This window comes from Amblyomma americanum, chromosome 2, assembly GCF_052857255.1.
Source record: "Amblyomma americanum isolate KBUSLIRL-KWMA chromosome 2, ASM5285725v1, whole genome shotgun sequence".
Lineage (NCBI taxonomy): Eukaryota > Metazoa > Arthropoda > Arachnida > Ixodida > Ixodidae > Amblyomma > Amblyomma americanum.
In genome coordinates, this window is record NC_135498.1 from 230,522,083 (window position 1) to 230,592,182 (window position 70,100).

General features: G+C 55.2%; 1 pseudogene; it reads right to left on the reverse strand.

Annotated features, from left to right (window-relative positions):
- Window positions 1-3,949: 3,949 nt before the first annotated feature.
- Window positions 3,950-18,039, reverse strand: LOC144120397 (uncharacterized; annotated as a pseudogene).
- Window positions 18,040-70,100: the final 52,061 nt, after the last annotated feature.

The window sequence follows — 70,100 nt, forward strand, 5'->3', positions numbered from 1 at the left end:
TTTCGCAAGGGATTTAGTACAGTGACTCAGTTAACAGAATTTGCGCATGACCTTTTTCTCAGCATAGATGCCGGTAACCAAATCGATGCCATATTCATCGATTTCTCAAAAGCTTTTGATACGGTTCTTCACTCTAAACTGTTATGCAAACTAAAAGTCATTCTCAATAACTCTCAACTCGTTTACTGGATTGCCGATTTCCTCTCGCACCGCTCCCAGTCTGTTCGCTTCAATTCTGTCGATTCTTCGAAAGCTGACGTAACCTCAGGTGTTCCCCAAGGATCTGTCCTTGGCCCTTTGTTGTTTTTACTTTATATTAATGATTTGCCTGACAGTATAACCTCAAAGATCCGTCTATACGCCGATGATTGTGTATTGTACCACACTATTAACTCTGTCAGTGATCACTTCCTTCTGAATGAGTCTTTTGGTATATTCTGTGATTGGTGCAATACGTGGCAGATGAAAATCAACTTCAGCAAAACAGTTGTCATGTCTTTCACCAACCGCCTATGCCCTTTTAATTACAATTATTCATGCCCTTCCAATTACGATTATTTATCCCTGCAAAGGGTACATGAATATAAATATCTTGGCATTGTTTTTTCACACAATCTGTCATGGTCAAAACACGTCGATCATATCACAGCTAAAGCTCTTAAAAAGGTAGGTTACTTGAGGCGCACAGTACGGGATGCTCCTAAAGAGACGAAACTGGTCATGTATAAAACTCTAATTCGCCCTATTCTTGAATACGCTTCCAATGTTTGGAATCCATATAAGCAATGTGAAATTGATCAAATAGAATCTGTACAACGAAAAGCTGTAAGATTTATTTTTCGCCGCTACGACTTTCATTTTTCACCCTCATCTGCGATATCTTCCTTAAACTTAAGTCCGCTCGCATCCCGCCGGAAAACTGAGTCCTTAAAACTTCTTCACTCAATAATGCATTCTGCTAATTGCCTCTCAGAGAGTAAGCATATCACGTTTTCAAAACCATCTCTAACCAGGAGCCATCACGATCTTAATATCCAACCCTTTTTTGCCCGTACTAACGCTTTCAAATACAGTTTTTTTCCGCGTACCGTGGAGAGTTGGAACTCTTTAAATGGAAATATACGTGCCTTTTCTGTGTCTGATTTTGCGTCCAAAATTGAGACGTAGCATTATATGATGTTGTATGCAGCGTTTGTTTCACATTTTGCCATGTACCCCTTTATGCGCGCAACTGTACCGCATGATATATGTAACCACTCCTGCTATAGCCCCTGGAATGGGGCTGCAGTATTTTCAAATAAATAAATAAAATAATGAGTCAGTGAGGGCGAAATAATGTCTATAACATACTTAACAGGAGAAATTTGATGCCCGTCCGCATCACGCGATGGGAAGTTGTTGTTGTTGTTAGCCTATCAAAAGATGGCACATAGGAAGTTGTGTAGTTCCCTGAAGATTGATTGAACTTCTTCGTTGTCAACTGTAGTAAGAAAAACACTGCGGGTTGTTAGTCTCGAGAAATTCGAACGCTTCCGGGTTATATTGTGACCGCGAGTTATCAAGGAAGGAATCATTAAACGCATTAGCCAAGTCGAACTTACTCATCTCAACACCACTAGCTGTTAAAATATCAGGAGCTTTGGTAATACTTGAAGGGTTAATGATGTTTGAAAGCTTTTTCCACAATATATCCGTACGAACACTGCTACTCTCAAAGATATCACTGTACTAACTGTCCCTAGCGGTTATAATATCGCGGTTAAATTGGTTGCAATAAGCTTTGTACTGTGTCCAGTAATCAGGCTCTCTCGTTTTGGTAAATTTCCAGTAAAGTTTGTTTTTTACCTCGATGCGATGCAACAAAGACGATGAAATCCATGGCTTCCTAATTCTTCGTTTTATTACCTTCGTAAGGGGGAAATTATTTTGATACAGAGCGATAAACTTGCGTAAAAAAGTGTGGTATGCGTTATTAGGGCACATTATTAAACAAATGTCATGCCATGTCTCATTTTCTACTGCTCTGCGGAAGGTGTTCAGTCTATGCTCAGCGATTATTTGGCGGTAATAAGGCTGATCAGACAGCCGCAAAGTACGATGTTTTTCTTCGCACATAAACTCCCATGTGGTCACTAATGTCGCAGCGCAGTAATAAATAGATCGAGCAACGTTGCCGTGTTGGAAGTAATGCGAGCGGGTTCTTTTATTATGTTTGAGCAGCCATTTGAGGAAAGAATTTCAAAATTGTTCTGAATAGTATTATTGCACAACATATCAATGTTAAAATCACCGACCCATACAATGTTATACTTATACTTCTTATCATCAATAAAATGTAAGAGGGAGTCCAGACATTCGAGGAAAGCATTCTCATCACCACTGGGAGGGTGGTAAAAAACTGAGAAAACAGTACAGTTGCTCAGAACTGTCAGAACTTGGAAACAATCAGTTATGAAGCTTAGCTGTGGGGGCAGTTCACACTTCATGGATTGATTCACCAGCAGGGACACACCACCGCCTTTCCATCCATTTTGGCGATTTAGGAAAGAAATTTCGCATGAGGGAAACGTGAACACATGGTCATTTACATACCACGTCTCGGATATCATGAGTACATAAAACTAGAGACCAAAACTTGCCAGTACCATGGAAAATTCATCAAATTTGTTGCATTGAGACGGCATTAATATGAAAGCATTTCAGGGGAGCGTCGAAAAGATGGTCAATTCCAAGGTAGGTTTTTTAAATCTGTGGGAAGAACTGGGACAGGCATTTGGGTGTTTGTCGAAGTTTTCTACAGTTGCCACCCATTTTACCTAATGAGGAGTCAACGGTTGCTGAGGAGTCTACGGTTGCAGATGTCATGAGATGGAAATCACGCATTGACGTTATGCGTAGAACCGTTGACGTTTCGCTTTGCCTTGCAAGAATTTTGCCATTGCTCGTTCAAAAAATTTCCAGCCAGCTGCCTTCTTACTAGAAATAGCAGCACCAAGCAGGACCTTATTTGTTCGAGTTCATTAAAAAAATTGACTGGCTTGGGCCATCAAATCCAAGAGACTCAGTTGTTAGGCGTGTCTTCCGTGCCTTTGCCAAGATGCAATTTCGCTTAGACCGGCGAGTGAAGCGGATGATTACGTTTTTGTCACTGGAATTCGTACTTACAACTTTGTGGCATATGTCAATATCGGCACCTGTAAGTTCCTCAACCAGTGTCTCAGCTATGGCTTTAACTGCAGCCACTCCATTACAGCTTTCAGGTAGTCCTTTGATTTCTAGATTGTTCGACCTCTGGTACTGTTCTAGGACATCAACTCGAGCCTGCAAGACCAGATTTTTCTCTTCAAGTTCTCTGTCTTTTCGAATGAGTTGTTTAATGTCGTCCTTTAGTTCTTTAAGGGGGTATGGTAGGGTAAATGGTGCATATTAGTTTTAAAGTAATATTTTATAAACGGTTACAGATATTCGCGTCACATTCCGCGTGCTCACAAAAGATTCCCCTGGATACACCATGAGACACTTTGTGTCTAGATGGCACACCTTTTCTGTGGCCCACTTCCAAATTTTCAGGTGTGTTTAAAAATTCAGTGTACCTTTTCTCTGCAACCATACAGAGACATGTGTTGATATTAGGCGATTTTATTCTAAATACCCACAGGTTAGATCTGAACTAAAAGGTATCAGATCTTCTACGGAGTTTGTGCAAAAAAAAATATCACTGCGTACATGGAGCCACAGAGGGTGTACCTTAATTTTTTTTTCATTTTTGTCATTCTTACCATCAGTAATTTTTTAGTTGAGATTATTTATGACTTGTTTTAGCATATGCGTGCAAAGTTTCATTGGAATCGGATGCGCACTTTATGAGAAAAGGTATATTGAATTTGATGAATAAAAAACGCAATTTGAGAAAAATGAAGTTTTATATTCTCATACTGCCTATGGATGCTCAAAATGCCCCAGGAGAATACATGTCACTCCTGACATTCTTGCATGCCTCCAATACTCCTCTTAATGTTTCTTTTCATCCGTCGCCTTTCCTTGCTCTCGGCAGAACCATAGAATTCTGCTCTGTTAATACGCTCTTTGTCCATCCTGTCGAGGGCAACATTGCAAAACACACCTGGAACAATTCCAAGGGCCTCCAGAACAGCTTTACGCGCAGAATTACCGTCATTGTAGTAGGCTACAGCATCGTTAGTTGCTGTCTTCAATGTTTCAGAACTGACAAATGTCGTCTTAGGGCAGCGGCACCAGATGAGTTGGTTGAGCGACTCATTGGTGTTCTGTGTTCGCCCATGAAGACATTTGCTCAGAAGACCTGGACCTGACCAAGCCTTGAACACCGTCTTGATGACGTCCATCACGGCCTCAGGAATGCAGTTTTGTGGGAGTAGGTCTCAATGTTTCCCTCAACTAGGCTGCGGTTGTACCCACACCATGAAGATGGCCCCTTCGGGCAGAGTCCGTGGCTGGGCTTGGTATCTGTGGATAACGTATGAAAGTATATCGCCCATACAGCTCGTCTCATAATATCCAAACTGCCTGTATCTCCCCGAATAGCTTTGCCATAGTAAACCTGAAGGCAGTCGATGTCCTTTTCTGTGAGGCGTCCTTTCCCGGAAAGTGGCAGACCATCGGCAAGCTTTTTCCCCTTCTCATTCTCCTTGATGTTCCTGAGCCTGGTGCCCATTCGCTTCTGGACATGTCCTACACATTCATGTTTTTCTATACACACTAAACACAAATCAACCCAGATGGGTGTTTTTGGCTTGCCCTCTAGCGTCTTCCCAAATCGAGGTTCGATATACACCGTTAGACGGGGTAGATTTCAGCACCAAAAAATACGGAGGACTTAGGTTCGCGAAGGGAGCAGATTGGGTGTAAATTTTTACACCAAAAAATACGAAGCACTTGCGGTTGACAATGGGAGTATATTTGGTGTAGGTATTTACACTAGAAAATACGATGCCCTTCCGGTTTGCAATGGGAGGTTTCAACCGCGGCGATACGCTGAGCGGTGGCTGAGGTGTCGTGTTTATGCAGGCGCCGATTTTGCAACGCCGGCATCTAGGAGGAGGTGATGACAGCGGTACGTTTTTCTATATTGCATTTTTGCTCTTTCTTACAGGGCTACTAGAACTGCTAACTATATAGGCGGAACGGTGCTAGTTAGTTAATCACAATAATCAGGTTCGAATGCGTTTTGTAATCATGAACAAAGCCAAATCGAACTTCAATTTTCAGATATAACAACCAGCCCCGTTCCGTCCATGCCGTTACGAAGTAGTACTGTAAGGAACAGGGCAAGAACGCTGGAGACAAAGTGCATCGGACCGCTGTTTTCACCTCCTCCTGGATGCCTGCGCTGCACGATCGTGGCGCCTTGCATACACTCGACGTTCCAGTCACGTCGCAGCGTACTGCCGTACATCGCGGAAACAAAACGAGACCAGCGGGGGCGGCAGGGAAACGTCTTTAATCTGACTCCGTTGAGTATACGGCACTTCTGTAAAAAATACACAAACCATGACTCCGGCGCTAGCCGAAAGTATCTTGACGGGGTGGTTCGCAATGGGCAAGAAAAGCAGAGTTGGGCAGATGACAGGCAATGAAACTGAAAGTAAGACCGTGGTAATGGATCTACGTGCCAAATTCATGCAACACATTTTTCTTCTCGTAAAAGTATACCATCTCTTCACTGTGGTCCAAAAACCGAATCCCTGAAGTTAAAGAACCTGAATGGTGCACAAGCCACTTGCGGGCAGCTCCACATTCGACAAATGTTTGCCATCTCTCTGCCTTTAGAAGTTTTTAAAAAGAATGCATTTGTATATTGTATCCTTAAAATTCGTTCATTACTGTTACTTATTTGTGCAGTCCATAATGGACCTTTTTAAAGAAAATTTTGAATTCCGTGCTCCTCTCGCGCACTGAAAATATTTTTCGAGCACTATTTTCATCCAGTCTGTAAGTCCTCAAAGTCGATAAAAGCAGGATTCGCAGTAAGGATTACACAAAAACATTGCATATAGCTTGTGCTCCGTGGTTTTAATTTCGAACAAAAATATAGTTCTTGGATTTTACCTTCATAGTGCAAGGTAGCTGTGCAAGTTTGTTAGACATTTTTTTTTCGTGACTGCAGTTTTAAGCATTTTACAGAAGATTGTTACTAGCACGTCCTCAAAACACTGTTCGCAATTTAACTTGCTCTTTCCTGCTATCCCCTCACCTCTTTTGTTTCACTTCTTCAAACTGCCTGCTATCCTATATTTTTGCTACCCCAGCTCAGGTGCCGCCGTTTAGTGATGGCAGATGCCGGGGTGAGCAAACATCTTTTACCTTCCTTTTTGTTATTTTAAATAAATAATCACTATATATATATATATATTTAACTTGCGCATGCGACTTACATTCATTCCATTGCATGTTCGAAAATACTGAATTACGCAGACCACCGCTGCAAATAGCACTGGGTTATCACAATTGTCAGTTACTAACCTACTAACATATCTGAAATATTAACACCAGCAGCATTAAAAGGCTGCTTACCATGTCAAGCTTATTCAATTGAAAAGAAATTGAAGAGCCTGCGTAAAGTAAAGAAAAGGTAACAAAGACCTGTAGATTACAGTTTTATTTTTTTAAATGGAGGACAATAAACAAAACAACATTTGAAACCACAATTCATAGAGAGGTATTAGAGATAGGGACTAACTTGAAATCAGCACCTAAATGTAATCAAAACGATACAATAGCAAATCTTGAAATTCAACAAAGCAGAGTTGACTTGAAAACTTCTTCGCTACACTTCAGGATAACTGGTGCTGTCAGATAAGATTAGCTAAAAAAATATTATGCACCAGACAATTCCCAGTGGCTAATTCCAAGTGGCTAACTTCAAGATGCAGATTACAAACTACAGTAAAAGAAATACTAAACAGACATCCTAAAGCAGCCCACTAAATCTACAGTAAAATATCACAGGTATCCAACTTCTAATGTTTGTGTTTGTTCTTGAGAAACACAAAAGATGAACATAACCTAAGAAAACGTATACAATACATTCAATTTAACAGAATCACATAAAAAGAACACAAAACAAAACTTTACACTCCATATATGGAGGCCTATGCTCTAGAGAAAGTTTATGTGCCCCGAAAGATATGTTAGCCACACATTTGAAGGAGCCTTATGTATCAGCAGCGCGAACACAAAAAGGAAGAAGGAGAAGATAGTACAGAGCGCTGATGTGTTCGCGCTGCTGATACATACGGATCGCAACCAACTAGCCCGTCAGATGGTGTTATGAAGGAGCCTGTCGGAAATAAAATGCAGCACTCATAACTTATATGGAAAAAATTAGACTACAGAAACACATGCACACATGCTTTTCAATCTAGCTAACAAGTACTGACTAATGCTGAAACACAAGGAATTAGTCAACCTGGTATTAGGTGACTGTGCGCACTACAAGCAAAGCAAAAACACATGGCCTAAGGTCAAAGCGCTCAGGACACAGGCATTCTCTTTGATCGCGAGAAAGGCATTCATCACCTTCACTTTAGGACGAAGTGAAGAAAAATTTCAGAAAAGTTCCCATGGCAACTGATCAGACTAAGGACTAGTAACTTTGTGATTAAATAAGTACTTGAATTTCTGAAGACCTGTGTCTAAGCGCATATTTGCTTGAAAACTTAATTGTTCACCAAATCCATTATCACCATTATTTTTTCTCATTAAAGGATATGTATAAATGCTAGCAAATGTGTCTTGTGGCAGAACGGGAAGTCGATTAAAAACAAAAAAATTACAAAATGCTGACAGTGCTCCCAGGAAGCTGTCCGAGCTAGATGCAAAAAGATAAAAACCATGACTAGCCCATGCAGGGACAAGAAACCAGTGGGGTGATGATTCTTAGGGTCAACGAAATGTTGCTATTCCTGCTTGTCATGTCTTTCCATGCTGTCACATAATGCGAGTACAGCATTTGTCGAAGTTTAGAACCCAAGGAATTCGCTTCTGAGCCTTGTTGTGCATTGCTAGCATTCCAGGTCTCTTGAAGGTACAGAAAATCTTGCCCTGACCACCGTGAATGTTGGACATCCATGGGTGCTCAGAGGCCTTATTACACGGCTTAGAAGCCAAGCCCTTTGGCCCTGTACTTTTTGACAAAGGCTATACATCAGTTTTCTCACAGATTCATGCTGATATTGTTTTCCTTTTTCTTCGCTCTGGCCAACTGTATCATGTTAACATTGATGAGTTATAGCAGCACAGTTTGTGTTCCACTACCAGTATTCCAAACAGTACTAAAAAACTAGACATGTAAAACATGTACAGGCAGATAGAAGAGGCAGCTGTGAAGGAAAGACGAAGTGGTTTTTAAAAACTGATGAGGTCAAAACCATCGAAGCGTGGTTTATTTTAAGCCAAATATCTAAAAGCACTCTCAAGAAAGGTCAGCAGACAGAGTGAATAATAATAATTGGTTTTGGGGGGAAAGGAAATGGCGCAGTATCTGTCTCATATATCGTTGAACACCTGAACCGCGCCGTAAGGGAAGGGTAAAGGAGGGAGTGAAAGAAGAAAGGAAGAGAGAGGTGCCGTTGTGGAGGGCTCCGGAATAATTTCGACCACCTGGGGATCTTTAACGTGCACTGACATCGCACAGCACACGGGCGCCTTAACGTTTTTCCTCCATAAAAACGCAGCCGCCGCGGTCGGGTTCGAATTCGGGAACTCCGGATCAGTAGTCGAGCGCCCTAACCACTGAGCCACCGCGGCGGGGAGACAGAGTGCCTTCTTTAGATTTTCCAAACGGAACACCCAGAAGGCTGCAAACAGCAGAATCCCCACAGAAGCGATGATGTTTTCACTCCAGGGTGATGGCCAATGAACAGGAAAACTGCGGCTTGATAGGTGAGGAGGCATGCTGTAAGCGCTTGGTCCTGCAGAATTAAAAACGAAATATCACTGACGTTTCTAACACTTGTAGAAGTGCAAAAAAATACTGTCGCATTTCAGTGTAATGCACATTATGACTACACTATCCTAGGGATGAATTCATGAGGGGGTGGTCTCCCCTCCTCAAAGTGAGAAATTTTGCATAGAAAAACCAAGCTCAACCCAATTTTTTCAAGAATAAAGTCAAAGAAATGCGAGGTTCAAACATGTCACTGACCGATTTTTAAAGATAATGGTAACCAGGCTAATGTACTTGGAGCTATCAACACTGTCTAGCTTCAACTTCATTGCCCACCACTATGTGCAGGAGACCTTGGTGACAGGTTTTGTATCAAAACTTTTTTCATTCATGATTCATTAGTATGGATGAATCACTTTGCGAGAATTTTGCTCGGAAACCAAAGTGTCCATATTACAGAGGTGCAACTGTACATATGATTTGTCCATTAGAGCCATGATCACATTTAGTGGGCCACCACAACTATGCAAAAGTTAAACAAAATGCTTCAATTGCCTCCCTGCCAAAGATTTGAAAACCATATTCTAGCTATAAGACAAGTGAGCTGCTCAATCTCATTTAATTGCAACCAGTGCAGCAACAGCCTAACTGTAATCAAACTAGAGGGTAAAGAAACAATGGTGAGCCACTGCTCATAAGGGAGCGTGATACAAAGTGCGTATTCGAAAGGTACAGCTGCACACGAAATCTACCACTCTTGCTTTATCCGTGACATTTGATACATATCGCGACTACAGGAATTTTTGCTGAGCATCGAAGAAGCAAATGTTCTCTAGGGAATCACATTTTGAGCACCTATAACAGCCCGGGATGCAACAATCAGTACTCCCCATGAATCATATTTGCGTGTGTATAATGAAAACCTAAAATACAAAACTGGTATAGTATTGTGCAAAGTGTATTTTGCCATTATACACAGCTTGTGAAGTAGCACTCCACAATGATTGGATGCCATCGAAGACTACAACACGAAACACTCTTTTCCAACTTAAAATAAAAAACAGCTGCACCGTATCCAGACCTCATTACCATTTGTCAATAAAATGAAAAAAAAAACAGTCGCAAAAGCAAATAACGGTATTCGCCTCTCCATAATTTCGTGCAAGTCTAAAAAAACCACAACCGTCTCAACATTGGATTACTGGTTATTTGAAAAGAGTGGTAGTGAACACGCGTGAAAGTGAGGCAGTAGCAATGCAAATCCCAAAATAGCAGCGTGTCAGTACGCTGTATCTGGTTTAGTCATGAAATTACTCTATTTACAGAACTGAGCATAGTTGCAGCAGTTACATTGGGTCCTTATTCCTACTATTGTCTTTTTTTTAATTGCACAAGCAACACTGCCTGAATTTTAACGAAAATCCCTAGGGGGTCAGCAGCTCCTTACTGTCACTGTTTGCATCCCGCCTCTTTGCAAGATAACGAAACACCAAGGCTTTGTGCCAGCCCCATTCTAAAATAATCACAAAACCCAAGCCTTGCTAAGGCTCGTGACATCAATGACTAAACTTGAGAACATTCTGTGCCTAAAAGGTAGTCATCAGATGCTCGGATAAATGAGCTGCTATTTTCGTACAAAAATTTCAGTTCCTGCCTATGTCCACCAATAATTTGCACAAATATACCTACAAGTGTTGCAGGGGGCATCTTTCTTTGCGACTTAACTCTAAACTGTTTGGCACTGCTTGTAGATTAAACTGATGCAACCTTGGAGTTCTTCATAAAGAACCTGTATAGAACAATGTCCAGTCAGGTTTGATACCAAACAAAACATTATGAATAAAATGTATGTCGTTCGAATTAATGACTCCAGTAATGATAGGTGAGGGAGGCAATGAAGTATGTGATGCTTTGAAATTAAAGCAGCTGTTATATTTTCAGAAATAGTGACAGCACGTTTATACTGCACCCATCGAAGTTATGCCGCAATGAACCGCAGAACATAAGGCAAGAACTGACTGCTGTTGCTTTCTCGCTTTCACTCGTGTTCCAGTGACAAAGAGATTGCGCCATTGACTGAAAGCAACAAATAATCAGATTGGAATTCTAAATGTGGCGGCCGAATCTATGACGGCAGAATACAAGTATACACTTCAGAAGCTTTGAGCATATTCATAAATTTGCTGCGACGCGCACGATAAGCAAAATTATGTTTTTTGTGGGGAACCATGGCATTTTAGAAAAAGCGACCTGATTTTTTTTATGTTAACAGGGATGCCGCATACCTCGTTCTGCGAACATGCATGAAATTAAGAGTGGCCAAAAATGCTGCACATATCCAAACTTAAATGACACAAATGCTTCGGATGGCACTAAAATAACAAAGCCGAAAACATACAGCCACTTGCAAGGTGTACTTCAGTGCAGACGCAAGCAGACTTGTACTACACAGCGCTCGTGCGGTGCTTTGCGGAATGAAGGCGAACTTATAACGCAGGCAGTGGGATTGACTGACAATGCAGGTGCCCAAGCGCTGGCGCATAGTCATATAAAACAACCCATACACTGGCAGCGCGCCGTTCAGAAAACTGCGCTAATGTTTTGCTCCATTCCGCAGCACAGTGCTTCAGCGCTCTACACAAGCCTGCTCACGTTGTCTTTATCGTACAACGATATTTAAGACGCAAAATCACTTACCATGACGGCGAGACGGATGTGAGACGGCAGGGATTCAAGAATATCCTTCCGGGCAGCAGTGTCGAGGTAGAAATCTCTCTCCCGCTGGCCAAAGGCGCGGGAAAGCCAGCGCTTGTCTCAATTCGCTCACAACGACGCCATACCGCCATTCACAAACCAGAGCGCGAGGGGCAAGCTCAGCCGTCGTTTACGATATCCACTTCAGTGAACTCGGTTAAGCATCCATCTTTCTTTTCTCCGTCGCGCATCGAAAACCAGCAGCGGCAAACACACAGTTGCCGCTCACGATATCCGTTCCAAGAGAGGCTCCAGAGAACCCGCTGCGGTCAATTCTGCGACGCAATCCGACACGGCCCCGCTGGCGCTGCTAGGCAACACCCTCTCAATGCTAAGGCCTCTCCACCGGCCGCGTGACGTCACGCCAAGGGACCGTGCAGGCCCCGCGCTCCGCGATTTCAGCGCGCCGCGCCCGTCTGCACTATTCGGGTACTGCCGTACGTAGCTGCCTTATAAGTGATTCCTTCATTTTCATTTTTGTCGTTGCTGCAGAAAAGAAATTCGCTAGTTTGTGCGCGCCTTAGGCTATCATTTTATCTGCTTTATATATTTTTTTTATTGCAGAACACCTTATTGTCAAGAAAGTTCGAGCTGCTAATACAGTTTTTTATAATAAACAATTTAGCATACGGCCGCCAATTTCGCATTATTGGTCATTATAATAAAAAATTGATTAGTTAATTTCAATTAATCATCTAATTATTAGGTTCTATCACGTACATGATGTCTGCCGTGCGGTAAAATCCATCCGCACAGACCGCACATGCGTATATCTAGTTGTTAAAGTAGAAGTTCGTGAACATTGAAAAAAAAAACACCGTCTACTGCGCATTGTGTTAGTTTTATTCTGTATTGTGTTTTGCTTAAAGCTTTCACACACAGCAATAATGACACTCACAATAATGTTGCGCTGTTGAGTATTTGTACAGCTAATCTGACCCTTACAATAAAAAACGACGAGACACCAGCAATGAAGTGTGCGCAAAGCATTTTTATTGCTTGGGAATAAAACTTACTTCTTCTTAAGCGTTGCTGCTTTCCGGGCTGCGGCCTTCTGCTGCGCATTGTCTTGTATGGCATCATTTCTTAGTTTGCAAAAGTTGTTTAGAACAACGTTGGTTGCAACGCGTACTACCAAGCGCAGGAGAGTTTGTGCAGTGTGGCCATTTTCACATGTCTCAATGTCGTGTTCGTCCAGGAGGGAAATCGTCTGTGAAATCACGACACCACGTTGATTTCTACAGGAGAGAAAATCTTCCGCGGTTGCTCCAAAAGACAACTTCTCTGCAACTAGTTTAGTCATCAGTACCATGTGAACTGTGCATGGCTGGGGAAACTTCAGCCCTCCTCTCGACAGGTTAGCTATCATGGCAGTATTTTCCGCTTCGATCTCTCGATTTTCAATCACCAATGTGCTGAAGCAAGCAGAACATGAAAGCTTCTTTAAAGCAGCATGAGCAGCGTATCCTGCAATGTAGACAATAGCATCCATGTCAGAGTGGGCGTGTGTAATATCGTCGTCGCTGACAGCCACAGAAAAGTTGCATGGGACAAGATCCTCACTTACGTCTTCAAACTCTGTTTCCTCGCGTGGAAATGTCAAAAGTTTTTGAAGACGAAGCTTCTTCTCACATTCGTAGAGCTGACGCACGGAAATGTGGTACTGTGATCCTGCCAGCTGGCGGTAACGGCCGAACCGGTCTTCTAGCGCATCCGTCTGAAATTTGCCCAGCAGTACGTACTTGAAGTGAAGTTCTTCTAAGCAGTAGCGCGAGAGTTCTACCAGAGAATAGCATGTCAGTCGCAAAGCACTGTGAGTCTCTTTCGTCAGCGAGCCACTGGTGATGTTTATTCTTGCCCAAGCGTCCAACCAGTCCACAACGCCGCTCAGGAAAGCTAACTGTGTGTCATCAACAGACCTTACAGGGTCTTGCATGCTGTCCCTTAGCCTCTGGCCTTTGCAAGGGGTCTTAACATTGACTATTTGCCACCATGTGAGGATAACGTCAATGAAAAGAGCAGTCGACTCAGCTTGAGGAATCTTGAACGCGGAACCATGTGTCCTGAGGGCATTTGAAACAAACTGATTAATGACGTCGAGAGCGAGCTTTACATTTTGCCGCTCCATTGAGGTTGGATTCACGGCTTTTGCGTTCAGTCTGTAAGCAGCCTTCACAAGCGACGTCTTCTCTGAAGAATAAAGCTGCCGCACAGCTGCGAAAGAAGCAGCTTTCATACGAGGAGGCCCTTCGGGCATTGCTCCACTCAAGTCCATTTCAGGGAAATAGAGGCATGTTCCAGGGTTTTTCTGGTTAATCCAATTGTTCCTAATGCACTTCAAGAGATGCACAGGATCGACCACGTAGAAAAGAGGGCGAGCGTTATCGGCTGGATGGGGATAGACAATGCTCACCTGAGGACTTGTAGCAAATAACGACATCATCTTGCGGTTCAGAGCATTGTTGTCCGTTATCACAGCGATAATTTTGAGCCCCATTTTCTCAACATTAATGATTATGTTCTTAGCATGCTCGTGCAAAATTTCTGCGCTCAGTTTGCTCACAGGTAATATGTGAATGACGTCCTTGTTTGCAGAAAGGAGTGATTGTACCATGAACACATGGGCTGTTGTTGCTGGTTCCGTTGAATGAACCGACGATCCTACTATTGTGCCCCCTTTGTAGTCGAAGTATGGTTTTATGTGGATCTCATCGATCATCAGGGTCACTGTCTTCTCGTGGTCTTTCATTGATTTGACTCGTTCTCGGATGTAGGAAAGACAGTGCGGTTGATTTTGCTCCACAAGAGGGTCAGCTTTGTAATTTGAGCAAACACGGCGCAGTGTGGAAGGATGGGGCAGAATGATTCTTGATGCAGCTCTTGTGAAGTGATATGCGTGAGGAGAAATTGAATTCAAAATACTGGCGAATACCAGCAGCTCTGCGCTATACACATGCTGTTTCGCGAGGAGAAGCTCTATCTGCTCAACCAGAAATTTCAGCAAAGAAGACTGTTCTTTCGTCGTATCACTGTCCTCAATGAGGTCTGCAAGCAGTGAACCGACAAACTGCAATACTTTAGTATGTTTCGACTCTTTCGTCACCTCAGGTATATTATGCAAGCCTATCTCGAGTTCTTCTAGCAGCAAGGACAGGCTGGAGGTGTCGCATACTTGAGCTGGCAGAATCCTGCCTGAAGGAAGCGACAGAAGCTTCACTCCATTCAAGAAAACAGAAAGTGACAGATCAGGGAGAACTACCAAGGCGCATTTCACATTAGGTGAAGGATCATTCTCGATGAGAAGGAACCTAACGCACTGCTCATCGACAGAAACGGTCCAGAATTTCGTGTTGCAGATTCCAGGCAACTTAGATTTGAACTCCTCGTAAGATGAAACTTTGTTTCTTTTCTGTTCAAGCTCATTAGACTGAAGTGACTTCCTCATAGCCTCCTGCAAAGCAGCGTTTTCCCTTCTTGCTTTTTTCGTCTCTGGCGATTCACTCCGTCCAGGCGTTGAGGACAAGTATTTTGGGCAGTTTGGAAAAACAGAAGGCGCAGCATCAATCTTCAACTGTAGCCTGTCACGCTTCACCTCTATTATTTTCCCTGTCAGTTCATCTTGGTGTGACAACGTCGTAATGAAGTCGCCTGCGTGGAAGTGCAGTTCACACACCTGCACGAGAAAATGAAGCAAGGCCATTCGCCATGACTCTCCATTGCCTAAAACACTAAGTAAAAAGAGTCTGAATAGTGAACAGCTTTTACATATTTACACAGCTTTTACACAAGCCTTATGCACATCCACAGAACTAAATGCTTCCTGGACAATTCATACATAAGTGTAAGAAGTGATATCATTGCCTACAAAGACAGCATGCCTTTCCGGGAGCGACAGCTCACAACTAAGATAATTACCAGCGCCTATTAAGCAATATTTCAGAGTCTTACCCTCGAATGCTCTGTAGGTGTGAAATCCTTCCGTGGAATGGCTCGCAACCAGGCTTTTCTTCGTACTTCGTCTCTTGGGAAGCAATAAACACGTACTTTGGGACCATTCTGGTAGTTCCCGCGGCACCCGGGAACACAGCACCGGCCCATGTTTCACGAAGTTGCACTCGCTACACGGCAGGCAATCAGTTTCCCATTCGTGCGCTAGCACAGGTACGCACGCCACACAAGAAACGGCCACACGAAACAGACACAGCCGTGCGAGGAGCGAACGGAAATGCACCCAACGCCAGGCTGAAAGACTCAAGCAGCAGCTAGACGCTCACTGCAAGACTGCGTTCGTGTCTGTGCTTGCCCGGGCAAGCGCGAGCACATCGAGGGAGACAACCGAGCGGAGCGGAGCCGCGCTTGGTGAGCAGCCTGACCGGACACTTGGCGTGACGTAGCGCGTGTGGAAAGGAGGGCCTGGAGAGGCCTGAAGAAAGTATTTAGAGGGTGTTGTGCTAGGCCTGGAGCCTACGCCGCTTCTGTCACAGCGTCCGCACTCACGAGTCACGACTCTCTCGCCGTCTTCTGATCCTTTGCGCCGCCTGCTGTCGACTGCATCTCGACCGAAACCAAAACTTGCTGCTTCGTTCCGGAAGTAAGCGAAACAGATAAAAGTACACAGTTCCCCTGGCGCGTTCTTTTGAACAGCAGTAGGAATTCGACCTCTCTCCGTCTCAGTTGCCTTACGGTGTTTTTTTCTACACCGTTCGGAAGGTTCCGAATGGCGACAACCACTCCGTTAGAGACGGCTGATGAACGATTGCGGACCTCGTTAGCACACCGTCAGTTCTAGCTGGTGTTACTTCGGTGTTTATGATATCATGTGCACCGTTTTACCGGTGTTCCCGTCTGGCGATGCGGTGTTTTAAAGCGGACGAACACAGATAAACTTCCCATCTCGTGTCATTCGAGTTTAGTGTGTAGCCTTCACGTAGGGCTGGGAGTCTCTGTCAGAAATGTACGCCTTGCTGTCTCCATCACCAATGTAACTTGTGTACATTAGTTGGTGCTTTTAAACAGATCGTCCAAAGATTTTTACAGCTCCAACAGATTCCATTCCACCTGATGGCCCATCGTAGGTAACTCTACATTCGCTCAAGTTTGCATCTGAGTGAAGGTTGCGGGCACACATGTTGCAGAACTTGAATTCTACTTCAATGTCCAGCACTTTACCTGTGTCGGCCGATAATGCAGCTACGACGCCATGTAGTGAATAACCCTGCTTCAGCCATGTCCCATCCACTGTGACCGCAGTTTCCAGCTCTCCAGGGTAGGCGGAGGCCTCTTTCTTCAGTTCTTCGGCAGCTTTTGCCATACTATTGCTCACAGTGGTCGTGGATGCGTCAAGAATCCGGGCGTTGTACGACGCAAACTTTGTTGGCGGTGGCGGTAGATTGAGCACAGCACACATGATGCGACCAGATGCCAGTCCTTTTCCGCAGGTACGAAGAGCATAAACGAACCTTTGATTCACTTCAAAGACGTTGCCAGCAGTGCGCCTGGATGTCTCGAGTACATACAGGGCATCGCACTCGCTGCAGGTTGCATTTATGAAGGATGCCAAACCGCGCCGCCTCTCAATAGCTTCTTCCAAAACGATATGTCCCTTGTTGCACTTTTTGCACACAGCAACATCTCGAAAGAAGCTGCGGAGAAGAGCGATGTCGACCAGACGGTATCCAGTTGTACTTGCGCCGTCTACATCGAACGATTCACCGCCTATTCTCTCACCAAGTTTCGACAGCCTTGCGCTTCGTCGTGCTGGATTCTCATGGCCCTTCTTGCTCGTGAACCGATTTCCTTTGAAAGTTCTCTTTTTGGACCATTTGATGGACGATCGGGCCATCTTCTGCGCAAGTAATAGGTTTGAAAATCCAAACAGACGCGCCAACAACCGTAATGGCGGGAAGAAAACAAAGACGCATGGAAAGACGACACACGCTACAAGAGCGCCACTAGCGGCACCACTGCTATATAATAAATACTTTCAACAGCACATGATCTTTTAATATATACTACTTACTTGACACACACAGACACAAGCGAAAAAAGCCGCGCGAAAAGGAAGAAATCCGCGAAAGACAACTATAAACAAACCGGCCTCCTACGACCGCCCGCCATTTTTAAACGCCAGAGAGCGCGGTACACTTTGGCGCGACATTTAAACCGCTTTGAGCGTGTGCTCGAGGTCGCGCTTCCGCAGGTTCGTTCCTTAGAGTGCGGTCGATTTTTCTGTGCGAAAATTGCAAAATCGATTTCTTGCGGGGTTAACCCTACCATAACCCCTTAATATCTTTCTGAATTTCTACGACATTATCACAAGTGTCCGAGCAAAACTTGACACTGTCCTTCAGTGTGCGCATTTCAACGCGCCTCTCTCTTCGGAATTCATCAAGCTTCCTTGATAAGTCTTTCGCATCTTTCGTCATCACAGAAAACAACCAAAAAGATGCAAATATAGGGCACAATTCGGCAGGGGGCGCACAAGTTGTAAAGTAATGAAAGGGATTAGAAAAAAATTTGCTCAACTGCACAAGCAGGAATACATTTTGAGGTGTGTGCCCGCCGCTGCACCGCTCCCCAACTGAGCAAGCCGATTCCGTGCCACGCTTTTTATGGCGTCAGCAGGCGCCTGTTGATGCGCAGTCGTCGTTGTCGAGCTCCTGATGCGCAGCAGAGCCAGAAGACACCAGAAGATGCGTAGATGGCCCGGCCCGGTAGACAGTCCGGTCAGGGGAAGTGTCACTGAAAAGCAGGAATACGTTTTGAGGTGTGTGCCCGCCGCTGCACCGCTGCCGAACTGAGCAAGCCGACTCCGTGTCCCGCGTTTTATGGCGTCAGCAGGCGCCTGTCGATGCGCAGTCGTCGTTGTCGAGCTCCTGATGCGCAGCAGAGCCAGAGAACACCTGAAGATGCGTAGATGGCCCGGCCCGGTAGACAGTCTGGTCAGGGTAGGTGTCACTGCGCTGTCAGCTCCAAAAGCAGGAGTACGTTTTGAGGTGTGTGTCCGCCGCTGCACCGCTCCCGAACTCAGCAAGCCGATTCCGTACCCCGCTTTTTATGGCGTCAGCAGGCGCCTGTTGATGCGCAGTCGTCGTTGTCGAGCTCCTGATGCGCAGCAGAGCCAGAGAACACCAGAAGATGCGTAGATGGCCCGGCCCGGTAGACAGTCCGGTCAGGGTAGGTGTCACTGCGCTGTCAGCTGCAAAAGCAGGAATACGTTTTGAGGTGTGTGTCCGCCGCTGCACCGCTGCCGAACTCAGCAAGCCGATTCCGTACCCCGCTTTTTATGGCGTCAGCAGGCGCCTGTTGATCCGCAGTCGTCGTTGTCGAGCTCCTGATGCGCAGCAGAGCCAGAAGACACCAGAAGATGCGTAGATGGCCCGGCCCGGTAGACAGTCCGGTCAGGGTAAGTGTCACTGAAAAGCAGGAATACGTTTTGAGGTGTGTGCCCGCCGCTGCACCGCTGCCGAACTGAGCAAGCCGATTCCGTGTCCCGCGTTTTATGGCGTCAGCAGGCGCCTGTCGATGCGCAGTCGTCGTTGTCGAGCTCCTGATGTGCAGCAGACCCAGAGAACACCAGAAGGTGCGTAGATGGCCCGGCCCGGTAGACAGTCTGGTCAGGGTAGGTGTCACTGCGCTGTAAGCTGCAAAAGCAGGAATACGTTTTGAGGTGTGTGTCCGCCACTGCACCGCTCCCGAACTCAGCAAGCCGATTCCGTACCCCGCTTTTTATGGCATCAGCAGGCGCCTGTTGATGCGCAGTCGTCGTTGTCGAGCTCCTGATGCGCAGCAGTGCCAGAAGATACCAGAAGATGCGTAGATGGCCCGGCCCGGTAGACAGTCCGGTCAGGGTAGGTGTCACTGAAAAGCAGGAATACGTTTTGAGGTGTGTGCCCGCCGCTGCACCGCTGCCGAACTGAGCAAGCCGACTCCGTGTCCCGCGTTTTATGGCGTCAGCAGGCGCCTGTCGATGCGCAGTCGTCGTTGTCGAGCTCCTGATGCGCAGCAGAGCCAGAGAACACCAGAAGATGCGTAGATGGCCCGGCCCGGTAGACAGTCTGGTCAGGGTAGGTGTCACTGCGCTGTCAGCTCCAAAAGCAGGAATACGTTTTGAGGTGTGTGTCCGCCGCTGCACCGCTCCCGAACTCAGCAAGCCGATTCCGTACCCCGCTTTTTATGGCGTCAGCAGGCGCCTGTTGATGCGCAGTCGTCGTTGTCGAGCTCCTGATGCGCAGCAGAGCCAGAGAACACCAGAAGATGCGTAGATGGCCCGGCCCGGTAGACAGTCCGGTCAGGGTAGGTGTCACTGCGCTGTCAGCTGCAAAAGCAGGAATACGTTTTGAGGTGTGTGTCCGCCGCTGCCCCGCTGCCGAACTCAGCAAGCCGATTCCGTACCCCGCTTTTTATGGCGTCAGCAGGCGCCTGTTGATCCGCAGTCGTCGTTGTCGAGCTCCTGATGCGCAGCAGAGCCAGAAGACACCAGAAGATGCGTAGATGGCCCGGCCCGGTAGACAGTCCGGTCAGGGTAAGTGTCACTGAAAAGCAGGAATACGTTTTGAGGTGTGTGCCCGCCGCTGCACCGCTGCCGAACTGAGCAAGCCGATTCCGTGTCCCGCGTTTTATGGCGTCAGCAGGCGCCTGCTGATGCGCAGCCGTCGTTGTCGAGCTTCTGATGCGCAGCAGAGCCAGAAGATGCGTTGATGGCCCGACCCGGTAGACAGTCCGGTCAGGGTAGGTGTCACTGGACTGTCAGCTGCAAAAGCAGGAAATCGTTTTGAGGTGTGTGCCCGCCGCTGCTCCGCTGCGGAACTGGGCAAGCCGATTACGTGCCCCGCATTTTATGGCGTCAGCAGGCGCCTATTGATGCGCAGTCGTCGTTGTCGAGCTCCTGATGCGCAGCAGAGCCAGAAGATACCAGAAGATGCGTAGATGGCCCGGCCCGGTAGACAGTCCGGTCAGGGTAGGCGTCACTGCGTTGTCAGCTGCAAAAGCCGGTATACGTTTTGAGCTGTGTTCCCGCCGCTGCACCGCTGCCGAACTGAGAAAGCCGATTCTGTGCCCCGCTTTTTATGGCGTCAGCAGGCGCCTGTTGATGCGCTGTCGTAGTTGTCGAGCTCCTGATGCGCAGCAGAGCCAGAAGATACCAGAAGATGCGTAGATGGCCCGGCCCGGTAGACAGTCCGGTCAGGGTAGGTGTCACTGCGCAGTCAGCTGCAAAAACAGGAATACGTTTTGAGGTGTGTGCCCGCCGCTGCACCGCTGCCGAACTGAGCAAGCCGATTCCGTGCTCCGCTTTTTATGGCGTCAGCAGGCGCCGGTTGATGCGCAGTCGTCGTTGTCGAGCTCCTGATGCGCAGGAGAGCCAGAACATGCGTTGATGGCCCGACCCGGTAGACAGTCCGGTCAGGGTAGGGGTCATTGAGCTGTAAGCTGCAAAAGCAGGAATACGTTTTGAGGTGTGTGCCCGCCGCTGAATCGCTGCCGAACTGAGCAAGCCGATTCTGTGCCCCGCTTTTTATGGCGTCAGCAGGCGCCTGTTGATGCGCAGTCGTCGTTGTCGAGCTCCTGAATCGCAGCAGAGCCAGAAGATACCAGAAGATGCGTAGATGGCCCGGCCCGGTAGACAGTCTGGTCAGGGTAGGTGTCACTGCGCTGTCAGCTGCAAAAGCAGGAATACGTTTTGAGGTGTGTCCGCCGCTGCACCGCTCCCGAACTCAGCAAGCCGATTCCGTACCCCGCTTTTTATGGCGTCAGCAGGCGCCTGTTGATGCGCAGTCGTCGTTGTCGAGCTCGTGATGCGCAGCAGAGCCAGAAGACACCAGAAGATGCGTAGATGGCCCGGCCCGGTAGACAGTCCGGTCAGGGTAAGTGTCACTGAAAAGCAGGAATACGTTTTGAGGTGTGTGCCCGCCGCTGCACCGCTGCCGAACTGAGCAAGCCGATTCCGTGTCCCGCGTTTTATGGCGTCAGCAGGCGCCTGCTGATGCGCAGCCGTCGTTGTCGAGCTTCAGATGCGCAGCAGAGCCAAAAGATGCGTTGATGGCCCGACCCGGTAGACAGTCCGGTCAGGGTAGGGGTCATTGAGCTGTAAGCTGCAAAAGCAGGAATACGTTTTGAGGTGTGTGCCCGCCGCTGAATCGCTGCCGAACTGAGCAAGCCGATTCCGTGCCCCGCATTTTATGGCGTCAGCAGGCGCCTGTTGATGCGCAGTCGTCGTTGTCGAGCTCCTGATGCGCAGCAGAGCCAGAAGATACCAGAAGATGCGTAGATGGCCCGGCCCGGTAGACAGTCTGGTCAGGGTAGGTGTCACTGCGCTGTCAGCTGCAAAAGCAGGAATACGTTTTGAGGTGTGTCCGCCGCTGCACCGCTCCCGAACTCAACAAGCCGATTCCGTGTCCCGCGTTTTATGGCGTCAGCAGGCGCCTGCTGATGCGCAGCCGTCGTTGTCGAGCTTCAGATGCGCAGCAGAGCCAGAAGATGCGTTGATGGCCCTACCCGGTAGACAGTCCGGTCAGGGTAGGTGTCACTGGACTGTCAGCTGCAAAAGCAGGAAATCGTTTTGAGGTGTGTGCCCGCCGCTGCTCCGCTGCGGAACTGGGCAAGCCGATTACGTGTCCCGCGTTTTATGGCGTCAGCAGGCGCCTGCTGATGCGCAGCCGTCGTTGTCGAGCTTCAGATGCGCAGCAGAGCCAGAAGATGCGTTGATGGCCCGACCCGGTAGACAGTCCGGTCAGGGTAGGTGTCACTGGACTGTCAGCTGCAAAAGCAGGAAATCGTTTTGAGGTGTGTGCCCGCCGCTGCTCCGCTGCGGAACTGGGCAAGCTGATTATGTGCCCCGCTTTTTATGGCGTCAGCAGGCGCCTGTTGATGCGCAGTCGTCGTTGCCAATCTCCTGATGCGCAGCAGAGCCAGAAGATGCCTTGATGGCCCGACCCGGTAGACAGTCCGGTCAGGGTAGGTGTCATTGAGCTGTAAGCTGCAAAAGCAGGAATACGTTTTGAGGTGTGTGACCGCCGCTGCACCGCTCCCGAACTGAGCAAGCCGATTGCGTGCCCCGCTTTTTATGGCGTCAGCAGGCGCCTGTTGATGCGCAGTCGTCGTTGTCGAGCTCCTGATGCGGAGCAGAGCCAGAAGATACCAGAAGATGCGTAGATGTCCCGGCCAAGTAGACAGTCCGGTCATGGTAGGTGTCACTGCGCACTCAGCTGCAAAAACAGGAATACGTTTTGAGGTGTGTGCCCGCCGCTGCACCGCTGCCGAACTGAGCAAGCCGATTCCGTGCTCCGCTTTTTATGGCGTCAGCAGGCGCCTGTCGATGCACAGTCAACGTTGTCGAGCTCCTGATGCGCAGCAGAGCCAGAAGATGCGTAGATTTCCCGGCCCGGCAGACAGTCCGGTCAGGGTAGGTGTCACTGCGGTGTCAGCTGCAAAAGCAGGAATACTTTTTATGGTGTGTGCCCGACGGTGCACCGCTGCCGAACTGAGCAAGCCGATTCCTTGCCCCGCTTTTTATGGCGTCAGCAGGCGCCGGTTGATGCGCAGTCGTCGTTGTCGAGCTCCTGATGCGCAGCAGAGCCAGAGAACACCACAAGATAGGTAGATGGCCCGGCCCGGTAGACAGTCTGGTCAGGGTAGGTGTCACTGCGCTGTCAGCTGCAAAAGCAGGAATACGTTTTGAGGTGTGTGTCCGCCGCTGCACCGCTCCCGAACCCAGCAAGCCGATTCCGTACCCCGCTTTTTATGGCGTCAGCAGGCGCCTGTTGATCCGCAGTCGTCGTTGTCGAGCTCCTGATGCGCAGCAGAGCCAGAAGACACTAGAAGATGCGTAGATGGCCCGGCCCGGTAGACAGTCCGGTCAGGGTAAGTGTCACTGAAAAGCAGGAATACGTTTTGAGGTGTGTGCCCGCCGCTGCACCGCTGCCGAACTGAGCAAGCCGATTCCGTGTCCCGCGTTTTATGGCGTCAGCAGGCGCCTGCTGATGCGCAGCCGTCGTTGTCGAGCTTCAGATGCGCAGCAGAGCCAAAAGATGCGTTGATGGCCCGACCCGGTAGACAGTCCGGTCAGGGTAGGTGTCACTGGACTGTCAGCTGCAAAAGCAGGAAATCGTTTTGAGGTGTGTGCCCGCCGCTGCTCCGCTGCGGAACTGGGCAAGCCAATTACGTGCCCCGCTTTTTATGGCGTCAGCAGGCGCCTGTTGATGCGCAGTCGTCGTTGTCAATCTCCGGATGCGCAGCAGAGCCAGAAGATGCGTTGATGGCCCGACCCGGTAGACAGTCCGGTCAGGGTAGGTGTCATTGAGCTGTAAGCTGCAAAAGCAGGAATACGTTTTGAGGTGTGTGCCCGCCGCTGAATCGCTGCCGAACTGAGCAAGCCGATTCCGTGCCCCGCATTTTATGGCGTCAGCAGGCGCCTGTTGATGCGCAGTCGTCGTTGTCGAGCTCCTGATGCGCAGCAGAGCCAGACGATACCAGAATATGCGTAGATGGCCCGGCCCGGTAGACAGCCCGGTCAGGGTAGGTGTCACTGCGCTGTCAGCTGCAAAGGAGGAATACGTTTTGAGGTGTGTGACCGCCGCTGCACCGCTCCCGAACTGAGCAAGCCGATTGCGTGCCCCGCTTTTTATGGCGTCAGCAGGCGCCTGTTGATGCGCAGTCGTCGTTGTCGAGCTCCTGATGCGCAGCAGAGCCAGAAGATACCAGAAGATGCGTAGATGTCCCGGCCAAGTAGACAGTCTGGTCAGGGTAGGTGTCACTGCGCTGTCAGCTGCAAAAGCAGGAATACGTTTTGAGGTGTGTGTCCGCCGCTGCACCGCTCCCGAACTCAGCAAGCCGATTCCGTACCCCGCTTTTTATGGCGTCAGCAGGCGCCTGTTGATGCGCAGTCGTCGTTGACGAGCTCGTGATGCGCAGCAGTGCCAGAAGATACCAGAAGATGCGTAGATGGCCCGGCCCGGTAGATAGTCCGGTCAGGGTAGGTGTCACTGAAAAGCAGGAATACGTTTTGAGGTGTGTGCCCGCCGCTGCACCGCTGCCGAACTGAGCAAGCCGATTCCGTACCCCGCTTTTTATGGCGTCAGCAGGCGCCTGTTGATGCGCAGTCGTCGTTGTCGAGCTCCTGATGCGCAGCAGAGCCAGAGAACACCAGAAGATGCGCAGATGGCCCGGCCCGGTAGACAGTCCGGTCAGGGTAGGTGTCACTTGGCTGTCAGCTGCAAAAGCAGGAATACGTTTTGAGGTGTGTGTCCGCCGCTGCACCGCTGCCGAACTCAGCAAGCCGATTCCGTACCCCGCTTTTTATGGCGTCAGCAGGCGCCTGTTGATGCGCAGTCGTCGTTGTCGAGCTCCTGATGCGCAGCAGAGCCAGAAGACACCAGAAGGTGCGTAGATGGCCCGGCCCGGTAGACAGTCCGGTCAGGGTAAGTGTCACTGAAAAGCAGGAATACGTTTTGAGGTGTGTGCCCGCCGCTGCACCGCTGCCGAACTGAGCAAGCCGATTCCGTGTCCCGCGTTTTATGGCGTCAGCAGGCGCCTGTCGATGCGCAGTCGTCGTTGTCGAGCTCCTGATGCGCAGCAGAGCCAGAGAACACCAGAAGATGCGTAGATGGCCCGGCCCGGTAGACAGTCCGGTCAGGGTAGGTGTCACTGGGCTGTCAGCTGCAAAAGCAGGAATACGTTTTGAGGTGTGTGTCCGCCGCTGCACCGCTTCCGAACTCAGCAAGCCGATTCCGTACCCCGCTTTTTATGGCGTCAGCAGGCGCCTGTTGATGCGCAGTCGTCGTTGTCGAGCTCCTGATGCGCAGCAGAGCCAGAAGACACCAGAAGATGCGTTGATGGCCCGGCCCGGTAGACAGTCCGGTCAGGGGAAGTGTCACTGAAAAGCAGGAATACGTTTTGAGGTGTGTGCCCGCCGCTGCACCGCTGCCGAACTGAGCAAGCCGATTTCGTGTCCCGCGTTTTATGGCGTCAGCAGGCGCCTGCTGATGCGCAGTCGTCGTTGTCAATCTCCTGATGCGCAGCAGAGCCAGAAGATGCGTTGATGGCCCGACCCGGTAGACAGTCCGGTCAGTGTAGGTGTCATTGATCTGTAAGCTGCAAAAGCAGGAATACGTTTTGAGGTGTGTGCCCGCCGCTGAATCGCTGCCGAACTGAGCAAGCCGATTCCGTGCCCCGCATTTTATGGCGTCAGCAGGCGCCTGTTGATGCGTAGTCGTCGTTGTCGAGCTCCTGATGCGCAGCAGAGGCAGAAGATGCGTTGATGGCCCGACCCGGTAGACAGTCCGGTCAGGGTAGGTGTCATTGAGCTGTAAGCTGCAAAAGCAGGAATATGTTTTGAGGTGTGTGCCCGTCGCTGAATCGCTGCCGAACTGAGCAAGCCGATTCCGTGCCCCGCATTTTATGGCGACAGCAGGCGCCTGTTGATGCGCAGTCGTCGTTGTCGAGCTCTTGATGCGCAGCAGAGCCAGAAGATACCACAAGATGCGTAGATAGCCCGGCCCGGTAGACAGTCCGGTCAGGGTAGGTGTCACTGCACTGTCAGCTGCAAAGGAGGAATACCTTTTGAGGTGTGTGCCCGCCGCTGCACCGCTCCCGAACTGAGCAAGCCGATTGCGTGCCCCGCTTTTTATGGTGTCAGCAGGCGCCTGTTGATGCGCAGTCGTCGTTGTCGAGCTCCTGATGCGCAGCAGAGCCAGACGATACCAGAAGATGCGTAGATGGCCCGGCCCGGTAGACAGTCCGGTCAGGGTAGGTGTCACTGCGCTGTCAGCTGCAAAGGAGGAATACGTTTTGAGGTGTGTGACCGCCGCTGCACCGCTCCCGAACTGAGCAAGCCGATTGCGTGCCCCGCTTTTTATGGCGTCAGCAGGCGCCTGTAGATGCGCAGTCGTCGTTGTCGAGCTCCTGATGCGCAGCAGAGCCAGAAGATACCAGAAGATGCGTAGATGTCCCGGCCAAGTAGACAGTCTGGTCAGGGTAGGTGTCACTGCGCTGTCAGCTGCAAAAGCAGGAATACGTTTTGAGGTGTGTGTCCGCCGCTGCACCGCTCCCGAACTCAGCAAGCCGATTCCGTACCCCGCTTTTTATGGCGTCAGCAGGCGCCTGTTGATGCGCAGTCGTCGTTGACGAGCTCGTGATGCGCAGCAGTGCCAGAAGATACCAGAAGATGCGTAGATGGCCCGGCCCGGTAGACAGTCCGGTCAGGGTAGGTGTCACTGAAAAGCAGGAATACGTTTTGAGGTGTGTGCCCGCCGCTGCACCGCTGCCGAACTGAGCAAGCCGATTCCGTACCCCGCTTTTTATGGCGTCAGCAGGCGCCTGTTGATGCGCAGTCGTCGTTGTCGAGCTCCTGATGCGCAGCAGAGCCAGAGAACACCAGAAGATGCGCAGATGGCCCGGCCCGGTAGACAGTCCGGTCAGGGTAGGTGTCACTGCGCTGTCAGCTGCAAAAGCAGGAATACGTTTTGAGGTGTGTGTCCGCCGCTGCACCGCTGCCGAACTCAGCAAGCCGATTCCGTACCCCGCTTTTTATGGCGTCAGCAGGCGCCTGTTGATGCGCAGTCGTCGTTGTCGAGCTCCTGATGCGCAGCAGAGCCAGAAGACACCAGAAGGTGCGTAGATGGCCCGGCCCGGTAGACAGTCCGGTCAGGGTAAGTGTCACTGAAAAGCAGGAATACGTTTTGAGGTGTGTGCCCGCCGCTGCACCGCTGCCGAACTGAGCAAGCCGATTCCGTGTCCCGCGTTTTATGGCGTCAGCAGGCGCCTGTCGATGCGCAGTCGTCGTTGTCGAGCTCCTGATGCGCAGCAGAGCCTGAGAACACCAGAAGATGCGTAGATGGCCCGGCCCGGTAGACAGTCCGGTCAGGGTAGGTGTCACTGGGCTGTCAGCTGCAAAAGCAGGAATACGTTTTGAGGTGTGTGTCCGCCGCTGCACCGCTTCCGAACTCAGCAAGCCGATTCCGTACCCCGCTTTTTATGGCGTCAGCAGGCGCCTGTTGATGCGCAGTCGTCGTTGTCGAGCTCCTGATGCGCAGCAGCGCCAGAAGACACCAGAAGATGCGTAGATGGCCCGGCCCGGTAGACAGTCCGGTCAGGGGAAGTGTCACTGAAAAGCAGGAATACGTTTTGAGGTGTGTGCCCGCCGCTGCACCGCTGCCGAACTGAGCAAGCCGATTTCGTGTCCCGCGTTTTATGGCGTCAGCAGGCGCCTGCTGATGCGCAGTCGTCGTTGTCAATCTCCTGATGCGCAGCAGAGCCAGAAGATGCGTTGATGGCCCGACCCGGTAGACAGTCCGGTCAGTGTAGGTGTCATTGATCTGTAAGCTGCAAAAGCAGGAATACGTTTTGAGGTGTGTGCCCGCCGCTGAATCGCTGCCGAACTGAGCAAGCCGATTCCGTGCCCCGCATTTTATGGCGTCAGCAGGCGCCTGTTGATGCGCAGTCGTCGTTGTCGAGCTCCTGATGCGCAGCAGAGGCAGAAGATGCGTTGATGGCCCGACCCGGTAGACAGTCCGGTCAGGGTAGGTGTCATTGAGCTGTAAGCTGCAAAAGCAGGAATACGTTTTGAGGTGTGTGCCCGTCGCTGAATCGCTGCCGAACTGAGCAAGCCGATTCCGTGCCCCGCATTTTATGGCGACAGCAGGCGCCTGTTGATGCGCAGTCGTCGTTGTCGAGCTCCTGATGCGCAGCAGAGCCAGACGATACCAGAAGATGCGTAGATGGCCCGGCCCGGTAGACAGTCCGGTCAGGGTAGGTGTCACTGCGCTGTCAGCTGCAAAGGAGGAATACGTTTTGAGGTGTGTGACCGCCGCTGCACCGCTCCCGAACTGAGCAAGCCGATTGCGTGCCCCGCTTTTTATGGCGTCAGCAGGCGCCTGTTGATGCGCAGTCGTCGTTGTCGAGCTCTTGATGCGCAGCAGAGCCAGAAGATACCACAAGATGCGTAGATAGCCCGGCCCGGTAGACAGTCCGGTCAGGGTAGGTGTCACTGCACTGTCAGCTGCAAAGGAGGAATACCTTTTGAGGTGTGTGCCCGCCGCTGCACCGCTCCCGAACTGAGCAAGCCGATTGCGTGCCCCGCTTTTTATGGCGTCAGCAGGCGCCTGTTGATGCGCAGTCGTCGTTGTCGAGCTCCTGATGCGCAGCAGAGCCAGACGATACCAGAAGATGCGTAGATGGCCCGGCCCGGTAGACAGTCCGGTCAGGGTAGGTGTCACTGCGCTGTCAGCTGCAAAGGAGGAATACGTTTTGAGGTGTGTGACCGCCGCTGCACCGCTCCCGAACTGAGCAAGCCGATTGCGTGCCCCGCTTTTTATGGCGTCAGCAGGCGCCTGTTGATGCGCAGTCGTCGTTGTCGAGCTCTTGATGTGCAGCAGAGCCAGAAGATACCAGAAGATGCGTAGATGGCCCGGCCCGGTAGACAGTCCGGTCAGGGTAGGTGTCACTGCGCTGTCAGCTGCAAAGGAGGAATACGTTTTAGGTGTGTGTCCGCCGCTGCACCGCTGCCGAACTCAGCAAGCCGATTCCGTACCCCGCATTTTATGGCGTCAGCAGGCGCCTGTTGATGCGCAGTCGTCGTTGTCGAGCTCCTGATGCGCAGCACAGCCAGAAGACACCAGAAGATGCGTAGATGGCCCGGCCCGGTAGACAGTCCCTCAGGGGAAGTGTCACTGAAAAGCAGGAATACGTTTTGAGGTATGTGCCCGCCGCTGCACCGCTGCCGAAGTGAGCAAGCCGATTTCGTGTCCCGCGTTTTATGGCGTCAGCAGGCGCCTGCTGATGCGCAGTCGTCGTTGTCAATCTCCTGATGCGCAGCAAAGCCAGAAGATGCGTTGATGGCCCGACCCGGTAGACAGTCCGGTCAGGGTACGTGTCATTGATCTGTAAGCTGCAAAAGCAGGAATACGTTTTGAGATGTGTGCCCGCCGCTGAATCGCTGCCGAACTGAGCAAGCCGATTCCGTGCCCCGCATTTTATGGCGTCAGCAGGCGCCTGTTGATGCGCAGTCGTCGTTGTCGAGCTCCTGATGCGCAGCAGAGCCAGAAGATGCGTTGATGGCCCGACCCGGTAGACAGTCCGGTCAGGGTAGGTGTCATTGAGCTGTAAGCTGCAAAAGCAGGAATACGTTTTGAGGTGTGTGCCCGCCGCTGAATCGCTGCCGAACTGAGCAAGCCGATTCCGTGCCCCGCATTTTATGGCGTCAGCAGGCGCCTGTTGATGCGCAGTCGTCGTTGTCGAGCTCCTGATGCGCAGCAGAGCCAGGAGACACCAGAAGGTGCGTAGATGGCTCGGCCCGGTAGACAGTCCGGTCAGGGTAAGTGTCACTGAAAAGCAGGAATACGTTTTGAGGTGTGTGCCCGCCGCTGCACCGCTGCCGAACTGAGCAAGCCGATTCCGTACCCCGCTTTTTATGGCGTCAGCAGGCGCCTGTCGATGCGCAGTCGTCGTTGTCGAGCTCCTGATGCGCAGCAGAGCCAGAGAACACCAGAAGATGCGCAGATGGCCCGGCCCGGTAGACAGTCCGGTCTGGGTAGGTGTCACTGCGCTGTCAGCTGCAAAAGCAGGAATACGTTTTGAGGTGTGTGTCCGCCGCTGCACCGCTGCCGAATTCAGCAAGCCGATTCCGTACCTCGCTTTTTATGGCGTCAGCAGGCGCCTGTTGATGCGCAGTCGTCGTTGTCGAGCTCCTGATGCGCAGCAGAGCCAGAAGACACCAGAAGGTGCGTAGATGGCTCGGCCCGGTAGACAGTCCGGTCAGGGTAAGTGTCACTGAAAAGCAGGAATACGTTTTGAGGTGTGTGCCCGCCGCTGCACCGCTGCCGTACTGAGCAAGCCGATTCCGTACCCCGCTTTTTATGGCGTCAGCAGGCGCCTGTTGATGCGCAGTCGTCGTTGTCGAGCTCCTGATGCGCAGCAGAGCCAGAAGACACAAGAAGATGCGTAGATGGCCCGGCCTGGTAGACAGTCCGGTCAGGGGAAGTGTCACTGAAAAGCCGGAATACGTTTTGAGGTATGTGCCCGCCGCTGCACCGCTGCCGAACTGAGCAAGCCGATTTCGTGTCCCGCGTTTTATGGCGTCAGCAGGCGCCTGCTGATGCGAAGTCGTTGTCAATCTCCTGATGCGCAGCAGAGCCAGAAGATGCGTTGATGGCCCGACCCGGTAGACAGTCCGGTCAGGGTAGGTGTCATTGAGCTGTAAGCTGCAAAAGCAGGAATACGTTTTGAGGTGTGTGCCCGCCGCTGAATCGCTGCCGAACTGAGCAAGCCGATTGCGTGCCCCGCTTTTTATGGCGTCAGCAGGCGCCTGTTGATGCGCAGTCGTCGTTGCCGAGCTCCTGATGCGCAGCAGAGCCAGAAGACACCATAAGGTGCGTAGATGGCCCGGCCCGGTAGACAGTCCGGTCAGGGTAAGTGTCACTGAAAAGCAGGAATACGTTTTGAGGTGTGTGCCCGCCGCTGCACCGCTGCCGAACTGAGCAAGCCGATTCCGTGTCCCGCGTTTTATGGCGTCAGCAGGCGCCTGTCGATGCGCAGTCGTCGTTTTCGAGCTCCTGATGCGCAGCAGAGCCAGAGAACACCAGAAGATGCGTGATGGCCCGGCCCGGTAGACAGTCTGGTCAGGGTAGGTGTCACTGCGCTGTCAGCTGCAAAAGCAGGAATACGTTTTGAGGTGTGTGTCCGCCGCTGCACCGCTCCCGAACTCAGCAAGCCGATTCCGTACCCCGCTTTTTATGGCGTCAGCAGGCGCCTGTTGATGCGCAGTCGTCGTTGTCGAGCTCCTGATGCGCAGCAGAGCCAGAAGACACCAGAAGATGCGTAGATGGCCCAGCCCGGTAGACAGTCCGGTCAGGGGAAGTGTCACTGAAAAGCAGGAATACGTTTTGAGGTGTGTGCTTGCCGCTGCACCGCTGCCGAACTGAGCAAGCCGATTCCGTGTCCCGCGTTTTATGGCATCAGCAGGCGCCTGCTGATGCGCAGCCGTCGTTGTCGAGCTTCTGATGCGCAGCAGAGCCAGAAGATGCGTTGATGTCCCGACCCGGTAGACAGTCCGATCAGGGTAGGTGTCACTGGACTGTCAGCTGCAAAAGCAGGAAATCGTTTTGAGGTGTGTGCCCGCCGCTGCTCCGCTGCCGAACTGGGCAAGCCGATTACGTGCCCCGCTTTTTATGGCGTCAGCAGGCGCCTGTTGATGCGCAGTCGTCGTTGTCGAGCTCGTGATGCGCAGCAGAGCCAGAAGATGCGTTGATGGCCCGACCCAGTAGACAGTCGGGTCAGGGTAGGTGTCATTGAGCTGTAAGCTGCAAAAGCAGAAATACGTTTTGAGGTGTGTGCCCGCCGCTGAATCGCTGCCGAACTGAGCAAGCCGATTCCGTGCCCCGCATTTTATGGCGTCAGCAGGCGCCTGTTGATGCGCAGTCGTCGTTGTCGTGCTCCTGATGCGCAGCAGAGCCAGAAGATACCAGAAGATGCGTAGATGGCCCGGCCCGGTAGACAGTCCGGTCAGGGTAGGTGTCACTGCGCTGTCAGCTGCAAAGGAGGAATACGTTTTGAGGTGTGTGCCCGCCGCTGCACCGCTCCCGAACTGAGCAAGCCGATTCCGTGCCCCGCATTTTATGGCGTCAGCAGGCGCCTGTTGATGCGCAGTCGTCGTTGTCGAGCTCCTGATGCGCAGCAGAGCCAGAAGATACCAGAAGATGCGTAGATGGCCCGGCCCGGTAGACAGTCCGGTCAGGGTAGGTGTCAATGCGCTGTCAGCTGCAAAGGAGGAATACGTTTTGAGGTGTGTGCCCGCCGCTGCACCGCTCCCGAACTGAGCAAGCCCATTGCGTGCCCCGCTTTTTATGGCGTCAGCAGGCGCCTGTTGATGCGCAGTCGTCGTTGTCGAGCTCCTGATGCGCAGCAGAGCCAGAAGATACCAGAAGATGCGTAGATGGCCCGGCCCGGTAGACAGTCCGGTCGGGGTAGGTGTCACTGCGCTGTCAGCTGCAAAAGCAGGACTACGTTTTGAGGTGTGTGCCCGCCGCTGCACCGCTGCCGAACTGAGCAAGCCGATTCCGTGCTCCGCTTTTTATGGTGTCAGCAGGCGCCGGTTGATGCGCAGTCGTCGTTGTCGAGCTCCTGATGCGCAGCAGAGCCAGAAGATACCAGAAGATGCGTAGATGGCCCGGCCCGGTAGACAGTCCGGTCAGGGTAGGTGTCACTGCGCAGTCAGCTGCAAAAACAGGAATACGTTTTGAGGTGTGTGCACGCCGCTGCACATCTGCCGAACTGAGCAAGCCGATTCCGTGCTCCGCTTTTTATGGCGTCAGCAGGCGCCGGTTGATGCGCAGTCGTCGTTGTCGAGCTCCTGATGCGCAGGAGAGCCAGAAGATACCAGAAGATGCGTAGATGGCCCGGCCCGGTAGACAGTCCGGTCAGGGTAGGTGTCACTGCGCTGTCAGCTGCAAAAGCAGGAATACGTTTTGAGGTGTGTGCCCGCCGCTGCACCGCTGCCGAGCTGAGGAAGCCGATTCTGTGCCCCGCTTTTTATGGCGTCAGCAGGCGCCTGTTGATGCGCTGTCGTCGTTGTCGAGCTCCTGATGCGCAGCAGAGCCAGAAGATACCAGAAGATGCGTAGATGGCCCGGCCCGGTAGACAGTCCGGTCAGGGTAGGTGTCACTGCGCAGTCAGCTGCAAAAACAGGAATACGTTTTGAGGTGTGTGCCCGCCGCTGCACCGCTGCCGAACTGAGCAAGCCGATTCCGTGCTCCGCTTTTTATGGCGTCAGCAGGCGCCTGTTGATGCGCAGTCGTCGTTGTCGAGCTCCTGATGCGCAGCAGAGCCAGAAGATGCGTTGATGGCCCGACCCGGTAGACAGTCCGGTCAGGGTAGGTTTCATTGAGCTGTAAGCTGCAAAAGCAGGAATACGTTTTGAGATGTGTGCCCGCCGCTGAATCGCTGCCGAACTGAGCAAGCCGATTCCGTGCCCCGCATTTTATGGCGTCAGCAGGCGCCTGTTGATGCGCAGTCGTCGTTGTCGAGCTCCTGATGCGCAGCAGAGCCAGAAGATACCAGAAGATGCGTAGATGGCCCGGCCCGGTAGACAGTCTGGTCAGGGTAGGTGTCACTGCGCTGTCAGCTGCAAAAGCAGGAATACGTTTTGAGGTATGTGCCCGCCGCTGCACCGCTGCCGAAGTGAGCAAGCCGATTTCGTGTCCCGCGTTTTATGGCGTCAGCAGGCGCCTGCTGATGCGCAGTCGTCGTTGTCAATCTCCTGATGCGCAGCAAAGCCAGAAGATGCGTTGATGGCCCGACCCGGTAGACAGTCCGGTCAGGGTACGTGTCATTGATCTGTAAGCTGCAAAAGCAGGAATACGTTTTGAGGTGTGTGCCCGCCGCTGAATCGCTGCCGAACTGAGCAAGCCGATTCCGTGCCCCGCATTTTATGGCGTCAGCAGGCGCCTGTTGATGCGCAGTCGTCGTTGTCGAGCTCCTGATGCGCAGCAGAGCCAGAAGATGCGTTGATGGCCCGACCCGGTAGACAGTCCGGTCAGGGTAGGTGTCATTGAGCTGTAAGCTGCAAAAGCAGGAATACGTTTTGAGGTGTGTGCCCGCCGCTGAATCGCTGCCGAACTGAGCAAGCCGATTCCGTGCCCCGCATTTTATGGCGTCAGCAGGCGCCTGTTGATGCGCAGTCGTCGTTGTCGAGCTCCTGATGCGCAGCAGAGCCAGAAGACACCAGAAGGTGCGTAGATGGCTCGGCCCGGTAGACAGTCCGGTCAGGGTAAGTGTCACTGAAAAGCAGGAATACGTTTTGAGGTGTGTGCCCGCCGCTGCACCGCTGCCGAACTGAGCAAGCCGATTCCGTACCCCGCTTTTTATGGCGTCAGCAGGCGCCTGTCGATGCGCAGTCGTCGTTGTCGAGCTCCTGATGCGCAGCAGAGCCAGAGAACACCAGAAGATGCGCAGATGGCCCGGCCCGGTAGACAGTCCGGTCTGGGTAGGTGTCACTGCGCTGTCAGCTGCAAAAGCAGGAATACGTTTTGAGGTGTGTGTCCGCCGCTGCACCGCTGCCGAATTCAGCAAGCCGATTCCGTACCTCGCTTTTTATGGCGTCAGCAGGCGCCTGTTGATGCGCAGTCGTCGTTGTCGAGCTCCTGATGCGCAGCAGAGCCAGAAGACACCAGAAGGTGCGTAGATGGCTCGGCCCGGTAGACAGTCCGGTCAGGGTAAGTGTCACTGAAAAGCAGGAATACGTTTTGAGGTGTGTGCCCGCCGCTGCACCGCTGCCGTACTGAGCAAGCCGATTCCGTACCCCGCTTTTTATGGCGTCAGCAGGCGCCTGTTGATGCGCAGTCGTCGTTGTCGAGCTCCTGATGCGCAGCAGAGCCAGAAGACACAAGAAGATGCGTAGATGGCCCGGCCTGGTAGACAGTCCGGTCAGGGGAAGTGTCACTGAAAAGCCGGAATACGTTTTGAGGTATGTGCCCGCCGCTGCACCGCTGCCGAACTGAGCAAGCCGATTTCGTGTCCCGCGTTTTATGGCGTCAGCAGGCGCCTGCTGATGCGAAGTCGTTGTCAATCTCCTGATGCGCAGCAGAGCCAGAAGATGCGTTGATGGCCCGACCCGGTAGACAGTCCGGTCAGGGTAGGTGTCATTGAGCTGTAAGCTGCAAAAGCAGGAATACGTTTTGAGGTGTGTGCCCGCCGCTGAATCGCTGCCGAACTGAGCAAGCCGATTGCGTGCCCCGCTTTTTATGGCGTCAGCAGGCGCCTGTTGATGCGCAGTCGTCGTTGCCGAGCTCCTGATGCGCAGCAGAGCCAGAAGACACCATAAGGTGCGTAGATGGCCCGGCCCGGTAGACAGTCCGGTCAGGGTAAGTGTCACTGAAAAGCAGGAATACGTTTTGAGGTGTGTGCCCGCCGCTGCACCGCTGCCGAACTGAGCAAGCCGATTCCGTGTCCCGCGTTTTATGGCGTCAGCAGGCGCCTGTCGATGCGCAGTCGTCGTTTTCGAGCTCCTGATGCGCAGCAGAGCCAGAGAACACCAGAAGATGCGTGATGGCCCGGCCCGGTAGACAGTCTGGTCAGGGTAGGTGTCACTGCGCTGTCAGCTGCAAAAGCAGGAATACGTTTTGAGGTGTGTGTCCGCCGCTGCACCGCTCCCGAACTCAGCAAGCCGATTCCGTACCCCGCTTTTTATGGCGTCAGCAGGCGCCTGTTGATGCGCAGTCGTCGTTGTCGAGCTCCTGATGCGCAGCAGAGCCAGAAGACACCAGAAGATGCGTAGATGGCCCAGCCCGGTAGACAGTCCGGTCAGGGGAAGTGTCACTGAAAAGCAGGAATACGTTTTGAGGTGTGTGCTTGCCGCTGCACCGCTGCCGAACTGAGCAAGCCGATTCCGTGTCCCGCGTTTTATGGCATCAGCAGGCGCCTGCTGATGCGCAGCCGTCGTTGTCGAGCTTCTGATGCGCAGCAGAGCCAGAAGATGCGTTGATGTCCCGACCCGGTAGACAGTCCGATCAGGGTAGGTGTCACTGGACTGTCAGCTGCAAAAGCAGGAAATCGTTTTGAGGTGTGTGCCCGCCGCTGCTCCGCTGCCGAACTGGGCAAGCCGATTACGTGCCCCGCTTTTTATGGCGTCAGCAGGCGCCTGTTGATGCGCAGTCGTCGTTGTCGAGCTCGTGATGCGCAGCAGAGCCAGAAGATGCGTTGATGGCCCGACCCAGTAGACAGTCGGGTCAGGGTAGGTGTCATTGAGCTGTAAGCTGCAAAAGCAGAAATACGTTTTGAGGTGTGTGCCCGCCGCTGAATCGCTGCCGAACTGAGCAAGCCGATTCCGTGCCCCGCATTTTATGGCGTCAGCAGGCGCCTGTTGATGCGCAGTCGTCGTTGTCGTGCTCCTGATGCGCAGCAGAGCCAGAAGATACCAGAAGATGCGTAGATGGCCCGGCCCGGTAGACAGTCCGGTCAGGGTAGGTGTCACTGCGCTGTCAGCTGCAAAGGAGGAATACGTTTTGAGGTGTGTGCCCGCCGCTGCACCGCTCCCGAACTGAGCAAGCCGATTCCGTGCCCCGCATTTTATGGCGTCAGCAGGCGCCTGTTGATGCGCAGTCGTCGTTGTCGAGCTCCTGATGCGCAGCAGAGCCAGAAGATACCAGAAGATGCGTAGATGGCCCGGCCCGGTAGACAGTCCGGTCAGGGTAGGTGTCAATGCGCTGTCAGCTGCAAAGGAGGAATACGTTTTGAGGTGTGTGCCCGCCGCTGCACCGCTCCCGAACTGAGCAAGCCCATTGCGTGCCCCGCTTTTTATGGCGTCAGCAGGCGCCTGTTGATGCGCAGTCGTCGTTGTCGAGCTCCTGATGCGCAGCAGAGCCAGAAGATACCAGAAGATGCGTAGATGGCCCGGCCCGGTAGACAGTCCGGTCGGGGTAGGTGTCACTGCGCTGTCAGCTGCAAAAGCAGGACTACGTTTTGAGGTGTGTGCCCGCCGCTGCACCGCTGCCGAACTGAGCAAGCCGATTCCGTGCTCCGCTTTTTATGGTGTCAGCAGGCGCCGGTTGATGCGCAGTCGTCGTTGTCGAGCTCCTGATGCGCAGCAGAGCCAGAAGATACCAGAAGATGCGTAGATGGCCCGGCCCGGTAGACAGTCCGGTCAGGGTAGGTGTCACTGCGCAGTCAGCTGCAAAAACAGGAATACGTTTTGAGGTGTGTGCACGCCGCTGCACATCTGCCGAACTGAGCAAGCCGATTCCGTGCTCCGCTTTTTATGGCGTCAGCAGGCGCCGGTTGATGCGCAGTCGTCGTTGTCGAGCTCCTGATGCGCAGGAGAGCCAGAAGATACCAGAAGATGCGTAGATGGCCCGGCCCGGTAGACAGTCCGGTCAGGGTAGGTGTCACTGCGCTGTCAGCTGCAAAAGCAGGAATACGTTTTGAGGTGTGTGCCCGCCGCTGCACCGCTGCCGAGCTGAGGAAGCCGATTCTGTGCCCCGCTTTTTATGGCGTCAGCAGGCGCCTGTTGATGCGCTGTCGTCGTTGTCGAGCTCCTGATGCGCAGCAGAGCCAGAAGATACCAGAAGATGCGTAGATGGCCCGGCCCGGTAGACAGTCCGGTCAGGGTAGGTGTCACTGCGCAGTCAGCTGCAAAAACAGGAATACGTTTTGAGGTGTGTGCCCGCCGCTGCACCGCTGCCGAACTGAGCAAGCCGATTCCGTGCTCCGCTTTTTATGGCGTCAGCAGGCGCCTGTTGATGCGCAGTCGTCGTTGTCGAGCTCCTGATGCGCAGCAGAGCCAGAAGATGCGTTGATGGCCCGACCCGGTAGACAGTCCGGTCAGGGTAGGTTTCATTGAGCTGTAAGCTGCAAAAGCAGGAATACGTTTTGAGATGTGTGCCCGCCGCTGAATCGCTGCCGAACTGAGCAAGCCGATTCCGTGCCCCGCATTTTATGGCGTCAGCAGGCGCCTGTTGATGCGCAGTCGTCGTTGTCGAGCTCCTGATGCGCAGCAGAGCCAGAAGATACCAGAAGATGCGTAGATGGCCCGGCCCGGTAGACAGTCTGGTCAGGGTAGGTGTCACTGCGCTGTCAGCTGCAAAAGCAGGAATACGTTTTGAGGTATGTGCCCGCCGCTGCACCGCTGCCGAAGTGAGCAAGCCGATTTCGTGTCCCGCGTTTTATGGCGTCAGCAGGCGCCTGCTGATGCGCAGTCGTCGTTGTCAATCTCCTGATGCGCAGCAAAGCCAGAAGATGCGTTGATGGCCCGACCCGGTAGACAGTCCGGTCAGGGTACGTGTCATTGATCTGTAAGCTGCAAAAGCAGGAATACGTTTTGAGGTGTGTGCCCGCCGCTGAATCGCTGCCGAACTGAGCAAGCCGATTCCGTGCCCCGCATTTTATGGCGTCAGCAGGCGCCTGTTGATGCGCAGTCGTCGTTGTCGAGCTCCTGATGCGCAGCAGAGCCAGAAGATGCGTTGATGGCCCGACCCGGTAGACAGTCCGGTCAGGGTAGGTGTCATTGAGCTGTAAGCTGCAAAAGCAGGAATACGTTTTGAGGTGTGTGCCCGCCGCTGAATCGCTGCCGAACTGAGCAAGCCGATTCCGTGCCCCGCATTTTATGGCGTCAGCAGGCGCCTGTTGATGCGCAGTCGTCGTTGTCGAGCTCCTGATGCGCAGCAGAGCCAGAAGACACCAGAAGGTGCGTAGATGGCTCGGCCCGGTAGACAGTCCGGTCAGGGTAAGTGTCACTGAAAAGCAGGAATACGTTTTGAGGTGTGTGCCCGCCGCTGCACCGCTGCCGAACTGAGCAAGCCGATTCCGTACCCCGCTTTTTATGGCGTCAGCAGGCGCCTGTCGATGCGCAGTCGTCGTTGTCGAGCTCCTGATGCGCAGCAGAGCCAGAGAACACCAGAAGATGCGCAGATGGCCCGGCCCGGTAGACAGTCCGGTCTGGGTAGGTGTCACTGCGCTGTCAGCTGCAAAAGCAGGAATACGTTTTGAGGTGTGTGTCCGCCGCTGCACCGCTGCCGAATTCAGCAAGCCGATTCCGTACCTCGCTTTTTATGGCGTCAGCAGGCGCCTGTTGATGCGCAGTCGTCGTTGTCGAGCTCCTGATGCGCAGCAGAGCCAGAAGACACCAGAAGGTGCGTAGATGGCTCGGCCCGGTAGACAGTCCGGTCAGGGTAAGTGTCACTGAAAAGCAGGAATACGTTTTGAGGTGTGTGCCCGCCGCTGCACCGCTGCCGTACTGAGCAAGCCGATTCCGTACCCCGCTTTTTATGGCGTCAGCAGGCGCCTGTTGATGCGCAGTCGTCGTTGTCGAGCTCCTGATGCGCAGCAGAGCCAGAAGACACAAGAAGATGCGTAGATGGCCCGGCCTGGTAGACAGTCCGGTCAGGGGAAGTGTCACTGAAAAGCCGGAATACGTTTTGAGGTATGTGCCCGCCGCTGCACCGCTGCCGAACTGAGCAAGCCGATTTCGTGTCCCGCGTTTTATGGCGTCAGCAGGCGCCTGCTGATGCGAAGTCGTTGTCAATCTCCTGATGCGCAGCAGAGCCAGAAGATGCGTTGATGGCCCGACCCGGTAGACAGTCCGGTCAGGGTAGGTGTCATTGAGCTGTAAGCTGCAAAAGCAGGAATACGTTTTGAGGTGTGTGCCCGCCGCTGAATCGCTGCCGAACTGAGCAAGCCGATTGCGTGCCCCGCTTTTTATGGCGTCAGCAGGCGCCTGTTGATGCGCAGTCGTCGTTGCCGAGCTCCTGATGCGCAGCAGAGCCAGAAGACACCATAAGGTGCGTAGATGGCCCGGCCCGGTAGACAGTCCGGTCAGGGTAAGTGTCACTGAAAAGCAGGAATACGTTTTGAGGTGTGTGCCCGCCGCTGCACCGCTGCCGAACTGAGCAAGCCGATTCCGTGTCCCGCGTTTTATGGCGTCAGCAGGCGCCTGTCGATGCGCAGTCGTCGTTTTCGAGCTCCTGATGCGCAGCAGAGCCAGAGAACACCAGAAGATGCGTGATGGCCCGGCCCGGTAGACAGTCTGGTCAGGGTAGGTGTCACTGCGCTGTCAGCTGCAAAAGCAGGAATACGTTTTGAGGTGTGTGTCCGCCGCTGCACCGCTCCCGAACTCAGCAAGCCGATTCCGTACCCCGCTTTTTATGGCGTCAGCAGGCGCCTGTTGATGCGCAGTCGTCGTTGTCGAGCTCCTGATGCGCAGCAGAGCCAGAAGACACCAGAAGATGCGTAGATGGCCCAGCCCGGTAGACAGTCCGGTCAGGGGAAGTGTCACTGAAAAGCAGGAATACGTTTTGAGGTGTGTGCTTGCCGCTGCACCGCTGCCGAACTGAGCAAGCCGATTCCGTGTCCCGCGTTTTATGGCATCAGCAGGCGCCTGCTGATGCGCAGCCGTCGTTGTCGAGCTTCTGATGCGCAGCAGAGCCAGAAGATGCGTTGATGTCCCGACCCGGTAGACAGTCCGATCAGGGTAGGTGTCACTGGACTGTCAGCTGCAAAAGCAGGAAATCGTTTTGAGGTGTGTGCCCGCCGCTGCTCCGCTGCCGAACTGGGCAAGCCGATTACGTGCCCCGCTTTTTATGGCGTCAGCAGGCGCCTGTTGATGCGCAGTCGTCGTTGTCGAGCTCGTGATGCGCAGCAGAGCCAGAAGATGCGTTGATGGCCCGACCCAGTAGACAGTCGGGTCAGGGTAGGTGTCATTGAGCTGTAAGCTGCAAAAGCAGAAATACGTTTTGAGGTGTGTGCCCGCCGCTGAATCGCTGCCGAACTGAGCCAGCCGATTCCGTGCCCCGCATTTTATGGCGTCAGCAGGCGCCTGTTGATGCGCAGTCGTCGTTGTCGTGCTCCTGATGCGCAGCAGAGCCAGAAGATACCAGAAGATGCGTAGATGGCCCGGCCCGGTAGACAGTCCGGTCAGGGTAGGTGTCACTGCGCTGTCAGCTGCAAAGGAGGAATACGTTTTGAGGTGTGTGCCCGCCGCTGCACCGCTCCCGAACTGAGCAAGCCGATTCCGTGCCCCGCATTTTATGGCGTCAGCAGGCGCCTGTTGATGCGCAGTCGTCGTTGTCGAGCTCCTGATGCGCAGCAGAGCCAGAAGATACCAGAAGATGCGTAGATGGCCCGGCCCGGTAGACAGTCCGGTCAGGGTAGGTGTCAATGCGCTGTCAGCTGCAAAGGAGGAATACGTTTTGAGGTGTGTGCCCGCCGCTGCACCGCTCCCGAACTGAGCAAGCCCATTGCGTGCCCCGCTTTTTATGGCGTCAGCAGGCGCCTGTTGATGCGCAGTCGTCGTTGTCGAGCTCCTGATGCGCAGCAGAGCCAGAAGATACCAGAAGATGCGTAGATGGCCCGGCCCGGTAGACAGTCCGGTCGGGGTAGGTGTCACTGCGCTGTCAGCTGCAAAAGCAGGACTACGTTTTGAGGTGTGTGCCCGCCGCTGCACCGCTGCCGAACTGAGCAAGCCGATTCCGTGCTCCGCTTTTTATGGTGTCAGCAGGCGCCGGTTGATGCGCAGTCGTCGTTGTCGAGCTCCTGATGCGCAGCAGAGCCAGAAGATACCAGAAGATGCGTAGATGGCCCGGCCCGGTAGACAGTCCGGTCAGGGTAGGTGTCACTGCGCAGTCAGCTGCAAAAACAGGAATACGTTTTGAGGTGTGTGCACGCCGCTGCACATCTGCCGAACTGAGCAAGCCGATTCCGTGCTCCGCTTTTTATGGCGTCAGCAGGCGCCGGTTGATGCGCAGTCGTCGTTGTCGAGCTCCTGATGCGCAGCAGAGCCAGAAGATGCGTTGATGGCCCGACCCGGTAGACAGTCCGGTCAGGGTAGGTGTCATTGAGCTGTAAGCTGCAAAAGCAGGAATACGTTTTGAGGTGTGTGCCCGCCGCTGAATCGCTGCCGAACTGAGCAAGCCGATTCCGTGCCCCGCATTTTATGGCGTCAGCAGGCGCCTGTTGATGCGCAGTCGTCGTTGTCGAGCTCCTGATGCGCAGCAGAGCCAGAAGACACCAGAAGGTGCGTAGATGGCTCGGCCCGGTAGACAGTCCGGTCAGGGTAAGTGTCACTGAAAAGCAGGAATACGTTTTGAGGTGTGTGCCCGCCGCTGCACCGCTGCCGAACTGAGCAAGCCGATTCCGTACCCCGCTTTTTATGGCGTCAGCAGGCGCCTGTCGATGCGCAGTCGTCGTTGTCGAGCTCCTGATGCGCAGCAGAGCCAGAGAACACCAGAAGATGCGCAGATGGCCCGGCCCGGTAGACAGTCCGGTCTGGGTAGGTGTCACTGCGCTGTCAGCTGCAAAAGCAGGAATACGTTTTGAGGTGTGTGTCCGCCGCTGCACCGCTGCCGAATTCAGCAAGCCGATTCCGTACCTCGCTTTTTATGGCGTCAGCAGGCGCCTGTTGATGCGCAGTCGTCGTTGTCGAGCTCCTGATGCGCAGCAGAGCCAGAAGACACCAGAAGGTGCGTAGATGGCTCGGCCCGGTAGACAGTCCGGTCAGGGTAAGTGTCACTGAAAAGCAGGAATACGTTTTGAGGTGTGTGCCCGCCGCTGCACCGCTGCCGTACTGAGCAAGCCGATTCCGTACCCCGCTTTTTATGGCGTCAGCAGGCGCCTGTTGATGCGCAGTCGTCGTTGTCGAGCTCCTGATGCGCAGCAGAGCCAGAAGACACAAGAAGATGCGTAGATGGCCCGGCCTGGTAGACAGTCCGGTCAGGGGAAGTGTCACTGAAAAGCCGGAATACGTTTTGAGGTATGTGCCCGCCGCTGCACCGCTGCCGAACTGAGCAAGCCGATTTCGTGTCCCGCGTTTTATGGCGTCAGCAGGCGCCTGCTGATGCGAAGTCGTTGTCAATCTCCTGATGCGCAGCAGAGCCAGAAGATGCGTTGATGGCCCGACCCGGTAGACAGTCCGGTCAGGGTAGGTGTCATTGAGCTGTAAGCTGCAAAAGCAGGAATACGTTTTGAGGTGTGTGCCCGCCGCTGAATCGCTGCCGAACTGAGCAAGCCGATTGCGTGCCCCGCTTTTTATGGCGTCAGCAGGCGCCTGTTGATGCGCAGTCGTCGTTGCCGAGCTCCTGATGCGCAGCAGAGCCAGAAGACACCATAAGGTGCGTAGATGGCCCGGCCCGGTAGACAGTCCGGTCAGGGTAAGTGTCACTGAAAAGCAGGAATACGTTTTGAGGTGTGTGCCCGCCGCTGCACCGCTGCCGAACTGAGCAAGCCGATTCCGTGTCCCGCGTTTTATGGCGTCAGCAGGCGCCTGTCGATGCGCAGTCGTCGTTTTCGAGCTCCTGATGCGCAGCAGAGCCAGAGAACACCAGAAGATGCGTGATGGCCCGGCCCGGTAGACAGTCTGGTCAGGGTAGGTGTCACTGCGCTGTCAGCTGCAAAAGCAGGAATACGTTTTGAGGTGTGTGTCCGCCGCTGCACCGCTCCCGAACTCAGCAAGCCGATTCCGTACCCCGCTTTTTATGGCGTCAGCAGGCGCCTGTTGATGCGCAGTCGTCGTTGTCGAGCTCCTGATGCGCAGCAGAGCCAGAAGACACCAGAAGATGCGTAGATGGCCCAGCCCGGTAGACAGTCCGGTCAGGGGAAGTGTCACTGAAAAGCAGGAATACGTTTTGAGGTGTGTGCTTGCCGCTGCACCGCTGCCGAACTGAGCAAGCCGATTCCGTGTCCCGCGTTTTATGGCATCAGCAGGCGCCTGCTGATGCGCAGCCGTCGTTGTCGAGCTTCTGATGCGCAGCAGAGCCAGAAGATGCGTTGATGTCCCGACCCGGTAGACAGTCCGATCAGGGTAGGTGTCACTGGACTGTCAGCTGCAAAAGCAGGAAATCGTTTTGAGGTGTGTGCCCGCCGCTGCTCCGCTGCCGAACTGGGCAAGCCGATTACGTGCCCCGCTTTTTATGGCGTCAGCAGGCGCCTGTTGATGCGCAGTCGTCGTTGTCGAGCTCGTGATGCGCAGCAGAGCCAGAAGATGCGTTGATGGCCCGACCCAGTAGACAGTCGGGTCAGGGTAGGTGTCATTGAGCTGTAAGCTGCAAAAGCAGAAATACGTTTTGAGGTGTGTGCCCGCCGCTGAATCGCTGCCGAACTGAGCCAGCCGATTCCGTGCCCCGCATTTTATGGCGTCAGCAGGCGCCTGTTGATGCGCAGTCGTCGTTGTCGTGCTCCTGATGCGCAGCAGAGCCAGAAGATACCAGAAGATGCGTAGATGGCCCGGCCCGGTAGACAGTCCGGTCAGGGTAGGTGTCACTGCGCTGTCAGCTGCAAAGGAGGAATACGTTTTGAGGTGTGTGCCCGCCGCTGCACCGCTCCCGAACTGAGCAAGCCGATTCCGTGCCCCGCATTTTATGGCGTCAGCAGGCGCCTGTTGATGCGCAGTCGTCGTTGTCGAGCTCCTGATGCGCAGCAGAGCCAGAAGATACCAGAAGATGCGTAGATGGCCCGGCCCGGTAGACAGTCCGGTCAGGGTAGGTGTCAATGCGCTGTCAGCTGCAAAGGAGGAATACGTTTTGAGGTGTGTGCCCGCCGCTGCACCGCTCCCGAACTGAGCAAGCCCATTGCGTGCCCCGCTTTTTATGGCGTCAGCAGGCGCCTGTTGATGCGCAGTCGTCGTTGTCGAGCTCCTGATGCGCAGCAGAGCCAGAAGATACCAGAAGATGCGTAGATGGCCCGGCCCGGTAGACAGTCCGGTCGGGGTAGGTGTCACTGCGCTGTCAGCTGCAAAAGCAGGACTACGTTTTGAGGTGTGTGCCCGCCGCTGCACCGCTGCCGAACTGAGCAAGCCGATTCCGTGCTCCGCTTTTTATGGTGTCAGCAGGCGCCGGTTGATGCGCAGTCGTCGTTGTCGAGCTCCTGATGCGCAGCAGAGCCAGAAGATACCAGAAGATGCGTAGATGGCCCGGCCCGGTAGACAGTCCGGTCAGGGTAGGTGTCACTGCGCAGTCAGCTGCAAAAACAGGAATACGTTTTGAGGTGTGTGCACGCCGCTGCACATCTGCCGAACTGAGCAAGCCGATTCCGTGCTCCGCTTTTTATGGCGTCAGCAGGCGCCGGTTGATGCGCAGTCGTCGTTGTCGAGCTCCTGATGCGCAGGAGAGCCAGAAGATACCAGAAGATGCGTAGATGGCCCGGCCCGGTAGACAGTCCGGTCAGGGTAGGTGTCACTGCGCTGTCAGCTGCAAAAGCAGGAATACGTTTTGAGGTGTGTGCCCGCCGCTGCACCGCTGCCGAGCTGAGGAAGCCGATTCTGTGCCCCGCTTTTTATGGCGTCAGCAGGCGCCTGTTGATGCGCTGTCGTCGTTGTCGAGCTCCTGATGCGCAGCAGAGCCAGAAGATACCAGAAGATGCGTAGATGGCCCGGCCCGGTAGACAGTCCGGTCAGGGTAGGTGTCACTGCGCAGTCAGCTGCAAAAACAGGAATACGTTTTGAGGTGTGTGCCCGCCGCTGCACCGCTGCCGAACTGAGCAAGCCGATTCCGTGCTCCGCTTTTTATGGCGTCAGCAGGCGCCTGTTGATGCGCAGTCGTCGTTGTCGAGCTCCTGATGCGCAGCAGAGCCAGAAGATGCGTTGATGGCCCGACCCGGTAGACAGTCCGGTCAGGGTAGGTTTCATTGAGCTGTAAGCTGCAAAAGCAGGAATACGTTTTGAGATGTGTGCCCGCCGCTGAATCGCTGCCGAACTGAGCAAGCCGATTCCGTGCCCCGCATTTTATGGCGTCAGCAGGCGCCTGTTGATGCGCAGTCGTCGTTGTCGAGCTCCTGATGCGCAGCAGAGCCAGAAGATACCAGAAGATGCGTAGATGGCCCGGCCCGGTAGACAGTCTGGTCAGGGTAGGTGTCACTGCGCTGTCAGCTGCAAAAGCAGGAATACGTTTTGAGGTGTGTGTCCGCCGCTGCACCGCTCCCGAACTCAGCAAGCCGATTCCGTACCCCGCTTTTTATGGCGTCAGCAGGCGCCTGTTGATGCGCAGTCGTCGTTGTCGAGCTCCTGATGCGCAGCAGAGCCAGAGAACACCAGAAGATGCGTAGATGGCCCGGCCCGGTAGACAGTCTGGTCAGGGTAAGTGTCACTGAAAAGCAGGAATACGTTTTGAGGTGTGTGCCCGCCGCTGCACCGCTGCCGAACTGAGCAAGCCGATTCCGTACCCCGCTTTTTATGGCGTCAGCAGGCGCCTGTTGATGCGCAGTCGTCGTTGTCGAGCTCCTGATGCGCAGCAGAGCCAGAGAACACCAGAAGATGCGCAGATGGCCCGGCCCGGTAGACAGTCCGGTCAGGGTAGGTGTCACTGCGCTGTCAGCTGCAAAAGCAGGAATACGTTTTGAGGTGTGTGTCCGCCGCTGCACCGCTGCCGAACTCAGCAAGCCGATTCCGTACCCCGCTTTTTATGGCGTCAGCAGGCGCCTGTTGATGCGCAGTCGTCGTTGTCGAGCTCCTGATGCGCAGCAGAGCCAGAAGACACCAGAAGGTGCGTAGATGGCCCGGCCCGGTAGACAGTCCGGTCAGGGTAAGTGTCACTGAAAAGCAGGAATACGTTTTGAGGTGTGTGCCCGCCGCTGCACCGCTGCCGAACTGAGCAAGCCGATTCCGTGCCCCCGTTTTATGGCGTCAGCAGGCGCCTGTCGATGCGCAGTCGTCGTTGTCGAGCTCCTGATGCGCAGCAGAGCCAGAGAACACCAGAAGATGCGTGATGGCCCAGCCCGGTAGACAGTCTGGTCAAGGTAGGTGTCACAGCGCTGTCAGCTGCAAAAGCAGGAATACGTTTTGAGGTGTGTGTCCGCCGCTGCACCGCTCCCGAACTCAGCAAGCCGATTCCGTACCCCGCTTTTTATGGCGTCAGCAGGCGCCTGTTGATGCGCAGTCGTCGTTGTCGAGCTCCTGATGCGCAGCAGAGCCAGAGAAACCAGAAGATGCGTAGATGGCCCGGCCCTGTAGACAGTCCGGTCAGGGTAGGTGTCACTGGGCTGTCAGCTGCAAAAGCAGGAATACGTTTTGAGGTGTGTGTCCGCCGCTGCACCGCTGCCGAACTCAGCAAGCCGATTCCGTACCCCGCTTTTTATGGCGTCAGCAGGCGCCTGTTGATGCGCAGTCTTCGTTGTCGAGCTCCTGATGCGCAGCAGAGCCAGAAGACACCAGAAGATGCGTAGATGGCCCGGCCCGGTAGACAGTCCGGTCAGGGGAAGTGTCACTGAAAAGCAGGAATACGTTTTGAGGTGTGTGCCCGCCGCTGCACCGCTGCCGAACTGAGCAAGCCGATTTCGTGTCCCGCGTTTTATGGCGTCAGCAGGCGCCTGCTGGTGCGCAGTCGTCGTTGTCAATCTCCTGATGCGCAGCAGAGCCAGAAGATGCGTTGATGGCCCGACCCGGTAGACAGTCCGGTCAGGGTAGGTGTCATTGAGCTGTAAGCTGCAAAAGCAGGAATACGTTTTGAGGTGTGTGCCCGCCGCTGAATCGCTGCCGAACTGAGCAAGCCGATTCCGTGCCCCGCATTTTATGGCGTCAGCAGGCGCCTGTTGATGCGCAGTCGTCGTTGTCGAGCTCCTGATGCGCAGCAGAGCCAGAAGATGCGTTGATGGCCCGACCCGGTAGACAGTCCGGTCAGGGTAGGTGTCATTGAGCTGTAAGCTGCAAAAGCAGGAATACGTTTTTAGGTGTGTGCCCGCCGCTGAATCGCTGCCGAACTGACCAAGCCGATTCCGTGCCCCGCATTTTATGGCGTCAGCAGGCGCCTGTTGATGCGCAGTCGTCGTTGTAGAGCTCCTGATGCGCAGCAGAGCCAGAAGATACCAGAAGATGCGTAGATAGCCCGGCCCCGTAGACAGTCCGGTCAGGGTAGGTGTCACCGCACTGTCAGCTGCAAAGGAGGAATACGTTTTTAGGTGTGTGCCCGCCGCTGCACCGCTCCCGAACTGAGCAAGCCGATTGCGTGCCCCGCTTTTTATGGCGTCAGCAGGCGCCTGTTGATGCGCAGTCGTCGTTGTCGAGCTCCTGATGCGCAGCAGAGCCAGAAGATACCAGAAGATGCGTAGATGGCCCGGCCCGGTAGACAGTCCGGTCAGGGTAGGTGTCACTGAAAAGCAGGAATACGTTTTGAGGTGTGTGCCCGCCGCTGCACCGCTGCCGAACTGAGCAAGCCGATTCCGTACCCCGCTTTTTATGGCGTCAGCAGGCGCCTGTTGATGCGCAGTCGTCGTTGTCGAGCTCCTGATGCGCAGCAGAGCCAGAGAACACCAGAAGATGCGCAGATGGCCCGGCCCGGTAGACAGTCCGGTCAGGGTAGGTGTCACTGCGCTGTCAGCTGCAAAAGCAGGAATACGTTTTGAGGTGTGTGTCCGCCGCTGCACCGCTGCCGAACTCAGCAAGCCGATTCCGTACCCCGCTTTTTATGGCGTCAGCAGGCGCCTGTTGATGCGCAGTCGTCGTTGTCGAGCTCCTGATGCGCAGCAGAGCCAGAAGACACCAGAAGGTGCGTAGATGGCCCGGCCCGGTAGACAGTCCGGTCAGGGTAAGTGTCACTGAAAAGCAGGAATACGTTTTGAGGTGTGTGTCCGCCGCTGCACCGCTGCCGAACTCAGCAAGCCGATTCCGTACCCCGCTTTTTATGGCGTCAGCAGGCGCCTGTTGATCCGCAGTCGTCGTTGTCGAGCTCCTGATGCGCAGCAGAGCCAGAAGACACCAGAAGATGCGTAGATGGCCCGGCCCGGTAGACAGTCCGGTCAGGGTAAGTGTCACTGAAAAGCAGGAATACGTTTTGAGGTGTGTGCCCTCCGCTGCACCGCTGCCGAACTGAGCAAGCCGATTCCGTGTCCCGCGTTTTATGGCGTCAGCAGGCGCCTGCTGATGCGCAGCCGTCGTTGTCGAGCTTCAGATGCGCAGCAGAGCCAGAAGATGCGTTGATGGCCCGACCCGGTAGACAGTCCTGTCAGGGTAGGTGTCACTGGACTGTCAGCTGCAAAAGCAGGAAATCGTTTTGAGGTGTGTGCCCGCCGCTGCTCCGCTGCGGAACTGGGCAAGCCGATTACGTGCCCCGCTTTTTATGGCGTCAGCAGGCGCCTGTTGATGCGCAGTCGTCGTTGTCAATCTCCTGATGCGCAGCAGAGCCAGAAGATGCGTTGATGGCCCGACCCGGTAGACAGTCCGGTCAGGGTAGGTGTCATTGAGCTGTAAGCTGCAAAAGCAAGAGTACGTTTTGAGGTGTGTGACCGCCGCTGCACCGCTCCCGAACTGAGCAAGCCGACTGCGTGCCCCGCTTTTTATGGCGTCAGCAGGCGCCTGTTGATGCGCAGTCGTCGTTGTCGAGCTCCTGATGCACAGCAGAGCCAGAAGATACCAGAAGATGCGTAGATGTCCCGGCCAAGTAGACAGTCCGGTCAGGGTAGGTGTCACTGCGCTGTCAGCTGCAAAAGCAGGAATACGTTTTGAGGTGTGTGCCCGCCGCTGAGCCGCTCGCGTACTGAGCTAGCCGATTTTGTGCTTCGCTTTTTATGGCGTCAGCAGGCGCCCGTTGATGCGCTGTCGTTATTGCCGAGCTCCTGATTCGCAGCAGAGCCAGACGACACCAGAAGATGCGTAGATGGCCCGGCCCGGTAGACAGTCCGGTCAGGGTAGGTGTCACTGAGCAGTCAGCTGCAAAAACAGGAATACGTTTTGAGGTGTGTGCCCGCCGCTGCACCGCTGCCGAACTGAGCAAGCCGATTCCGTGCTCCGCTTTTTATGGCGTCAGCAGGCGCCTGTTGATGCGCTGTCGTAGTTGTCGAGCTCCTGATGCGCAGCAGAGCCAGAAGATACCAGAAGATGCGTAGATAGCCCGGCCCCGTAGACAGTCCGGTCAGGGTAGGTGTCACCGCACTGTCAGCTGCAAAGGAGGAATACGTTTTTAGGTGTGTGCCCGCCGCTGCACCGCTCCCGAACTGAGCAAGCCGATTGCGTGCCCCGCTTTTTATGGCGTCAGCAGGCGCCTGTTGATGCGCAGTCGTCGTTGTCGAGCTCCTGATGCGCAGCAGAGCCAGAAGATACCAGAAGATGCGTAGATGGCCCGGCCCGGTAGACAGTCCGGTCAGGGTAGGTGTCACTGAAAAGCAGGAATACGTTTTGAGGTGTGTGCCCGCCGCTGCACCGCTGCCGAACTGAGCAAGCCGATTCCGTACCCCGCTTTTTATGGCGTCAGCAGGCGCCTGTTGATGCGCAGTCGTCGTTGTCGAGCTCCTGATGCGCAGCAGAGCCAGAGAACACCAGAAGATGCGCAGATGGCCCGGCCCGGTAGACAGTCCGGTCAGGGTAGGTGTCACTGCGCTGTCAGCTGCAAAAGCAGGAATACGTTTTGAGGTGTGTGTCCGCCGCTGCACCGCTGCCGAACTCAGCAAGCCGATTCCGTACCCCGCTTTTTATGGCGTCAGCAGGCGCCTGTTGATGCGCAGTCGTCGTTGTCGAGCTCCTGATGCGCAGCAGAGCCAGAAGACACCAGAAGGTGCGTAGATGGCCCGGCCCGGTAGACAGTCCGGTCAGGGTAAGTGTCACTGAAAAGCAGGAATACGTTTTGAGGTGTGTGTCCGCCGCTGCACCGCTGCCGAACTCAGCAAGCCGATTCCGTACCCCGCTTTTTATGGCGTCAGCAGGCGCCTGTTGATCCGCAGTCGTCGTTGTCGAGCTCCTGATGCGCAGCAGAGCCAGAAGACACCAGAAGATGCGTAGATGGCCCGGCCCGGTAGACAGTCCGGTCAGGGTAAGTGTCACTGAAAAGCAGGAATACGTTTTGAGGTGTGTGCCCTCCGCTGCACCGCTGCCGAACTGAGCAAGCCGATTCCGTGTCCCGCGTTTTATGGCGTCAGCAGGCGCCTGCTGATGCGCAGCCGTCGTTGTCGAGCTTCAGATGCGCAGCAGAGCCAGAAGATGCGTTGATGGCCCGACCCGGTAGACAGTCCTGTCAGGGTAGGTGTCACTGGACTGTCAGCTGCAAAAGCAGGAAATCGTTTTGAGGTGTGTGCCCGCCGCTGCTCCGCTGCGGAACTGGGCAAGCCGATTACGTGCCCCGCTTTTTATGGCGTCAGCAGGCTCCTGTTGATGCGCAGTCGTCGTTGTCAATCTCCTGATGCGCAGCAGAGCCAGAAGATGCGTTGATGGCCCGACCCGGTAGACAGTCCGGTCAGGGTAGGTGTCATTGAGCTGTAAGCTGCAAAAGCAAGAGTACGTTTTGAGGTGTGTGACCGCCGCTGCACCGCTCCCGAACTGAGCAAGCCGACTGCGTGCCCCGCTTTTTATGGCGTCAGCAGGCGCCTGTTGATGCGCAGTCGTCGTTGTCGAGCTCCTGATGCACAGCAGAGCCAGAAGATACCAGAAGATGCGTAGATGTCCCGGCCAAGTAGACAGTCCGGTCAGGGTAGGTGTCACTGCGCTGTCAGCTGCAAAAGCAGGAATACGTTTTGAGGTGTGTGCCCGCCGCTGAGCCGCTCGCGTACTGAGCTAGCCGATTTTGTGCTTCGCTTTTTATGGCGTCAGCAGGCGCCCGTTGATGCGCTGTCGTTATTGCCGAGCTCCTGATTCGCAGCAGAGCCAGACGACACCAGAAGATGCGTAGATGGCCCGGCCCGGTAGACAGTCCGGTCAGGGTAGGTGTCACTGAGCAGTCAGCTGCAAAAACAGGAATACGTTTTGAGGTGTGTGCCCGCCGCTGCACCGCTGCCGAACTGAGCAAGCCGATTCCGTGCTCCGCTTTTTATGGCGTCAGCAGGCGCCTGTTGATGCGCTGTCGTAGTTGTCGAGCTCCTGATGCGCAGCAGAGCCAGAAGATACCAGAAGATGCGTAGATGGCCCGGCCCAGTAGACAGTCCGGTCAGGGTAGGTGTCACTGCGCAGTCAGCTGCAAAAACAGGAATACGTTTTGAGGTGTGTGCCCGCCGCGGCACCGCTGCCGAACTGAGCAAGCCGATTCCGTGCTCCGCTTTTTATGGCGTCAGCAGGCGCCGGTTGATGCGCAGTCGTCGTTGTCGAGCTCCTGATGCGCAGCAGAGCCAGAAGATGCGTTGATGGCCCGACCCGGTAGACAGTGCGGTCAGGGTAGGGGTCATAGAGCTGTAAGCTGCAAAAGCAGGAATACGTTTTGAGGTGTGTGCCCGCCGCTGAATCGCTGCCGAACTGAGCAAGCCGATTCCGTGCCCCGCATTTTATGGCGTCAGCAGGCGCCTTTGATGCGCACTCGTCGTTGTCGAGCTCCTGATGCGCAGCAGAGCCAGAAGATGCGTTGATGGCCCGACCCGGTAGACACTCCCATCAGGGTAGGTGTCACTGCGCTGTCAGCTGCAAAAGCAGGAATACGTTTTGAGGTGTGTGTCCGCCGCTGCACCGCTCCCGAACTCAGCAAGCCGATTCCGTACCCCGCTTTTTATGGCGTCAGCAGGCGCCTGTTGATGCGCAGTCGTCGTTGTCGAGCTCCTGATGCGCAGCAGAGCCAGAAGACACCAGAAGATGCGTAGATGGCCCAGCCCGGTAGACAGTCCGGTCAGGGGAAGTGTCACTGAAAAGCAGGAATACGTTTTGAGGTGTGTGCCCGCCGCTGCACCGCTGCCGAACTGAGCAAGCCGATTCCGTGTCCCGCGTTTTATGGCATCAGCAGGCGCCTGCTGATGCGCAGCCGTCGTTGTCGAGCTTCTGATGCGCAGCAGAGCCAGAAGATGCGTTGATGGCCCGACCCGGTAGACACTCCGATCAGGGTAGGTGTCACTGGACTGTCAGCTGCAAAAGCAGGAAATCGTTTTGAGGTGTGTGCCCGCCGCTGCTCCGCTGCCGAACTGGGCAAGCCGATTACGTGCACCGCTTTTTATGGCGTCAGCAGGCGCCTGTTGATGCGCAGTCGTCGTTGTCAATCTCCTGATGCGCAGCAGAGCCAGAAGATGCGTTGATGGCCCGACCCGGTAGACAGTCCGGTCAGGGTAGGTGTCATTGAGCTGTAAGCTGCAAAAGCAGGAATACGTTTTGAGGTGTGTGCCCGCCGCTGAATCGCTGCCGAACTGAGCAAGCCGATTCCGTGCCCCGCATTTTATGGCGTCAGCAGGCGCCTGTTGATGCGCAGTCGTCGTTGTCGAGCTCGTGATGCGCAGCAGAGCCAGAAGATGCGTTGATGGCCCGACCCGGTAGACAGTCCGGTCAGGGTAGGTGTCATTGAGCTGTAAGCTGCAAAATCAGAAATACGTTTTGAGGTGTGTGCCCGCCGCTGAATCGCTGCCGAACTGAGCAAGCCGATTCCGTGCCCCGCATTTTATGGCGTCAGCAGGCGCCTGTTGATGCGCAGTCGTCGTTGTCGTGCTCCTGATGCGCAGCAGAGCCAGAAGATACCAGAAGATGCGTAGATGGCCCGGCCCGGTAGACAGTCCGGTCAGGGTAGGTGTCACTGCGCTGACAGCTGCAAAGGAGGAATACGTTTTGAGGTGTGTGCCCGCCGCTGCACCGCTCCCGAACTGAGCAAGCCGATTCCGTGCCCCGCATTTTATGGCGTCAGCAGGCGCCTGTTGATGCGCAGTCGTCGTTGTCGAGCTCCTGATGCGCAGCAGAGCCAGAAGATACCAGAAGATGCGTAAATGGCCCGGCCCGGTAGACAGTCCGGTCAGGGTAGGTGTCACTGCGCTGTCAGCTGCAAAGGAGGAATACATTTTGAGGTGTGTGCCCGCCGCTGCACCGCTCCCGAACTGAGCAAGCCCATTGCGTGCCCCGCTTTTTATGGCGTCAGCAGGCGCCTGTTGATGCGCAGTCGTCGTTATCGAGATCCTGATGCGCAGCAGAGCCAGAAGATACCAGAAGATGCGCAGATGGCCCGGCCCGGTGGACAGTCCGGTCAGGGTAGGTGTCACTGCGCTGTCAGCTGCAAAGGAGGAATACGTTTTGAGGTGTGTGCCCGCCGCTGCACCGCTCCCGAACTGAGCAAGCCGATTCCGTGCCCCGCATTTTATAGCGTCAGCAGGCGCCTGTTGATGCGCAGTCGTCGTTGTCGAGCTCGTGATGCGCAGCAGAGCCAGAAGATGCGTTGATGGCCCGACCCAGTAGACAGTCGGGTCAGGGTAGGTGTCATTGAGCTGTAAGCTGCAAAAGCAGAAATACGTTTTGAGGTGTGTGCCCGCCGCTGAACCGCTGCCGAACTGAGCAAGCCGATTTCGTGTCCCGCGTTTTATGGCGTCAGCAGGCGCCTGCTGATGCGAAGTCGTTGTCAATCTCCTGATGCGCAGCATAGCCAGAAGATGCGTTGATGGCCCGACCCGGTAGACAGTCCGGTCAGGGTAGGTGTCATTGAGCTGTAAGCTGCAAAAGCAGGAATACGTTTTGAGGTGTGTGCCCGCCGCTGAATCGCTGCCGAACTGAGCAAGCCGATTGCGTGCCCCGCTTTTTATGGCGTCAGCAGGCGCCTGTTGATGCGCAGTCGTCGTTGCCGAGCTCCTGATGCGCAGCAGAGCCAGAAGACACCATAAGGTGCGTAGATGGCCCGGCCCGGTAGACAGTCCGGTCAGGGTAAGTGTCACTGAAAAGCAGGAATACGTTTTGAGGTGTGTGCCCGCCGCTGCACCGCTGCCGAACTGAGCAAGCCGATTCCGTGTCCCGCGTTTTATGGCGTCAGCAGGCGCCTGTCGATGCGCAGTCGTCGTTTTCGAGCTCCTGATGCGCAGCAGAGCCAGAGAACACCAGAAGATGCGTGATGGCCCGGCCCGGTAGACAGTCCGGTCAGGGTAGGTGTCACTGCGCTGTCAGCTGCAAAAGCAGGAATACGTTTTGAGGTGTGTGTCCGCCGCTGCACCGCTCCCGAACTCAGCAAGCCGATTCCGTACCCCGCTTTTTATGGCGTCAGCAGGCGCCTGTTGATGCGCAGTCGTCGTTGTCGAGCTCCTGATGCGCAGCAGAGCCAGAAGACACCAGAAGATGCGTAGATGGCCCAGCCCGGTAGACAGTCCGGTCAGGGGAAGTGTCACTGAAAAGCAGGAATACGTTTTGAGGTGTGTGCTTGCCGCTGCACCGCTGCCGAACTGAGCAAGCCGATTCCGTGTCCCGCGTTTTATGGCATCAGCAGGCGCCTGCTGATGCGCAGCCGTCGTTGTCGAGCTTCTGATGCGCAGCAGAGCCAGAAGATGTGTTGATGTCCCGACCCGGTAGACAGTCCGATCAGGGTAGGTGTCACTGGACTGTCAGCTGCAAAAGCAGGAAATCGTTTTGAGGTGTGTGCCCGCCGCTGCTCCGCTGCCGAACTGGGCAAGCCGATTACGTGCCCCGCTTTTTATGGCGTCAGCAGGCGCCTGTTGATGCGCAGTCGTCGTTGTCGAGCTCGTGATGCGCAGCAGAGCCAGAAGATGCGTTGATGGCCCGACCCAGTAGACAGTCGGGTCAGGGTAGGTGTCATTGAGCTGTAAGCTGCAAAAGCAGAAATACGTTTTGAGGTGTGTGCCCGCCGCTGAATCGCTGCCGAACTGAGCAAGCCGATTCCGTGCCCCGCATTTTATGGCGTCAGCAGGCGCCTGTTGATGCGCAGTCGTCGTTGTCGTGCTCCTGATGCGCAGCAGAGCCAGAAGATACCAGAAGATGCGTAGATGGCCCGGCCCGGTAGACAGTCCGGTCAGGGTAGGTGTCACTGCGCTGTCAGCTGCAAAGGAGGAATACGTTTTGAGGTGTGTGCCCGCCGCTGCACCGCTCCCGAACTGAGCAAGCCGATTCCGTGCCCCGCATTTTATGGCGTCAGCAGGCGCCTGTTGATGCGCAGTCGTCGTTGTCGAGCTCCTGATGCGCAGCAGAGCCAGAAGATACCAGAAGATGCGTAGATGGCCCGGCCCGGTAGACAGTCCGGTCAGGGTAGGTGTCAATGCGCTGTCAGCTGCAAAGGAGGAATACGTTTTGAGGTGTGTGCCCGCCGCTGCACCGCTCCCGAACTGAGCAAGCCCATTGCGTGCCCCGCTTTTTATGGCGTCAGCAGGCGCCTGTTGATGCGCAGTCGTCGTTATCGAGATCCTGATGCGCAGCAGAGCCAGAAGATACCAGAAGATGCGCAGATGGCCCGGCCCGGTGGACAGTCCGGTCAGGGTAGGTGTCACTGCGCTGTCAGCTGCAAAGGAGGAATACGTTTTGAGGTATGTGCCCGCCGCTGCACCGCTCCCGAACTGAGCAAGCCGATTCCGTGCCCCGCATTTTATGGCGTCAGCAGGCGCCTGTTGATGCGCAGTCGTCATGGTTGAGCTCCTGATGCGCAGCAGAGCCAGAGGATACCAGAAGGTGCGTAGATGGCCCGGCCCGGTAGACAGTCCGGTCAGGGTAGGTGTCACTGCGCTGTCAGCTGCAAAGGAGGAATACGTTTTGAGGTGTGTGCCCGCCGCTGCACCGCTCCCGAACTGAGCAAGCCGATTCTGTGCCCCGCCTTTTATGGCGTCAGCAGGCGCCTGTTGATGCGCAGTCGTCGTTGTCGAGCTCCTGATGCGCAGCAGAGCCAGAAGATACCAGAAGATGCGTAGATGGCCCGGCCCGGTAGACAGTCCGGTCGGGGTAGGTGTCACTGCGCTGTCAGCTGCAAAAGCAGGACTACGTTTTGAGGTGTGTGCCCGCCGCTGCACCGCTGCCGAACTGAGCAAGCCGATTCCGTGCTCCGCTTTTTATGGTGTCAGCAGGCGCCGGTTGATGCGCAGTCGTCGTTGTCGAGCTCCTGATGCGCAGCAGAGCCAGAAGATACCAGAAGATGCGTAGATGGCCCGGCCCGGTAGACAGTCCGGTCAGGGTAGGTGTCACTGCGCAGTCAGCTGCAAAAACAGGAATACGTTTTGAGGTGTGTGCACGCCGCTGCACATCTGCCGAACTGAGCAAGCCGATTCCGTGCTCCGCTTTTTATGGCGTCAGCAGGCGCCGGTTGATGCGCAGTCGTCGTTGTCGAGCTCCTGATGCGCAGGAGAGCCAGAAGATACCAGAAGATGCGTAGATGGCCCGGCCCGGTAGACAGTCCGGTCAGGGTAGGTGTCACTGCGCTGTCAGCTGCAAAAGCAGGAATACGTTTTGAGGTGTGTGCCCGCCGCTGCACCGCTGCCGAGCTGAGGAAGCCGATTCTGTGCCCCGCTTTTTATGGCGTCAGCAGGCGCCTGTTGATGCGCTGTCGTCGTTGTCGAGCTCCTGATGCGCAGCAGAGCCAGAAGATACCAGAAGATGCGTAGATGGCCCGGCCCGGTAGACAGTCCGGTCAGGGTAGGTGTCACTGCGCAGTCAGCTGCAAAAACAGGAATACGTTTTGAGTTGTGTGCCCGCCGCTGCACCGCTGCCGAACTGAGCAAGCCGATTCCGTGCTCCGCTTTTTATGGCGTCAGCAGGCGCCTGTTGATGCGCAGTCGTCGTTGTCGAGCTCCTGATGCGCAGCAGAGCCAGAAGATGCGTTGATGGCCCGACCCGGTAGACAGTCCGGTCAGGGTAGGTTTCATTGAGCTGTAAGCTGCAAAAGCAGGAATACGTTTTGAGATGTGTGCCCGCCGCTGAATCGCTGCCGAACTGAGCAAGCCGATTCCGTGCCCCGCATTTTATGGCGTCAGCAGGCGCCTGTTGATGCGCAGTCGTCGTTGTCGAGCTCCTGATGCGCAGCAGAGCCAGAAGATACCAGAAGATGCGTAGATGGCCCGGCCCGGTAGACAGTCTGGTCAGGGTAGGTGTCACTGCGCTGTCAGCTGCAAAAGCAGGAATACGTTTTGAGGTGTGTGTCCGCCGCTGCACCGCTCCCGAACTCAGCAAGCCGATTCCGTACCCCGCTTTTTATGGCGTCAGCAGGCGCCTGTTGATGCGCAGTCGTCGTTGTCGAGCTCCTGATGCGCAGCAGAGCCAGAGAACACCAGAAGATGCGTAGATGGCCCGGCCCGGTAGACAGTCTGGTCAGGGTAAGTGTCACTGAAAAGCAGGAATACGTTTTGAGGTGTGTGCCCGCCGCTGCACCGCTGCCGAACTGAGCAAGCCGATTCCGTACCCCGCTTTTTATGGCGTCAGCAGGCGCCTGTTGATGCGCAGTCGTCGTTGTCGAGCTCCTGATGCGCAGCAGAGCCAGAGAACACCAGAAGATGCGCAGATGGCCCGGCCCGGTAGACAGTCCGGTCAGGGTAGGTGTCACTGCGCTGTCAGCTGCAAAAGCAGGAATACGTTTTGAGGTGTGTGTCCGCCGCTGCACCGCTGCCGAACTCAGCAAGCCGATTCCGTACCCCGCTTTTTATGGCGTCAGCAGGCGCCTGTTGATGCGCAGTCGTCGTTGTCGAGCTCCTGATGCGCAGCAGAGCCAGAAGACACCAGAAGGTGCGTAGATGGCCCGGCCCGGTAGACAGTCCGGTCAGGGTAAGTGTCACTGAAAAGCAGGAATACGTTTTGAGGTGTGTGCCCGCCGCTGCACCGCTGCCGAACTGAGCAAGCCGATTCCGTGTCCCGCGTTTTATGGCGTCAGCAGGCGCCTGTCGATGCGCAGTCGTCGTTGTCGAGCTCCTGATGCGCAGCAGAGCCAGAGAACACCAGAAGATGCGTGATGGCCCAGCCCGGTAGACAGTCTGGTCAAGGTAGGTGTCACAGCGCTGTCAGCTGCAAAAGCAGGAATACGTTTTGAGGTGTGTGTCCGCCGCTGCACCGCTCCCGAACTCAGCAAGCCGATTCCGTACCCCGCTTTTTATGGCGTCAGCAGGCGCCTGTTGATGCGCAGTCGTCGTTGTCGAGCTCCTGATGCGCAGCAGAGCCAGAGAAACCAGAAGATGCGTAGATGGCCCGGCCCTGTAGACAGTCCGGTCAGGGTAGGTGTCACTGGGCTGTCAGCTGCAAAAGCAGGAATACGTTTTGAGGTGTGTGTCCGCCGCTGCACCGCTGCCGAACTCAGCAAGCCGATTCCGTACCCCGCTTTTTATGGCGTCAGCAGGCGCCTGTTGATGCGCAGTCGTCGTTGTCGAGCTCCTGATGCGCAGCAGAGCCAGAAGACACCAGAAGATGCGTAGATGGCCCGGCCCGGTAGACAGTCCGGTCAGGGGAAGTGTCACTGACAAGCAGGAATACGTTTTGAGGTGTGTGCCCGCCGCTGCACCGCTGCCGAACTGAGCAAGCCGATTTCGTGTCCCGCGTTTTATGGCGTCAGCAGGCGCCTGCTGATGCGCAGTCGTCGTTGTCAATCTCCTGATGCGCAGCAGAGCCAGAAGATGCGTTGATGGCCCGACCCGGTAGACAGTCCGGTCAGGGTAGGTGTCATTGAGCTGTAAGCTGCAAAAGCAGGAATACGTTTTGAGGTGTGTGCCCGCCGCTGAATCGCTGCCGAACTGAGCAAGCCGATTCCGTGCCCCGCATTTTATGGCGTCAGCAGGCGCCTGTTGATGCGCAGTCGTCGTTGTCGAGCTCCTGATGCGCAGCAGAGCCAGAAGATGCGTTGATGGCCCGACCCGGTAGACAGTCCGGTCAGGGTAGGTGTCATTGAGCTGTAAGCTGCAAAAGCAGGAATACGTTTTTAGGTGTGTGCCCGCCGCTGAATCGCTGCCGAACTGACCAAGCCGATTCCGTGCCCCGCATTTTATGGCGTCAGCAGGCGCCTGTTGATGCGCAGTCGTCGTTGTAGAGCTCCTGATGCGCAGCAGAGCCAGAAGATACCAGAAGATGCGTAGATAGCCCGGCCCCGTAGACAGTCCGGTCAGGGTAGGTGTCACCGCACTGTCAGCTGCAAAGGAGGAATACGTTTTTAGGTGTGTGCCCGCCGCTGCACCGCTCCCGAACTGAGCAAGCCGATTGCGTGCCCCGCTTTTTATGGCGTCAGCAGGCGCCTGTTGATGCGCAGTCGTCGTTGTCGAGCTCCTGATGCGCAGCAGAGCCAGAAGATACCAGAAGATGCGTAGATGGCCCGGCCCGGTAGACAGTCCGGTCAGGGTAGGTGTCACTGAAAAGCAGGAATACGTTTTGAGGTGTGTGCCCGCCGCTGCACCGCTGCCGAACTGAGCAAGCCGATTCCGTACCCCGCTTTTTATGGCGTCAGCAGGCGCCTGTTGATGCGCAGTCGTCGTTGTCGAGCTCCTGATGCGCAGCAGAGCCAGAGAACACCAGAAGATGCGCAGATGGCCCGGCCCGGTAGACAGTCCGGTCAGGGTAGGTGTCACTGCGCTGTCAGCTGCAAAAGCAGGAATACGTTTTGAGGTGTGTGTCCGCCGCTGCACCGCTGCCGAACTCAGCAAGCCGATTCCGTACCCCGCTTTTTATGGCGTCAGCAGGCGCCTGTTGATGCGCAGTCGTCGTTGTCGAGCTCCTGATGCGCAGCAGAGCCAGAAGACACCAGAAGGTGCGTAGATGGCCCGGCCCGGTAGACAGTCCGGTCAGGGTAAGTGTCACTGAAAAGCAGGAATACGTTTTGAGGTGTGTGTCCGCCGCTGCACCGCTGCCGAACTCAGCAAGCCGATTCCGTACCCCGCTTTTTATGGCGTCAGCAGGCGCCTGCTGATGCGCAGCCGTCGTTGTCGAGCTTCAGATGCGCAGCAGAGCCAGAAGATGCGTTGATGGCCCGACCCGGTAGACAGTCCGGTCAGGGTAGGTGTCACTGGACTGTCAGCTGCAAAAGCAGGAAATCGTTTTGAGGTGTGTGCCCGCCGCTGCTCCGCTGCGGAACTGGGCAAGCCGATTACGTGCCCCGCTTTTTATGGCGTCAGCAGGCGCCTGTTGATGCGCAGTCGTCGTTGTCAATCTCCTGATGCGCAGCAGAGCCAGAAGATGCGTTGATGGCCCGACCCGGTAGACAGTCCGGTCAGGGTAGGTGTCATTGAGCTGTAAGCTGCAAAAGCAAGAGTACGTTTTGAGGTGTGTGACCGCCGCTGCACCGCTCCCGAACTGAGCAAGCCGACTGCGTGCCCCGCTTTTTATGGCGTCAGCAGGCGCCTGTTGATGCGCAGTCGTCGTTGTCGAGCTCCTGATGCGCAGCAGAGCCAGAAGATACCAGAAGATGCGTAGATGTCCCGGCCAAGTAGACAGTCCGGTCAGGGTAGGTGTCACTGCGCTGTCAGCTGCAAAAGCAGGAATACGTTTTGAGGTGTGTGCCCGCCGCTGAGCCGCTCGCGTACTGAGCTAGCCGATTTTGTGCTTCGCTTTTTATGGCGTCAGCAGGCGCCCGTTGATGCGCTGTCGTTATTGCCGAGCTCCTGATTCGCAGCAGAGCCAGACGACACCAGAAGATGCGTAGATGGCCCGGCCCGGTAGACAGTCCGGTCAGGGTAGGTGTCACTGAGCAGTCAGCTGCAAAAACAGGAATACGTTTTGAGGTGTGTGCCCGCCGCTGCACCGCTGCCGAACTGAGCAAGCCGATTCCGTGCTCCGCTTTTTATGGCGTCAGCAGGCGCCTGTTGATGCGCTGTCGTAGTTGTCGAGCTCCTGATGCGCAGCAGAGCCAGAAGATACCAGAAGATGCGTAGATGGCCCGGCCCAGTAGACAGTCCGGTCAGGGTAGGTGTCACTGCGCAGTCAGCTGCAAAAACAGGAATACGTTTTGAGGTGTGTGCCCGCCGCGGCACCGCTGCCGAACTGAGCAAGCCGATTCCGTGCTCCGCTTTTTATGGCGTCAGCAGGCGCCGGTTGATGCGCAGTCGTCGTTGTCGAGCTCCTGATGCGCAGCAGAGCCAGAAGATGCGTTGATGGCCCGACCCGGTAGACAGTCCGGTCAGGGTAGGGGTCATAGAGCTGTAAGCTGCAAAAGCAGGAATACGTTTTGAGGTGTGTGCCCGCCGCTGAATCGCTGCCGAACTGAGCAAGCCGATTCCGTGCCCCGCATTTTATGGCGTCAGCAGGCGCCTTTGATGCGCACTCGTCGTTGTCGAGCTCCTGATGCGCAGCAGAGCCAGAAGATGCGTTGATGGCCCGACCCGGTAGACACTCCGATCAGGGTAGGTGTCACTGCGCTGTCAGCTGCAAAAGCAGGAATACGTTTTGAGGTGTGTGTCCGCCGCTGCACCGCTCCCGAACTCAGCAAGCCGATTCCGTACCCCGCTTTTTATGGCGTCAGCAGGCGCCTGTTGATGCGCAGTCGTCGTTGTCGAGCTCCTGATGCGCAGCAGAGCCAGAAGACACCAGAAGATGCGTAGATGGCCCAGCCCGGTAGACAGTCCGGTCAGGGGAAGTGTCACTGAAAAGCAGGAATACGTTTTGAGGTGTGTGCCCGCCGCTGCACCGCTGCCGAACTGAGCAAGCCGATTCCGTGTCCCGCGTTTTATGGCATCAGCAGGCGCCTGCTGATGCCATAAAACGCGGGACACGGAATCGGCGTTTTATGGCATCAGCAGGCGCCTGCTGATGCGCAGCCGTCGTTGTCGAGCTTCTGATGCGCAGCAGAGCCAGAAGATGCGTTGATGGCCCGACCCGGTAGACACTCCGATCAGGGTAGGTGTCACTGGACTGTCAGCTGCAAAAGCAGGAAATCGTTTTGAGGTGTGTGCCCGCCGCTGCTCCGCTGCCGAACTGGGCAAGCCGATTACGTGCACCGCTTTTTATGGCGTCAGCAGGCGCCTGTTGATGCGCAGTCGTCGTTGTCAATCTCCTGATGCGCAGCAGAGCCAGAAGATGCGTTGATGGCCCGACCCGGTAGACAGTCCGGTCAGGGTAGGTGTCATTGAGCTGTAAGCTGCAAAAGCAGGAATACGTTTTGAGGTGTGTGCCCGCCGCTGAATCGCTGCCGAACTGAGCAAGCCGATTCCGTGCCCCGCATTTTATGGCGTCAGCAGGCGCCTGTTGATGCGCAGTCGTCGTTGTCGAGCTCGTGATGCGCAGCAGAGCCAGAAGATGCGTTGATGGCCCGACCCGGTAGACAGTCCGGTCAGGGTAGGTGTCATTGAGCTGTAAGCTGCAAAATCAGAAATACGTTTTGAGGTGTGTGCCCGCCGCTGAATCGCTGCCGAACTGAGCAAGCCGATTCCGTGCCCCGCATTTTATGGCGTCAGCAGGCGCCTGTTGATGCGCAGTCGTCGTTGTCGTGCTCCTGATGCGCAGCAGAGCCAGAAGATACCAGAAGATGCGTAGATGGCCCGGCCCGGTAGACAGTCCGGTCAGGGTAGGTGTCACTGCGCTGACAGCTGCAAAGGAGGAATACGTTTTGAGGTGTGTGCCCGCCGCTGCACCGCTCCCGAACTGAGCAAGCCGATTCCGTGCCCCGAATTTTATGGCGTCAGCAGGCGCCTGTTGATGCGCAGTCGTCGTTGTCGAGCTCCTGATGCGCAGCAGAGCCAGAAGATACCAGAAGATGCGTAAATGGCCCGGCCCGGTAGACAGTCCGGTCAGGGTAGGTGTCACTGCGCTGTCAGCTGCAAAGGAGGAATACGTTTTGAGGTGTGTGTCCGCCGCTGCACCGCTCCCGAACTGAGCAAGCCCATTGCGTGCCCCGCTTTTTATGGCGTCAGCAGGCGCCTGTTGATGCGCAGTCGTCGTTATCGAGATCCTGATGCGCAGCAGAGCCAGAAGATACCAGAAGATGCGCAGATGGCCCGGCCCGGTGGACAGTCCGGTCAGGGTAGGTGTCACTGCGCTGTCAGCTGCAAAGGAGGAATACGTTTTGAGGTGTGTGCCCGCCGCTGCACCGCTCCCGAACTGAGCAAGCCGATTCCGTGCCCCGCATTTTATAGCGTCAGCAGGCGCCTGTTGATGCGCAGTCGTCGTTGTTGAGCTCCTGATGCGCAGCAGAGCCAGAAGACACCAGAAGATGCGTAGATGGCCCGGCCCGGTAGACAGTCCGGTCAGGGTAGGTGTCACTGCGCTGTCAGCTGCAAAGGAGGAATACGTTTTGAGGTGTGTGCCCGCCACTGCACCGCTCCCGAACTGAGCAAGCCGATTGCGTGCCCCGCTTTTTATGGCGTCAGCAGGTGCCTGTTGATGCGCAGTCGTCGTTGTCGAGCTCCTGATGCGCAGCAGAGCCAGAGGATACCAGAAGATGCGTAGATGGCCCGGCCCGGTAGACAGTCCGGTCAGGGTAGGTGTCACTGCGCTGTCAGCTGCAAAGGAGGAATACGTTTTGAGGTGTGTGCCCGCCGCTGCACCGCTGCCGAACTGAGCAAGCCGATTCCGTGCTCCGCTTTTTATGGCGTCAGCAGGCGCCGGTTGATGCGCAGTCGTCGTTGTCGAGCTCCTGATGCGCAGCAGAGCCAGAAGATGCGTTGATGGCCCGACCCGGTAGACAGTCCGGTCAGGGTAGGGGTCATAGAGCTGTAAGCTGCAAAAGCAGGAATACGTCTTGAGGTGTGTGCCCGCCGCTGAATCGCTGCCGAACTGAGCAAGCCGATTCCGTGCCCCGCATTTTATGGCGTCAGCAGGCGCCTTTGATGCGCACTCGTCGTTGTCGAGCTCCTGATGCGCAGCAGAGCCAGAAGATGCGTTGATGGCCCGACCCGGTAGACACTCCGATCAGGGTAGGTGTCACTGCGCTGTCAGCTGCAAAAGCAGGAATACGTTTTGAGGTGTGTGTCCGCCGCTGCACCGCTCCCGAACTCAGCAAGCCGATTCCGTACCCCGCTTTTTATGGCGTCAGCAGGCGCCTGTTGATGCGCAGTCGTCGTTGTCGAGCTCCTGATGCGCAGCAGAGCCAGAAGACACCAGAAGATGCGTAGATGGCCCAGCCCGGTAGACAGTCCGGTCAGGGGAAGTGTCACTGAAAAGCAGGAATACGTTTTGAGGTGTGTGCCCGCCGCTGCACCGCTGCCGAACTGAGCAAGCCGATTCCGTGTCCCGCGTTTTATGGCATCAGCAGGCGCCTGCTGATGCGCAGTCGTCGTTGTCGAGCTCCTGATGCGCAGCAGAGCCAGAGAAACCAGAAGATGCGTAGATGGCCCGGCCCTGTAGACAGTCCGGTCAGGGTAGGTGTCACTGGGCTGTCAGCTGCAAAAGCAGGAATACGTTTTGAGGTGTGTGTCCGCCGCTGCACCGCTGCCGAACTCAGCAAGCCGATTCCGTACCCCGCTTTTTATGGCGTCAGCAGGCGCCTGTTGATGCGCAGTCGTCGTTGTCGAGCTCCTGATGCGCAGCAGAGCCAGAAGACACCAGAAGATGCGTAGATGGCCCGGCCCGGTAGACAGTCCGGTCAGGGGAAGTGTCACTGAAAAGCAGGAATACGTTTTGAGGTGTGTGCCCGCCGCTGCACCGCTGCCGAACTGAGCAAGCCGATTTCGTGTCCCGCGTTTTATGGCGTCAGCAGGCGCCTGCTGATGCGCAGTCGTCGTTGTCAATCTCCTGATGCGCAGCAGAGCCAGAAGATGCGTTGATGGCCCGACCCGGTAGACAGTCCGGTCAGGGTAGGTGTCATTGAGCTGTAAGCTGCAAAAGCAGGAATACGTTTTGAGGTGTGTGCCCGCCGCTGAATCGCTGCCGAACTGAGCAAGCCGATTCCGTGCCCCGCATTTTATGGCGTCAGCAGGCGCCTGTTGATGCGCAGTCGTCGTTGTCGAGCTCCTGATGCGCAGCAGAGCCAGAAGATGCGTTGATGGCCCGACCCGGTAGACAGTCCGGTCAGGGTAGGTGTCATTGAGCTGTAAGCTGCAAAAGCAGGAATACGTTTTTAGGTGTGTGCCCGCCGCTGAATCGCTGCCGAACTGACCAAGCCGATTCCGTGCCCCGCGTTTTATGGCGTCAGCAGGCGCCTGTCGATGCGCAGTCGTCGTTGTCGAGCTCCTGATGCGCAGCAGAGCCAGAGAACACCAGAAGATGCGTAGATGGCCCGGCCCGGTAGACAGTCCGGTCAGGGTAGGTGTCACTGCGCTGTCAGCTGCAAAGGAGGAATACGTTTTAGGTGTGTGTCCGCCGCTGCACCGCTGCCGAACTCAGCAAGCCGATTCCGTACCCCGCATTTTATGGCGTCAGCAGGCGCCTGTTGATGCGCAGTCGTCATTGTCGAGCTACTGATGCGCAGCACAGCCAGAAGACACCAGAAGATGCGTAGATGGCCCGGCCCGGTAGACAGTCCCTCAGGGGAAGTGTCACTGAAAAGCAGGAATACGTTTTGAGGTATGTGCCCGCCGCTGCACCGCTGCCGAAGTGAGCAAGCCGATTTCGTGTCCCGCGTTTTATGGCGTCAGCAGGCGCCTGCTGATGCGCAGTCGTCGTTGTCAATCTCCTGATGCGCAGCAAAGCCAGAAGATGCGTTGATGGCCCGACCCGGTAGACAGTCCGGTCAGGGTACGTGTCATTGATCTGTAAGCTGCAAAAGCAGGAATACGTTTTGAGGTGTGTGCCCGCCGCTGAATCGCTGCCGAACTGAGCAAGCCGATTCCGTGCCCCGCATTTTATGGCGTCAGCAGGCGCCTGTTGATGCGCAGTCGTCGTTGTCGAGCTCCTGATGCGCAGCAGAGCCAGAAGATGCGTTGATGGCCCGACCCGGTAGACACTCCGATCAGGGTAGGTGTCACTGCGCTGTCAGCTGCAAAAGCAGGATTACGTTTTGAGGTGTGTGTCCGCCGCTGCACCGCTCCCGAACTCAGCAAGCCGATTCCGTACCCCGCTTTTTATGGCGTCAGCAGGCGCCTGTTGATGCGCAGTCGTCGTTGTCGAGCTCCTGATGCGCAGCAGAGCCAGAAGACACCAGAAGATGCGTAGATGGCCCAGCCCGGTAGACAGTCCGGTCAGGGGAAGTGTCACTGAAAAGCAGGAATACGTTTTGAGGTGTGTGCCCGCCGCTGCACCGCTGCCGAACTGAGCAAGCCGATTCCGTGTCCCGCGTTTTATGGCATCAGCAGGCGCCTGCTGATGCGCAGTCGTCGTTGTCGAGCTCCTGATGCGCAGCAGAGCCAGAGAAACCAGAAGATGCGTAGATGGCCCGGCCCTGTAGACAGTCCGGTCAGGGTAGGTGTCACTGGGCTGTCAGCTGCAAAAGCAGGAATACGTTTTGAGGTGTGTGTCCGCCGCTGCACCGCTGCCGAACTCAGCAAGCCGATTCCGTACCCCGCTTTTTATGGCGTCAGCAGGCGCCTGTTGATGCGCAGTCGTCGTTGTCGAGCTCCTGATGCGCAGCAGAGCCAGAAGACACCAGAAGATGCGTAGATGGCCCGGCCCGGTAGACAGTCCGGTCAGGGGAAGTGTCACTGAAAAGCAGGAATACGTTTTGAGGTGTGTGCCCGCCGCTGCACCGCTGCCGAACTGAGCAAGCCGATTTCGTGTCCCGCGTTTTATGGCGTCAGCAGGCGCCTGCTGATGCGCAGTCGTCGTTGTCAATCTCCTGATGCGCAGCAGAGCCAGAAGATGCGTTGATGGCCCGACCCGGTAGACAGTCCGGTCAGGGTAGGTGTCATTGAGCTGTAAGCTGCAAAAGCAGGAATACGTTTTGAGGTGTGTGCCCGCCGCTGAATCGCTGCCGAACTGAGCAAGCCGATTCCGTGCCCCGCATTTTATGGCGTCAGCAGGCGCCTGTTGATGCGCAGTCGTCGTTGTCGAGCTCCTGATGCGCAGCAGAGCCAGAAGATGCGTTGATGGCCCGACCCGGTAGACAGTCCGGTCAGGGTAGGTGTCATTGAGCTGTAAGCTGCAAAAGCAGGAATACGTTTTTAGGTGTGTGCCCGCCGCTGAATCGCTGCCGAACTGACCAAGCCGATTCCGTGCCCCGCGTTTTATGGCGTCAGCAGGCGCCTGTCGATGCGCAGTCGTCGTTGTCGAGCTCCTGATGCGCAGCAGAGCCAGAGAACACCAGAAGATGCGTAGATGGCCCGGCCCGGTAGACAGTCCGGTCAGGGTAGGTGTCACTGCGCTGTCAGCTGCAAAGGAGGAATACGTTCTAGGTGTGTGTCCGCCGCTGCACCGCTGCCGAACTCAGCAAGCCGATTCCGTACCCCGCATTTTATGGCGTCAGCAGGCGCCTGTTGATGCGCAGTCGTCGTTGTCGAGCTCCTGATGCGCAGCACAGCCAGAAGACACCAGAAGATGCGTAGATGGCCCGGCCCGGTAGACAGTCCCTCAGGGGAAGTGTCACTGAAAAGCAGGAATACGTTTTGAGGTATGTGCCCGCCGCTGCACCGCTGCCGAAGTGAGCAAGCCGATTTCGTGTCCCGCGTTTTATGGCGTCAGCAGGCGCCTGCTGATGCGCAGTCGTCGTTGTCAATCTCCTGATGCGCAGCAAAGCCAGAAGATGCGTTGATGGCCCGACCCGGTAGACAGTCCGGTCAGGGTACGTGTCATTGATCTGTAAGCTGCAAAAGCAGGAATACGTTTTGAGGTGTGTGCCCGCCGCTGATTCGCTGCCGAACTGAGCAAGCCGATTCCGTGCCCCGCATTTTATGGCGTCAGCAGGCGCCTGTTGATGCGCAGTCGTCGTTGTCGAGCTCCTGATGCGCAGCAGAGCCAGAAGATGCGTTGATGGCCCGACCCGGTAGACAGACCGGTCAGGGTAGGTGTCATTGAGCTGTAAGCTGCAAAAGCAGGAATACGTTTTGAGGTGTGTGCCCGCCGCTGAATCGCTGCCGAACTGAGCAAGCCGATTCCGTGCCCCGCATTTTATGGCGTCAGCAGGCGCCTGTTGATGCGCAGTCGTCGTTGTCGAGCTCCTGATGCGCAGCAGAGCCAGAAGACACCAGAAGGTGCGTAGATGGCTCGGCCCGGTAGACAGTCCGGTCAGGGTAAGTGTCACTGAAAAGCAGGAATACGTTTTGAGGTGTGTGCCCGCCGCTGCACCGCTGCCGAACTGAGCAAGCCGATTCCGTACCCCGCTTTTTATGGCGTCAGCAGGCGCCTGTCGATGCGCAGTCGTCGTTGTCGAGCTCCTGATGCGCAGCAGAGCCAGAGAACACCAGAAGATGCGCAGATGGCCCGGCCCGGTAGACAGTCCGGTCTGGGTAGGTGTCACTGCGCTGTCAGCTGCAAAAGCAGGAATACGTTTTGAGGTGTGTGTCCGCCGCTGCACCGCTGCCGAATTCAGCAAGCCGATTCCGTACCTCGCTTTTTATGGCGTCAGCAGGCGCCTGTTGATGCGCAGTCGTCGTTGTCGAGCTCCTGATGCGCAGCAGAGCCAGAAGACACCAGAAGGTGCGTAGATGGCTCGGCCCGGTAGACAGTCCGGTCAGGGTAAGTGTCACTGAAAAGCAGGAATACGTTTTGAGGTGTGTGCCCGCCGCTGCACCGCTGCCGAACTGAGCAAGCCGATTCCGTACCCCGCTTTTTATGGCGTCAGCAGGCGCCTGTTGATGCGCAGTCGTCGTTGTCAATCTCCTGATGCGCAGCAGAGCCAGAAGATGCGTTGATGGCCCGACCCGGTAGACAGTCCGGTCAGGGTAGGTGTCATTGAGCTGTAAGCTGCAAAAGCAGGAATACGTTTTGAGGTGTGTGCCCGCCGCTGAATCGCTGCCGAACTGAGCAAGCCGATTGCGTGCCCCGCTTTTTATGGCGTCAGCAGGCGCCTGTTGATGCGCAGTCGTCGTTGCCGAGCTCCTGATGCGCAGCAGAGCCAGAAGACACCATAAGGTGCGTAGATGGCCCGGCCCGGTGGACAGTCCGGTCAGGGTAAGTGTCACTGAAAAGCAGGAATACGTTTTGAGGTGTGTGCCCGCCGCTGCACCGCTGCCGAACTGAGCAAGCCGATTCCGTGTCCCGCGTTTTATGGCGTCAGCAGGCGCCTGTCGATGCGCAGTCGTCGTTTTCGAGCTCCTGATGCGCAGCAGAGCCAGAGAACACCAGAAGATGCGTGATGGCCCGGCCCGGTAGACAGTCTGGTCAGGGTAGGTGTCACTGCGCTGTCAGCTGCAAAAGCAGGAATACGTTTTGAGGTGTGTGTCCGCCGCTGCACCGCTCCCGAACTCAGCAAGCCGATTCCGTACCCCGCTTTTTATGGCGTCAGCAGGCGCCTGTTGATGCGCAGTCGTCGTTGTCGAGCTCCTGATGCGCAGCAGAGCCAGAAGACACCAGAAGATGCGTAGATGGCCCAGCCCGGTAGACAGTCCGGTCAAGGGAAGTGTCACTGAAAAGCAGGAATACGTTTTGAGGTGTGTGCTTGCCGCTGCACCGCTGCCGAAC